We start from the raw sequence: 60,948 nt of genomic DNA on the forward strand, positions 1-60,948 counted from the left end.
GAAGAACCTAGTAACACTTGCATCCAAGTCACATGTGGAAAGGAAAAATTGAACAAGCAATGATATAATATGTCTTGATATTTTGTGATGTATGGCCCATTAAATGCTGAGTTGGGATACATAAAAGTGGAAGAAAAAAAAGAAAAAAAAAGGGTCAATGGTCGGCCACATAGCTGTATACACTATCCTTGGAAACTGTCAAGCATTAGATGGACCAAACAATCTTTCAACATCTTTCTCTCACCTTTGATTGGGCCAATGGGCCCTCCTTGTTCCCACACTGGGGGGCCAATCACCATTTCCTCATCTCATTTCTTACCCAAATGCCTAAATCATTCTTAATCATCATTCTTTTGGAATGATCAGTGAAAGCAATTCTAGTAATAAAAGTAGAGGTAATTAATTTCATGTCGCGGTGAAACACTATTTTTTTTTCTTTCTTGGAAAGCAAGGAAGTAGTCTATAGGAGTGTTTGGTACACAGGAATATAGTAGGTAAATAAATATTTTATTTATATTTTTATTTTATTATGAATGAAAATAAATTTGGTGATTTTATTTCTAGTATTTGAATGAACCTATAAATTTAATATTAGAATGATTATTTATTTATATTTTAATGTTTGGTAATAATGGAAATAAGAATAAAAAATAAATAATTTGACAATAATACTCTTAGCTTTATGAATAAAATTTAAGGGTAGAATAGTAATTTTATACTATAATAAATGAATCAAAATAGCACCTAAATCCCACTTTATAACAAAATCGTTTTTTATTCCATTTATATCTTCATAAAATTTATCCAAACATGGAAATAAAAGAGGAATGAAATATTTTATTCTCACCCTTCATTCTCGTACACCAAACACCCTCAACGGTAGTATTTTATCTTAAAATGTTTTTAGTGTAAATATTTTATCTCTCTCGCTTACAATGTTTAATTATTTATCAAGTATTTCTCTATCAAATGACCATAATTTTAGGAAATGTTTTTAACTAAAAAAGTGTTTTTGAAAAAAAAAAGTATTTAACAAAATTTATAAAACACTTTTAAAACTTTTAAAAATTATTTATAATATTTAAAAAAAAATTACTTTATAGATAATTTTCCTAAAAATACTTAAAAAGAAAATGTTTTCACTAAAAACATTATCAAACATATTTATATAAAAAAAATATTTTGTGATTGTGTTTTTAGTAGAAGTATTTTATGTAAAAGCATTCTTAGGATAATCACTTATCAAATGTTTTTTTCAAAAAATATGACAAGTGATTTTGCAAAACTATAAATGATTTTTCATATTTTTAAAAAATGTTTCATAAATTTGACCAAACATCTACATTTTTTCCTAAACGGTTTGTAGGCCAAAAGCGTTATTTAAAATCATTGTGAAACAAATTCTAAATGATTTTTTAATTTTCTTTTAAAGTTTTTAAAATTTTTGTTTAAATCATTGATTTTTCTTCAAAAATATTTTCTAAGATAAAAGTGTTTTTAGAAAACACTTTTAAACTAATATTTGAAAAAACAATAATCATAATAGATATATAACAATTCAAATGAGTAGATACAACTTCATCAAGTAGAATAAAATAATCAAAGCTGATTAATTTACTATTAATTATCAAAGCATTTCTAATAGTTGTGAGGTGATTTATATTGTCTCTCATTTTAGTATTTTACATCTGGCAGGCTTCTATTGGATCATTTGGGGTTGGGCTTTCAAGCGTCAAGTTAACATTAGGGTTGGGCCCAGGTCGAGGTCGAATTGGGCCAAGGCCTGGTCACGGACTCACGGGCTCAAAGGAAGTACTCAAATGTCTTTAAACACGCGCCGTACGTGCTGGCATGCTGCAATCAGTGTCGCAGAGGATTGTACTTTTTCTCTTTTGAAAAAAAATATATATATAAAATATAAAATCCTGAGGACATCAAAATAATTTTAATTTCAAAATTTAAAATACATAAAAATTATAAAAAGTTGAAAAATAGTTGCAGAACTGCAGAATTGCAGTAGCTCAACTCTCCATCTTCTTCCATTAGACGGGGCCCCCTCTTCATTCACCTAACCAAATAGAGTGAATGTTGAATAAAATAATTTATTCCACATAAATATTTAAAACAATTAGCGTTACAAAACTCCATTTGTACATTAATGTTTTATTTGTATCATGGAAAGTAGGTAGTATTTGACTTTGAGTCCACGATAGTTTTATAAAGCATTTAACTTAAAAATTGTTTATCTTAAAATAAATTGGGTCGGTTTAATAACTGTTTTTGAAAATAATTATAAAATATAGTTTTTTATAATAATTTTTTAAAATTATTTTCTAATTTTTGTAAGTTTAAAAACTTAAAATATTTTAATATGTTTTAATATTTTTTATATTTAATATTTTATTTTTAATAATTCTACACGTTTATATAATTATTTTTTAAAAAAACTATCGAAAATAAGTGAAAATAATTAAAATATATTATTTAAAAATATTTTATTTAATAAGAAATAACATAAAACAATTTTTAGTCGTTGTTTTTTATATTTTTTGTTTTAAAAATTATAAAACTGTTTTAGAAATGATTCTCAAACAAATCTTATATGTTGTTAAAAAATTAAGAAATACTTTTAAAAGCTTAAAAAATTATTGATAGCATTAAAAAATCACTTGTAATATTTTCAAAACATTTAAAAAAACACTTTAACTAAAATAATTTTGAATATAAATATTGTTAAATACATTCTAAAAATCATTAAAATTTCAAATTTTATAAAAAACTTGACAAACTTGTGCATGTTTTTTATTTATTTATAAAAATAACTATTTTTTTAAAACCTATATTTAAATACTTCAAATGATAAAAAAAAACATTTATATAAAAGAATAGGTTATTTATTAAGTAAAAATACGAGAACGACTAAATTCATAAATGGGTTATTTAGAATTATTTTATCATTTTTAATTAATTAATTTTAGAAAAAAACAAAAATTGAAAGAAATTTATTTTGAAATTTCTACGTTTATTTTATATAGATGAGTAAAAAAATTAAATAAATATAATAAAAAAATTATTCCATTTGAAAATGGTTTTTGAAAACATGTTTTTTTTAATTAAAAAATGGTATCTTTAAGATTTATTCCAATACCATGTTGGTTTGAATTGTTTCAAAATATTTTTGGGAAGTTTTTCATATATTTTTATTTTTTTTTATAAATAATTAAAAATATGGATAATGTTTGAAAATTTTTTATACTGTATATAAATTTATAGTCTATTTGAGAAGAATAACATGAAAACTTATTTTCTAAATTTGAATTTAGAGATACAATTTAAAAAACAATTTTCAAAATCTAATTTTGAAAATGTAAATCAAATTTGTCCTTCTATTCTTTTTCATTTATTATAATTTATATTTTTATTATTTCCTTTATTTCATTTTCCTAAAAAAAAATTTAAACTATCCAAAGAGGCATAATTTTTTTTTCAAAGTTATAATTAATTACTAAATATTGAAAATTCCACATTAATATGATTGGATTCTAATAGAAAAAATTATGGGATGGGGTTTACATACATTGAAAATCAATCTTTGAAATGATTGTTACAAGCATAATAGTTTTCAAATAAGATAAATGTGGAAAATGAGATGATAAAGATAATTTAATATTTAATTAAAAAAAGAAAAGAAAGGAAGATGAAGTCAATAACTCGTTCTGTTGTCTCTGTGGGAATAGGTGAGTTTGACCTCCATTTGATGGTATGCAGAACCCACGGCTGGAAGCGTCGACTGTGGTTTGACTTGCGCGTCCAGTCATCACCCTTATTGTGGTCCTGCAATCGATCAAAACATCACAGCCGTTTAGATTTTCTGGACCTTCACGTGATCCACGCTTACAGCCACCGATTAACTGACTTTTCCCCTGGAGATAAGCCATCGTTTCCTGTATTTTAAATAAGGGTCTGTTTGTTTGGAAATGCTTTTGTGCGTGACTCTTATTAATCCACATAATAATAATAATAATAATAATAATAATAATAATAATAATAATAATTACTTTTTAAAATTTTATAAACTTTTAAAAAATTTAAAATAATTAAATTTTTATTACATATTTTTTCTAAAATAATTATTACTTTAAATTATGGAGCATTTGTCAATTTTTATAAAAATGATTTTTAATAATTACATCAATTTCTTAAATTGAAGGACAAATAATTAAATTAGATGTCGTTAATAACACTAAAAATAATAAAAAAGATAGAGAATATTTTAATATTTATATTAAATATTGGTAATAAATTTTTTTAAATGGTAAAAAAGGAAATGAATTATTTATTTTATTATTACTATTATTATTTTTAATTTAAGAGAAGAAAATGAGTGGAAAGATTGAAGAAAAGCGGAGGACGTGAGTGGTGGAGTGGAGCTCCGCCTTCGATATAAGGCGAAGACAAGGGCCCGATATTTCGGTATTAGTATCAAACCCCTCTGGTCATTTTTCTCTATAAAAACCAAAAAAAAAAAAAAAAAAAAAGGAAAGAAAGGAAAAAAGAAAATCAAGAAAGCGAAGCCCAGAACCAAAGATCCGATCAGATCTCTTCAACTCTCTTTCTCTGTCTCTCTGATTCCAAGATCCGTTTGATTTGGCCCGTTGAGAACGGGTCGATACATCCAATTCTAGGGTTTCGAACACATCGAGGAATTCTTGGATTCTGTGTTTTTATTTTTGGATTTTCTGGGTTTTTTTTTTTTTTGTTTTTTGGGATTTTGGTGGAGTTAGGGTTTTGGTGTGTGGTTGGAGGGATGGGTGAGATCGGGAGCTAGGGTTCGGAAAGGTGAGGGCTTTGCGGTGGGTGCATGAAGATTTGGTGCTGCTTTGGGTTGGGAGAAGACGAAGAAGAAGTGAGGGGAACGATGAGAGAGGGGATGTTCGGAAATGAGAACGATGATGAGTCTGAAGGGAAGGAATTAGGGTTTTTGCTTGGTGGTCAGATGAGTGATCTTGAAGAGAACGAGATGGTCGTCGGCAGCGGCGGTGGCGGTGGCGGTGGAGGTGGTGACCAGTGGCAGCTTGGGGTGGGGGGTTGGAGGCAGTTTGATCAGTTTGCGTCGACTAGCGGACAAGGGATTGGGGACAACAGCGAGGCGTTTTTTCCTGAGAAATGTGATCGGCCGGAAGGGTCGGAGAGGGATGACTGCGATTCTGATGATCGCGATTCTTGGGATGTGCACCATAAGCGGGCCAAAGTTCATTCGTATTCCCAGTAAGGCCTCTCCATCCGTGTCGTGTTTGGTTCCCTAATTGTTTTTCGTAGGAGAATTAATTAACCCTATGTTTGGTTCCTGGGAAAAAAATTAAAGGAAATGGAAGAAAAATGGTTAAAATTTGCTCAAGAATGGAACCATTTTAAAGTAATCTCGTTTTATTTGCCTCAATCTTTAAATTACTGCTATTGTTTTGGTTTGTTGGTCTATCAATTTTAGTAGTGAACAAATGGTTACTTTTATGGTCTGGGTCTGTCATATTTTAAAATTTTCTTTGAACTTTCTTTGGGGTGTTTTTCAGTGAAATTAAGCTTTTCGTTAAGATAATTGTGGGCTATACTATTGGCGTCATCTTAAAAATAATATTGACAAAGCATGGGAAGTACATTCTTGATGAGAACATAGTTGAAGGCGATGGAAGAGTCTGTTAGTAGTTTTTGTTTAGGTAAGTTTTTTGGTGCATGAAATGAACCTTGAAACTCCCCATCACCAACAGAGCTCTCTGAAACCCGGACATCAGGGCAGAAGACTCCTTTAGTCCCATGTCCCAGTTGGTTAATATACATTTAGGTATCAGGCCAACGAGTCAGTTTTCCATCACTTGAAGTCTGTTCCTACAATTATCTACATAAAAAATATTTGGGTTTTCCATTCTATCACTCATATTTGCTGAAAACCCGACAAAAGTACTAGCTTCTGGTCTCTCTAGTACTAAGTTGATATTCCCTTTTTTGGTCTGGAGTCTATGATGAGATACAGAAAGGGGGTTTAAATCCCATCTCATACCAAAAAAGCCTCAAACCTTGATAAAGGCAAGATTCAGGCATGCTTCTTTGGTACAAGGCCAACAGGCCAGCTAGCAACCTCATGTTGACTTCACGTCATTCTTATTTGGAAGTTATGATGCATATCGTATTAGAACTTATTAGGTGACCCATGTTGGAAGTCACATGATCTTCAAAATGTAAGTTATGCTTCATGTTTTGATGTTTGTTGCTACTTATTATGGAAGCTGTTTTTGTGGCAGGGGTTGCACTTATGCAATAACTGCTATGCCTTTGGAAGCTGGAAATTCTAGTTCGTCCACAGACAGGGATTATAATGTCAGTCAGAGTCCAATTCCTTTTAATAATGAGATCCTGCGTCTCACCTCAATGTCGAATGATAGTGATGATGAGAATCCACTTGATTCTAATGATGGGAGAGATGAGGAAGGAGATGGATTTAGTACTTCAAAAATGGAAGATTTAGAAGTTCGGATGGATCTTACAGATGACTTATTGCACATGGTAAGCATAGGCCCATATGTTTTTAGAGGGAAAGAAACTAATTGATGTGACTTGCTTCATACTCTTAACTTCTGCCTTTTCAATTTTGTCCTATGTGTATTCAGGTTTTCTCTTTCTTGGACCATATTAATCTTTGTCGAGCTGCTATAGTCTGCAAGCAGTGGCGAGCTGGTAGTTCTCATGAAGACTTCTGGAGGTGTCTGAATTTTGAAAATCGGAACATATCTGAAGAACAGTGTGAGTTCTATTTTATCTTTGGAAATTAGTGCTCAAACAAGGTTAGAGGCGAAAGTCTCTCTCTCTTCCCCCCCCCCACCTGCTTTTCCTCTTTCCCTCCTTGCCATGCTTCTACTTGTGTTGATTCGATTTACTTGTTGAACTATGAATTTTTTTAAAAATATGCCTAAAATCCTCTAAATATGTAAATCAAATCCCAGAATATTTGGAATGCACATGGGAAAAATAAGATAGAATAGATGAGAATCTTTTAACATAATAAGTGTGAATTTGGACATGGGATTGTTAAAAAATGCAATGGTAAATGACCATGGGAATCTCAGGGATAGTTTTGTTTTATTTATTTATTTATTGGTAATGCCTTTCTTCTTCACCAATTTTTCCTTGGTAAGTAAATGTGTGTCAAATTGCTCACTAATTATATTCATTTGCAGTTGAGGATATGTGTCGTCGATATCCGAATGCCACTGAAGTGAATATTTTTGGTGCTCCTTCAATTCACTCGCTGGTTATGACAGCAATGTCTTCTTTAAGGTAACTGACTTTTGTACTGTTTAAACTTCTGTGATCAAGTATCTATTATCCATTATTGCTGATATATATCTGGTGTTTCAGAAATCTGGAGACCTTAACCTTGGGGAAAGGAACATTAGGGGATACATTTTTCCAAGCCTTGGCTGATTGTTATATGTTGAAGAGACTGCTTGTTAATGATGCCACTCTTGGTAATGGTATCCAGGAGATACCGATATACCATGATAGATTGCATCATCTTCAAATTACAAAATGTCGTGTACTCCGTATATCTGTCAGGTAAACATTACAAAGTTTTAGATTAGACTATGGACATGTCTTTCAGTCAATTTCTGTAATAAAATGTGATTTTTGGCAGGTGCCCCCAGCTTGAAACCTTGTCTCTGAAGCGCAGCAGTATGGCACATGCTGTGCTTAATTGCCCTCTTTTGCATGACCTTGATATAGGCTCTTGCCACAAGCTTACAGATGCTGCAATTCGCTCAGCAGCAACATCATGCCCTCTATTGGAATCTTTGGATATGTCTAATTGTTCATGTGTTAGTGATGATACCCTTCGTGAAATAGCCCTCACTTGTGCTAATCTTCATATTCTTGATGCATCATACTGCCCAAACATCTCACTGGAGGTTTGTATTCCTAGTTTGAACCATCTTTATCTAGGTGGGTATTTGAATATACCTCTATTTGACATTTTCTTTTGCTTTTTTTCTTTGGAAGTCTGTAAGGCTGTCAATGTTGACAGTTCTTAAGCTTCACAGTTGTGAGGGCATAACCTCAGCTTCCATGGCTGCAATATCGCACAGTTATATGTTGGAGGTTTGGAATTTCTTGTCCCAGATTTTGATTTTGCCTTAGGTGTCTCTGTGGCATTTCTGAGTGAATTGTCTGAATCTGTCAAATATAATTCGGACTTTGCTGCAGGTTTTGGAGCTTGATAATTGCAGCTTATTGACTTCAGTGTCCCTGGAACTTCCTCGTTTGCAAAATATTAGACTAGTGCATTGTCGCAAGTATGATTAACCATTCCCACACCCTTTTGCGCACTTAAAAAAAATCCCTTCTTGGGTATTTCTGTTATGCTCTATCATAAATAGTAATATTTTGTTGTTATTATTATTTCCGCAGGTTTGTTGATTTAAATTTACGAAGTATCATGTTGTCATCTATGACTGTGTCCAATTGTCCTGCACTCCACCGAATCAATGTCACTTCAAATTCACTTCAGGTATGTATTTCATTAAAAAACAATACAGTTCCTTCCTGTGTTTGGTTCCATCAATTTTAAAAAGATAAAATCCTGAAGGGAATATGTTTATGATAATGCAGAAATTAGTGTTGCAAAAGCAAGCAAGTTTAACTACATTAGCTCTGCAATGCCAATATTTGCAAGAAGTGGACCTCACAGATTGTGAATCTCTCACAAACTCCATTTGTGACGTTTTTAGTGATGATGGTGGATGCCCTATGCTAAAATCATTAGTTCTAGATAACTGCGAGGTTTGTGAATTATGATTTTTTTTTTTTTTTTTTTAAGTTATAATTTAATGAATCTTGCTCCTCCTTTTCATGTGCTGGTTTAAAGGCTAATGAAACAAAGAATATGGTAGTTCCAACATGATTATGATGTTGTTTTGTTAGTATCATTTATTTTCTCTTTACTGGTTCTTCACATGAAACACTCAGTAGTTGCTAATGATATGCCAAGTCTGAGATTAACATCTATGCCACTAAAGTTTATTTTCTTTATTTTATGGCAAGATGTTCTTTTTAACATTTTGAGGTATTAGGTTGTTTGGATTTAACAAACAGATATTAGAAGAACCACATGCTATTGCCAGATATGTAAAGATTAGTTTCTCATACATAGGGGTAATGCCACTTGTAGTCTGCACTATGAGGACCTATATTCTGGTTCTTATTTTTCTTTTTAGGAATCATTACTTGGATGAACTAGGCAGCTGCGTATCATCTCCGCACAAATTGATTGCTGCATGGTTGTCACAAGATCATGTTGATATTTCAGTCAGAGTTCTGATTTGATAGTTCACACACACACCTTGAAATGCAATTTTAATAAAACTAGAGTTTTAACTAAGTGTATAGTAACCTTTTTTAATTAATTTGTGCTGGTTATCTTTTGAGAGGATTCTGTCTATCAAAAAAAATTGTTTATTGAGAGGATTCTGATACAAAGTATATATAAAAATATCTATAAAGAGCAAGAGGTGGAGGATATTGCTTACCCAGTTGGAGTTGGATTGATGAAGTTGAGGAGTGCCTGTGGAGTGCTGTATGATTGTGGAATGCCTATGGAGTGATAACTCCAATTCCTAAGTTATGTATCAAGTAATAATTCTTGCTATCTTACACATATTGGGTGAACACCTGAAGGTAGGGAGTGCTGAGAGTGACATAGACTACCCCTAGCGAAGCACATTATGGCATTAGCTGGAAAACTCAAGATATGGCTGGACTGTATCTCAGGTATATGGGTGTAAAAGAGAATTGGGATGTTCAAAACCCCATTTAGTTGAGGTAGGATGGAACTTTGGAGCTTCACCTGAGCTTAATTAGTTCTACTCTGGTGGTACCTATAAAAAAAAGTATTAGTTCTACTCTGGTGATACCTATCAAAAAAAAAAAAATTAGTTCTACTCTGGTGGTGCCTATAACCAAGCTGAAGTTAGCACACAGGCTGATATAACTTTTAAACTAGCTTATGTTAATTTATATATACATATATTGCTAGAATCTAAAGTGTCTTACTTTCTGCAGTGCAAATTAGTGGTATGACATATTCAAATATCTTATCGTTTCTGTCATAGCCCATTGGCTATGTCATTTTAAAAGTTAATTGTTGAAGATTTATTTTTTGGGAAAGTGTCTCCAGGGTCATGCCACTACAATTGCATTGCATCCTTTCTTGTTGTATGTGTCATGGATTTTCTCATGTTATTCTTATCATACTTGTCATGGATTTTCCCATTGATTGACTCTGCTTCTTTAACTTTGTTCAGTGCTTGACAGCAGTGGGATTCCGCAGTACCTCCTTAGTCAGTCTTTCACTGGTTGGTTGTCGTGCCATTACTTCTCTTGAACTCGTATGCCCCTATCTTGAGCAAGTTCATTTAGATGGTTGTGATCATCTTGAAAGAGCATCATTTCGCCCTGTAAGTGAGAATGATTGAATGCCTGCATTTTCTGATCAAGTGTATGTCAATAAAATTCTTGATTGTTCTGTTAACTTTCAATCCTTTGGTGAGGCCAGACATGGTTCATTTGAGAAACTACCATATTAATACATAATTCTAACAACACTTTATGCAGATGTAAGTTAGTTTGCTATTTTATTTCATAGATTGAGATGTATATTGTATCTTCCATTGCATCAACCTGCTCATACGCCCTTCCCATCTTGCCAAGGTAAGAGCGTTTCTTCCCCTCCCACTGCTAGCTAAAGAGGGGGGAAGGGGTTGGGTTGGTCTCTTCCTTCCTCAGCCAATGTAGCAGCTCCCCACACCTTGCCTAACAGGGGTTTCTTCACCCTGCCTACCAAAAGGAATGGGTTGACATTCCCTTCCTTTGCAAAATCTCCAAAGCCCTTTCAAGGGGCTAATCTGCCTATCCCACCCTCAAATATGCCTTATTTGTATTAGTATGAATGTGGTCTACCTTGGCGATGGACTGGGCCTTCATTGTCAAGTACTTGGTAATGGGATTTTAGTTTAGTGGTTGGAATTGGAGTCTCATTGAGAGACATGGTAATCCTGCATCAACAGGATTGAAAGGGTTGCCCTTGGAACAGATGTCACCCTGCAGTACTGCATATGCTGGCAAGGATACTAGCTGAGAGCCCTGCCCTAGCTCTTAGGCTTGTATCTCAGCTGTCTCTTACTTATAAGGCTCACTTAGCCACTTCTCAGGTTGGCAACTCTCAAGTCTCAATCCCATTCTAGATCCTCTCCACTTGAGATAACTACTATGTTTTGCTGCCATACCTTCTAATAACAATCCACTGACCTCTCCTACTAAAGATGTTACAAAAATTGTTTTAGTTGCACATCTATGCCTTGTGATGTTACCATATTCCATTATATTTTTATTCATCAAAATGTATATTGCAGCAACTAGTCAATATGTATTTTTTTTTTACCCTTCCTGAAAATTTTCATTTTTGTTGTAGGTTGGGCTTCGGTCATTGAACTTGGGAATTTGTCCCAAATTGAGTGCACTCCACATTGAAGCACCATCCATGGTTCAACTTGAGTTGAAAGGATGCGGTGGACTATCTGAAGCATCCATTAACTGTCCTATGTTGACGTCTCTAGATGCTTCCTTTTGCAGGTCATATTGCACAAATACTTATTATGATGTTCTCAATGTTTCTAAAGCTGACACCCTTATTATTATTCATGCAGCAAACTCAAGGATGATTGCTTGTCTGCAACAGCTGCTTCATGCCCTTTCATTGAGTCGTTGATACTGATGTCTTGCCCATCTGTGGGTTATGAAGGACTCTCCTCTTTGCGCTTGCTGCCGCATTTAACCTTGCTTGATCTGTCATACACTTTTTTGATGAACTTGCAGCCAGTTTTTGAATCCTGCTTGCAGCTAAAGGTTATTTTTGTGATCCCTAATTTGTGTACTCTGCCATAATCCATATGGGACAATTATTCTTAAGTTATGTTTATGCACTGCAAAGCATGTTTTGGAGTTTTGGTTCTTTAATTGTGCTATGTCTTGTTCTTGATCTCTATTATTTTTTTGGTTAGGTAAACATTGCAACAAAGACCTGAACGTTAAATCATTAATTCAGTTTTCACGCTTCATGTTGCAAGCTTCTCTGATAATGAGAGTTTCTTAGAGTTTGCATTGCATTGGCTATAATTGCTATTGGCTTATAGCATAATATTGTGGGGTTGTTGAGGGAATGTTATTGTGTTGGGTAGCCTAGCAGCATTCATATGAATGACTGTTTGATGGTTGAATTTCTGCTTTTGAGAGAAGGAGGGCTTTTGTTGGCCTGTCTCATGCCCTCTTCTTGTTATATTGATCCTCTTTTGCATCTTTAAGGTACTGAAATTACAAGCATGCAAGTATCTCACTGACTCATCACTGGAAGCTCTTTATAAAGAAGGTGCTCTCCCAGCTCTATGCGAGCTGGACTTATCATATGGGGCCCTCTGTCAGTCGGCTATCGAGGAGCTTCTTGCTTGTTGTACACATCTCACTCATGTGAGCTTGAATGGCTGCCTAAATATGCACGATCTGAATTGGGGTTTTAGCAGTGGTCCCATTTCTGAGTTGCCAAGCATTTATAACACATCTAGCTTGTCTTCTCACGGGGATGACCATGAGCTAATTGAGCAGCCTAATCGCTTACTGCAGAATCTTAACTGTGTTGGATGTCAGAATATTAAGAAAGTTCTCATTCCACCAATGGCACGCTGTACCCATTTGTCATCATTAAACCTCTCTCTTTCTGCAAATTTGAAGGAAGTTGATGTTGCTTGTTACAATCTTTGCTTTCTTAATTTGAGGTAAAGTGCTCCTTTTTCTCAAATTGGTTATGCCTATTTGTTGTAATTCTTAACTTGTTCCACATGCTTAAAGTTCCCTTTATATGCATGGTGTTCAGCAATTGCTCCTCCTTGGAAATTTTAAAGCTCGAGTGTCCGAGGTTAACCAGCCTCTTTCTTCAGGTATACCTTTTTCTCCTAGATATCCTTACTCCATCAAGAAGTAGCTCATTTAAATCATAAGATAAAACTTTGTTTTATTGGTGGCAACAATAGGCTACATAACTAGACACAATTACCCCTCTCCCCTTCAACAAAAAACCATGAAGGCTGGATTGTACAACCCATGGAAACTCACTCAGTAGCTAGTTGTCACCTTCTGATGGAACTTTTTATTATCCATATACTTTGGAAATTATCCATATTGTCTATGGAAATTATATCTTTTGAGATAGATTTTGGGAGTTCCGAAAAGCTACTTTATTTCTCATGCCAAAGAGGCATGTCCTGGTTTTTGTTTTGATGCTTTGGGTTGTATCCCGCTAGCAGTTGATAAAGATATACACTTAGCTACACATTGTTACTAAAGATTTCATCTGCCAGCCATTTCTTTTAATCTAGGTTTGACCCCATATCTTCCTCATTTGGTCTAATGTGGTTTTCTAATTTAATTTGAAATTTGGATTTTGTTATCATTTCAAAAATTTCTAGTCTTGCAACATCACGGTAGAAGCAGTAGAAGCTGCCATATCTCAGTGCAACATGCTGGAGACCCTTGATATCCGCTTTTGTCCGAAGGTGAGTCACCTTGCAAAATTGATTTTGATTTATTACTGAAACTACTTCAATAATTCCCACATAATCGCAACCGAAGACTTACTGTTTTTCTTTGGTATTGTATACATCATTATTTGCATCCTCTGATCAAACCCCTTTCTCTACTGATAGTTGTCCAATGCGAGTATGAAAACATTACGAGCAGTGTGCCCCAGTTTGAAGCGCATCTTCAGCAGCCTGTGAACTGCATGATCTAATCAAGAATTTTGTGCTTTTTCCATCTTGATTATTTGCTTCATTTGCAGATGGCCGTAGCTTGATAATTATATAATGTGCTCCCATTTATTGTAAATGGCAAATATGTGTTTTGTTGTTGGTATTTTTGCTTATGTAGGTACTTCATGTTAGCTTAATACAATGTAAACAACATAATAAACCAGTTTTTACTTTCAATATTAATGAATATTGCTTGTTTCATCAACATTTTCAAAATTTGGAAAAATATTAATACTCCAAACTGTCATTGGTCTCAGTTGTGCTTATTATAATATCTGATCCCTTGATCTTCCTTTCCAAATTCTTGTCTAGTTGTGTGGAGCCTAATTATATTGAACACCAAGTGCAAATTGACTTTCATGGAAAGGTTCCCGAGGGGGAGGGGGCATATTTTGTTGAAGGATATTCTAGGGATTTTATACATGTATTAGCTTCTCTTAATTTTCACATCATAAGAAGGGAATTATATAACCTCTTTTTGTGTGAAGCTTGGGGAGTATTATAGTGGAAAATCTAAATCCTGTGTTATCTCTTTTTTTAGTTTCTTATTGATCTTCTAAAATTAACTCCTGACAATTCTAAGATTTGTTTTTCTTCTCTAGCTAAACATGGGGAGAAAGGAAAATGAATTCAAATTAATGATATGATGGACTGATAATGGTGGATAGGACTACAAAAGATACCCATAGAGGACTATAGATGCTGTATAGGAAAGCAAATACATACAAAGACATCTTGTACATTGTTGATCATATTACAATCTGCTGTTCTACTCATCCGTATGTTAGGGGAATAGAAAAAGGAAAGAGAAAAGGCCCTGTGTTCATAATATTGATTCCAACTGCTTCATATCTGGGTCCAAGTTTTCAGGATCCGCATCTTCGTCTGGGGTCCTATAGGCATCAGCTATGGCCTTCCCTTTGTCTAGAATGTCAGAAGGGACAGTTTGGAGAAGGCTGTAGAAAAAGTAAAGTTTCTCAATAATCTTATTGAATTATTGAGGAACATGGTATGACATTAAGAAATATGGTGAAAGTATTACCTGTCCAATGCATCAAGGGCAACACCAATCTTTGCCTTCATTGTTTCAACTGAGGCTCCCGGATTGCTTCTCGACGCTTGCAGAAGCAAGGAATCAAGTTCCTCCAGCGCTCTTCAAAATTAGAAAAACTCGCAGGTTACTGGTGTTAGAAGCTGGAAAGAAATGACTTTGAACTAGCTATCAGGATTTTGCAATAATCCCCAAACAGCCCTTAATGTGGATCATCCCCTACTCTCATTGAATCATGGTGCTTCTCACAGCATACTGTCGTCAATAAACAAATCTGGTTTCCTAGGAAGAATGAAAGATCGCCTTTGCCTCAAGAAAAATGGGGAGAATTTTTTACTAAGAAAATGAAAATGGTACCTCAGACATTGATCAACATCATTGAAAGCAGTTTTGCCATTGCCACTGTCCGATGCGTATTGAGCCACCTGCAGCTCCAAGCAAAAATTAACAAGACCCGTAAAGGTTTTGATTGGTTCTTAGAAAATTCGAAAGAAAATAAAAGGGAAAAATAGGCAGAAAGAAAAAGTAATGAAAGAAATAGATTTAATGCCAATGAATTATTTTTATCAAACTCATTTGTATAAAGATTAAAGATAATTAATTTTAATTATATATATATATTTTTTTTCCATAGTAAAACCAAACATAACTTATCCCATATGCATGCAAATTCCAGACAGTAAATGGAATAAGCCTGAAGAGAGAAGCGATGCTCCTAACATACCGTGTTAATGAAGACTCTAATGACCAACATCAATGACATTAATAGAAGTACAAGAGATCAACATCAGTAACAACACTCACAGCTCGAATATTCACACGAAGTGATGCTGCAGGGCCATAGCGTAGCAGCGACCGACAGGCTGCATATTGGGGTTGATCAACTTCCAGAGTTTTCACTACAGGAATAGAAACATAAATTACTTGTTTCATGCCACACTGTTATATTTTCTACAAATCAGATGAATACAAGTAAATTAACTTTCAAAGAGCCAGGTCCATAATTTATTCACAGACAAACGATATCAACTATTAACCTCTATTAACCAAAATCTAAGGAGCTGATAAGATGAAACTGACAGTTTTGGCTAAGCAAGTAGCCAAATTACTATCTGAATAATAGTTCGCTTACAAGAATGGTATGAGAGTTAACCAGTCTTACAAGAAATGGACCTTCGAGCAGATGTTGGTGACAAATATGAATGAATGAATGGACAACATGCCGAATTTAGCTATATTTTACATTTCGTGAATTCAATGAGAAAGGTAAGATAAATCAAAAGGGGGGAATTACCCAAGTCCTTTATCTGTAATTGAGTCAATATAATAGCAGGCACATAAGCGTCCAGTGGATCAAGCTTCTTCCTGTTGATATATTGTTAAGAGAGAACAAATGGCAAACCAAATCATCACAATTCATAAGTCCCTCAAAAAATTTAACCCAATGGCCTGTGACCAGTAACATCAACAATAATATCGAGGTTCTGAAAATATGGCAATAATTCTATTGAGAGGAAGTAAGAAGCAAAATCTATCGATTCTGGATACAAATTCTAGCAGGAATCAACAAAAAGGTTGTGGTACCAGTCACCACAAAAGTTACCTACTCTCTCCCATATGGATATTATACATTCTTGATCCAATGGGCACTCATGGGTTTACAACACATCTAGCCAATTAAGAAGAATCTATTTGGTGTGAGGTATTATGATCACTCGTCATTCATGGGATTACGAGACCAGATAGACAGATACTTCTTGTAAGGTTGAACTAACAGTCCTACACAGATCAGCTCTATACCATTTGTAATAATGATCTTTTTCTTTCTACGTGGATATTGTCTGTTTTGGACAACAAAGAGGAAATGAGCCAATAGCTTATCGTTCAAGCCAATAAACCTGAGCTTTTGTTTGGACGGCTTTTCAAAAGCCAAAAACATTTCATTTTAAGCCAGATAACAACTGTGATTTGGTGATTTCAATAACAATGATTGCGACTTCCATGACTACCAAAATAGCTTAACTGAGAAGCAACCATAAGTTTGCTTCAGGTGAAAGCTCCTCTCTAACTTATGCCTCTTTCAAATCATTATTCTGATTTCAACTTCAGCTTCTTGCAAAAAGCCAAAGTACATGGCAAAAGAGGTTTACAGATCTCCAAGAACCATAACTACAAGCCTATAACCATGTGAAATTACAGATTAATCCCAAAGCTTAAGCCAAGGTAAAATATGCAACAATGCATATCAAGATGGCTAACACATACTATAAATACTAGTACACAGGCAAATAAAAGCAAGTTTCAACAAGGCTAGATTGTATATTGGTGAGGAGTCGCATTCACTTAAGGGTTGGTGAGGTGACTGGGCTCTTTCGTTTTTGTTTGTGAGGTTTGAGCTTCGTTGTGTAACCCTGTATGCTTTGTGGCTGTTTGCCTCTTGTTAATATATTCTTTGCTTATTTATCAAAAAATAAAAGAAAGTTTCAACAAAAATTTGGGAAAAAAAAGAAGAAAAAAAATCCAAAATTTCCAAGTTTATTGCGGAAAAACAGCTCTACAAAGAGAATTGAAGAGGAACCCAATTGAAGATTTTTTTATATTCTTTACCTTTTCACATATTTGTCGAAAATATTGCCAGCAAGAGCATCTGCAAATAAATAAATAAATGCTTTTAAAACACTTCAAAATTAAATTCAATGATGGAGATTACAGAACCCAGACTAAAAAATGAACTGGTTTGGCACTTGATTAATGCGTCTTTGGACCCATGAAATTTCCAAACTGATGGAAATTGGGCTTGCGTGAAACAAGAATGGAATGACTTCATTTTCTAAGGCATGTCCAAACGCGGCCTTACATGGCCTCAAAACGGAAAACACAGGTTATCAGAGTTAACACATATTCGGAGTAAGGGAAAGAGGCGTACGTTTAGGGAAAGAGAGGCAGTGGAAAAGCATAAGAGAGATGGAGACCAATCGCCTACTTTCCCGCCATTCCTGGGGGGACAATGCGCGCCTCACCGGTGTAGAGTTCTTCCTCCTTAACGAGTTTGAATATGGGAAGCGAGAACGGGAGAAAGCTGAATTGAACGGGCTTCTGCTAAGTTGCGCAGGGGTGGGCGTGGTGGCCATGGTCGACAAAACATCAGAACTGTTTCTCTCGCTCCTCCCTCGCCATAGTTTTAGAGAGAGAGTCTTATCCATTTTTAACAGAAAAAAGAAAAAAAAATAGGAAAAATTAAATTACAAATTTATCCCTGAAGGCTTTCCCTTTCAGATATAGAAATAGCAAATAGAGTGTCTTTTTCTTAATTATTATGAAAAAATAAAAAATTATTAACAGAGTTATCTTCAATTTAATTGAATTTAAATTTATTTTATTTTTACAATAAAATGATTCCAAATATTAATTTTAAAAAATTATAGAGCATGCCTAAAAATTAATTTGACCAACTATTCAATTCACAAATAATTTTTTTTTCTAAAATAACATCAAATTTTCTTACCATAAATTCATAAATAAAATAAAATAAAATATCTTACCAATAATTAAGATAAGAATTTTGAATCTGTGAATTGTAATAAACCAAGTGGGTGGCATTTTCCGTAATTGTATTCCAGATCGTAACCCATTTTGGTGAAGTGCCCAATGAAGTAGACTAGATACTGAATGCCGACGGTTCTCTGGTTCTCTGTCTTGCCAGCTCTCATCTCTCTTTTCTTCTGCAGAGAGATTCGACAATGGCGACTACTCTATGGATTCTCTCGCTCTCGCTCTCCCTCTCCCTCTCCCTCGTCTTCCTCTCTGTTTCTGCTGATACTCACAGTAAGTCTCCTCCATTTCTTCGTTGTTCTCAAAAAGGTATATGATTATTAAAAAGAAGCCAGTATAATGATGGTTAAAAATCATGTTCTTTTCAGATTTGGAATCCTTGTCTTGATCTGATGGAAATATCTATAAATTTGAGTGGTTCTTATGCTTATTTCTCGATTGAGTCCAAATGTTGTTCCTGTTTGTCTTCGTATTGATGATTTGGAGTTGTTGCATTGTCGGATTTTGTTGATTGCGTCTCTGAATTTGAGAAAATTTTGTTTAAAACGTAATGGTAGATCGTCGAAACTCCGGTAAGATCTTACACATTTTTTTTCCTGAATTCAAGGTGCATGTTGGAAATGGAGTTGCTTGCTTTTGTGGTGTATGTGATTTTGTTTATGGATTTGGTATTGCAAGTGAGGTCATTATAGACGAAATGAATATGCAGGAGTGATTCACCGACAGATAAAATGGCATGTGATGTAATTCTTTTCAAGATCGGGGGTATTTGTGCTGTGTTTCTAGTGATCATTCAGTCCGGCCAGCATGCTCTACAGAATTTACCTTCGAAACAAGAAATCCTTAAAGCTTCATTTGTCTTAGTGGTGTTTGCAATTTTCTTTAATGGGTGATTTTAGATTATGGGTTGTTTCTTCACAAATCAGTGAAGGTTAGTCACAGGAAATGTGGTGATTAATTGGGGAGGGAGTAATCCTCTCAATACATGCCAACTGAGAGACCCTGGCTCAGGTAGCTGCTAATTAAGCCTATGCTTTGACAGTCCCAAGCATCTGTAACTTGAGCACGAGAATGAGCTCTTTGGACTTGATTTTGAGCCCATTTGACAGTGTCTGCTAAAAATGCTAGCAGCATAAAAAGCACATCTAGAAAAAAATAAAGTGATCAACACAATTTAGAAAGCACTTCTAAAAAATTGAAAAATCACTTGTAGAGTTTATGGAGAAGCACTTGAATAGAAACACATAACTTCAAATAGAAACATTGTCAAACACACTCTTCATTTCCTTTTTACTAGAGCTGTACGTATGAAAGGACCTTTTATGGCAGCGGGTGGACACATGTCTCAATCTCAAATTACATTACCATCCAATCAGACACAAGTCCGATGCATAGACACCTTATAGGGACATGCATGCAATGATGGGCAACCTACATTGTGTTGAACATGCAAAAATATGAAAGGAAAAAAAAAATCAAAGGGAGATACTGTGAGAATAGAAGCAAAGAAAGATAGCTTCCACTTGTGTTTAAGGAAAATAATTTTTTTTTATCTATACATTAAGAGTAAAAAAGGGCCTTTTCTGTTGTCCTTTCTATTTTCTTTTTAACTGAGGACATTTGCAAATTACATTGTTTCACACCAGGGTGGAGTAGCATGATCAGAACTAAGCAGTATGGGATGATCAGCCTGGCAGAATGCTGAAAGGCCAGACAAAGAAGGCTTCCATAGATACTTTAAACAAGTCCATCCAAACAACAGTTGTCTATAACTCTAACAATTACAAATTTATCAAAATTAGGAAAGGATATCTGAAGTAGATTTGTTACGGCATTTTTGAGTTCCGTCATAGATGGAGATCAATGTCTGATTTGGGTAAAAGGTGAATGAGGTTGGGTCAGGATGTTCTGGTTCTGGTTTTATTTGCTTGGCAAATAGGTCAGATTGAGTCTGGAATTGCAAAAGCTGAGGTTTGGACATCAGGAGCCCTGAGCTTGGGTCTTCACTTAGCATATGTATCATGGGGATGGCAATCAAGATTTGGTTCTAATTTAATTTGTCTGTAATAATCATCATGTGTAGGCATGCCTATATTTCTATATCTATATATATATATATATATATCAAAACTTGCCCCACAATGCAGAAACCTCTTAGTGTGCATATGCATTCATTTGCAGTAAAGAATGTAATGGTCGGCTTTCTGGTGTGATCAGAGTAGCATGTAAAGGAAAATTGTACTTTGATTTTATGTAAGAGTTGGTACATTATGAGAGCATTCGATCATCGCCAATGTGAAGAGATATTTTAGAGGTTAAGTCATGGACTAGGCATTTCAAATATGTTTAGAGCATATTCTAATTTTTGGTTCAGAGAACCTAAAGCCTTAACCAGTAGGGTTTGTGTAAGTGTGTGAGGGTGTTGAAAATCTCATAATGGAAGCTTTTGTTGTAATCAAATTTCTTTGCCATACACAATGTATTGAAGGTAATTAAGTTATTACTAATAAAGAAAAACATGCTGTCTGCTCAACCATTATGTAATGAGCCTTTTAGATGTCACCTTCATTGACATGCATGTATCATAGGTGTTGAGAGGAAATTGTTCTACTACTGATAAGGTATCACAATTTTGCTAGACAAGTAAGATTTGGCAACCTAGTTTCAGTAGTAAATCTTGTACTCTATACGCAACAACTAAGCAGTGCATTCTTTATCTTTCACTTGGGACTTCCTCAATTCACAACATGTCCTGGACATAGGACCAAATAAAGAGTTTTTTAGTATAAGTTAAATATAGAGAAAACTGTATGTTCATAGAACTGGGTTATTAATTTCTTATTATTAATTCAGTTGGCATTTAGGGCTCTGTACTTACAGCGCTGATGAGTTAGCTTATCAACTTTTTCCCTTTGAGTTGGAGCTTCATGCTTGTGGCCTGTCATCATGGCAATGACCTTATGAGTAGGAAGTAGGAATCCTCAGGGGACTAATCTACAAGCTAGTCCAACTGCATAACTTGTATCCTTCACATTGAAACTCTTCCTTGCACCCTTTGTTCAACTTATAGCATCTTTGTTTCTTCCCTTGGAAATTAAGCTTTAGCTTTTTATACATAAAATAGAAATATGAATGCCTGCAAATTCATTTGGAACCCTAGCTTTTAATTGCCTGATCTCTCTGTGGATGTGGGAGTATGTGTTTAATCAGTTACAATGAGCGAAAGGTCCTCATATCCGTTGTTTCAATCTCTGTTACACTCTTAAATTTTCTTATTTGTTTTAAGTTATTAAACTCAGTTTTTTGCTAGTGTTTATGTTCCCATTTAACAATGTCCTCCTTGTGAATAAAATTGCAGAAAGTGTAACTGATAACCCCGCTGATGAGCTGGTTGCCACACTAAACAATAACAGGACTGCACACAAGGAATCAGCCCTTTACGACAATCCAGGCCTGGCTTGCATTGCTCTACAATACATAAAAGCATACCAAGGCAGTTGTGGTGAAGTGGGGGGTGAGGATGCCAAGAAGCCTGCAGAATCTCAATTTGCTGAAACTTTTGCTCCCAACTGTGGTGTGCAGGTCTCAACCCTCACCCAAATCACTGGCCGTTTACTTGGCTGCGAGACCAAATATGTCAGCCCCGCTGAAGCTTTCTCAGAAATTCTAATGAAAAACAGTAAGAGCTTGGAAATTCTTTACAGTAAGAACCACACAGAGTTAGGAGCTGCAGTGAGTGGCTCTGATGGTGGAGCTCCCTACTTCTGGTGTGTGCTGTTCAGCAATGGCAAAAGCAATAGCAGCTTTGTTTTGGATGGAGGCGTAGCAAAGATATCGAAACCTGGGTGCTTCAGCGGTGCCAATGATCAGTGCAGCAGTGCAGACGATTGGTCACAAACCCGTCGCTTGTGGCCCTATGCCGCTGGATTATTGATTGCACTGGGACATGCCTTTGGCTGATGATGATGATGATGATACTCCATGGCATTTGGATTGTCTTAGGCTTTGATTTGAAGCCTCCTTTTGTTCTGTTGTATCAGTTCTATAATTCATTTTCTGATTCCTATTCTCTTTTGCTTCATTTTCGAGTGTAAGTCCACGCAAGCTGTACTGTTAATATGTTTTTTCACGAGAAAACCTGGGAAATTTGTCCTCTTAAATTTATTGCATCCAATGCAGTTTCCCTGTTCGGGTTTTTTCTTTTATTGGAGTCTTTCCATTTTGGGCACGGCCACAAAATCCCTTATACCTTATACCAAAAAGTGAGACCCACTAGGTCTTCTTACATGTATACTTTTTGTATGTCGGTATATTGATTGTACTCTTATCCAATGATATAGATTTTATTACATATTTTTAACAATGGAGATGTAAAGTTTGACACCAAGAGAATCGTCCAAAGATAATTTGAGATTTGACTTCGAAAGTCATGTTAATTTTGCTGAACAACTACCACTTGATGTGTGGAAACAGTCTACTTGCTATCTTTTTGTAGGAATTTTTTTTCTACAAAAAAATTTAAATTATCGAATTAATTAACAATATTAAATTCACTTTAACGAATAATTAATAAAATAAATTATTATATTTATGCTCGCAATTAAATCAATATTAAAATTTATCCGATATAATTAAGACATTATTAATTTTTGGTGTCCATGAAGAAACAGTCAATTTTTCTTTCATATCCGGAGTAATTAATTACTAATTAATGTGAAAAAAATAAAAAATAAAAAAAGGCGCGTTGTACTAACTTAAATAATAATTGAAAATTTAATTAATACTTATATTCTGACATATAAAGACGTTGAAGCGGGAAATGGCATCGGTTCATTCTCCACGGAATTTTCTCGCTTTCTCTCACTCTCTCTCTAGAATCTCGGTTACTTTCTCTTTATAAAATTTTGTAAGTCTATAACAGATCGGTTCGATGACGGTTTATGATTCTCAAGAAATATTGCTTAATTGTAGTCGTAAAGGGTTAGTAAACCCTGCTAGAATCTCTGAAACTGCTCCGCCCGAAGTCCCATTTCTCTCTTGTTTTGCTTCTCAAAATTCTGATTTGATAGGTTTCGGATTCGATTAGTTTCGATCTTTCGGGTCCGGGATGGCCAATCAAGGGTTTCATGGAGGGGAGAAGAAGAGGGGGTTTGGGGATGGTGGTCGGAGTTGGAATGACGAGAATGGTGGTGGTTTTTATTTTGATCATCATGATTTGAGTGCGAAAAGGGCTAGGGTTTTTGGTTTGGGAGATGGAGTCGAAGAAGAGGAGGGAGTTGAGAATTTGGGAGGGGGTGGAGTGGGAATTGAAGAGAGAGAATGGGGAATTGGGGCGATGGTTGTGGACGAGGACTTAGAGGGAAACAAGGAGTGGGGACTTGATCTTAATATTTTTCCTACTGGGACGAGTGCGATTGACACATTTTTTCGACATGAGACTCGGTTTGGAAAGGGGATTGCCGAGGAAAGAGAAGAATTGCCGGGATCGAATTGGGTTGAGATTGAGGAAGGTGTGGGTTTTAGATACACAAGGGAAGAGAAGGGAAAAGGAAAAGCTGTTGATCATCCAATGTTAAATGCCAATAGGCAAAAGGAAAAAGAAATATGGTTTGGTAATGGGGTGAGTATTGGAAGAACTGAAAATGAGGGAGGAAAGAATGATATGGGCGGAGTAGTTGCTGAGGATTTCGTAATGATGCCACCTGAGCCAATGGGACTCGATTCTGAAGCCCACAAGGGCATGGTTTCCGGTATTAGTGAGCTGAAGGACTTTAACCAAAGTAGAGAAAATACGGAGCCAACAGATACTTTGATGTCATTGAGGCAAAGGGCATTGTTTGTGGCCATTGCAAATGCAGCAAAAAGAAGGGAGAATGCAGTGAGGTACCGTCAAATAGCTAGAAGATCTGTGCCACAGCTAGCACATTTTGATCCTGAGGAAGCGGAGCGCTATGCTGTGTATATTAGCAAGAAAGCGCAAAAGCCATCTGTTAACAAGAAGGCTGAAGATTTTGAGGGTCCCTTCTATGAGGCAATGGAGATGATCAACAAACGAAAATTGGTTGCTGAAAAGAACTCCACGCCGCTGATTGGATGGGTGCCCTCAACTCAGGGCCATACTATCACAAAGCGCTTAGTTCCTTCTCTTGTGGATGTATCTGTGGATGCCCTTGCCAAAAATTCTGATGCAATAGTTTCACTTGAACTTATCCCAGATGTGCTGAGGCACAAAATTAGTCGAGCCATTTGTAGAGGTCGGAGAATGAATGCTCATTTCATGGAACTTCTTCTGAGGGGGTCTCCGACTGAGATACGTCTAGATGACTGTTCATGGATGACTGAAGAACAGTTCACCAATCTCTTTAGACGCTGCAAGACTAAGAACTTGACTGTAAGCCATTCTTACTTTTGATATGGATGTCTTTTAAAGTTCTTTATCTTAAGTTAGCAATAATTGTCATATTAGTATTTAGATGCAAGTGTCTGATACATTTATTTGGATTAAATAGTATGGTGTACCGAATTCCTTTTGGTTGTTTGGGCGGGTGTTGGTTTGGTGGGTGACATTTTGGGGGAGGGTTGGTGTGATTGAAAGGATTGAGACCTGGGATGTAAATGGGGAGGTCATTTGGACAGTAGTGCCACAATTGTGCTTCAGTGCGTATGGAAGGGATTGGTTATTTCTGAATTTAGGGATACCATTCTTAGAACTGTTAGGCTTTCCCTTTTGGATTTTGTAGATTGTTGCTTTTTGCATGTGGTTCGTACATGCATGCTTCTTGCATATTGGTTTTTGGTCGCTTCTCTTTAATGAATACTTTTACTCTAAAAACAAATAAATAAACAGTGGTGAAAATTTTTCGCATTTACAACACAGGCAAGATGTTAGGTCTTTACCTTGTTTTCTTCCATAACCTTTTAAATTCATAAATTGACCCCATTTAGAAATTCTAGATCTGCATGGAACTTTGCAAGAAATTTACAATCTAGAGTGATTAACTTCAGTATGAGGAGATTTTTTTTTTCTTTTTTTGAGAACTGGATTCTCAGTTATATTAGTATTTAATTAGTGTCAAAAAGGGCATGTTTAATCGCTTATAACCTATTATATTGTCATATAGAAATCATATGAAACAAATATGATAACTCCTGGTGTAAAAGTGACTCATTAATGACTTTATTCTTTTCATTTGGTTATAGTGCAGGATCTCAGTGATAGTTTGATAAAACTTCATGCAACAAAACAAATGAAACAAACTATCACTTTCAAGGATTGTTGGGTACAACTTAATTTTTGGTTGATATGATTTAAATATAATTAAAGTTTGAAATTAGCAGTTGGCAGATCTAATTAAAGGATTTCAATTTAAACTATATATATATAATTATAGTTTGCAAACCAGATAAAAATGCAAAAATTATATCAATATTAAGAAAATAAAACTATATACTAAGCAGAGAATTTGTGAGGAGATAAGAAAAAATATGAAAGGAAGCGCTGCATGACCTTTTTCAAGAACAAGAAAGTTCTCAAGAGCTGAATATCACACATGTGAGCATGCACCCCCATAAAGGACTAGTCTAATAATTGCCTTCTCTAGTGGTTGTATAAATGCCCTCCAAACTTTTTCAATGAGAGTCTCTCTTCTAGTTGATGAATCTGCCTCTATTTTAGTATACATCTGCAGTCAGTGGGAACTTGTAACCATTAATGAGTTCAAGTTTGAAGTCAAAGATCCATGAAGAGGGAAGACAAGGATATAGTTGTCTGAATGGACTCAAAGAAGGGGGTCTTCTTGGTCAAATCTTTATATTCCATCCTAGAGCCGAGGTGTACAATTCCTTTCCTTGTTGGCACGATTTGGAATTCTGAAGTCCCGTCAAAAGCAAGTTTTTTAATTTTTTTGCATAAAGTTCATGCATGATGATTATGTTTCTACATGTATATCATTTATGTTTCTCGTTGAAAATGCATAGAGATTTAGAGTTGTGAAATTTAAGAATTATAATAGTTCTAACAAAAATAGAAAAGCTATAATTCATTAATTTTAATTTGATATTAATTTTTAAGTTTTCATGTTGTTCTTGCAACCTGTTTCAACTTTGGTATAGTAATGCATTTACATTAAAATAAAATAAAATTGCTCTTTATGGTATGCTTGGTTAATAGACAATTTAATAGAGTTATTAAGAAACACTTCTAAGAGAAAGAAAAAGAAATTTGTAGATAAACAAATAGGTGATTATTCAAGTCTCTTAAATTCCTACTTATATTTGCATATATTTGGATTTTGGAGAAGGTTTTTGCAATGTCATCTTTTATGGAAGCATATATCAGCATATGCTTTCTTGTGTACAACCCACTAGTTTAAATCCTTGAATTTTGAATGAACTTAAGAATTCAAAGGAAAATGTTTGATAATTTAAACATGAATATTTTATCCAAAAGTGTTCTTAAAGCATTATTTACAAATGTTTATCACATGGCACCATACATGGGAAACTAACACTATCATACACATTCCTGTGTTCCTCACATGGCTCTTTGCCAAGGAAACAAGCATGCAAATACCCAAAAATATATATTAGTTGATGCTTTGTCTTATAATATTTTATTTATTATTATTCAGGCTTTAAGCTATCCATTTAATTTACATTGTTGCTTAACATGGTATTAGAGCCTTGTTTTATGAGAGATCATAGATTCAAACCTCGCCACTTGTTTATTTCCTCCAATTTATTGAGCCCACATGCAAGCCCAAAAGAAGGTTGCCTATGAGACAAGGTGTTATTGCTTTAGCCTAAATTAAATAAATTGATCCACTATTCAAGCCTCACCACTTGTTTATTTCCTCCAATTTATTGAGCCCACATGCAAGCCCAAAAGAAGGTCACCTATGAGACAAGGTGTTATTGCTTTAGCCTAAATTAAATAAATTGATCCACTATCTAATATCTTAAGCTTTTAAGTCAATTGGTAGCTTGATATAAATAATACACCTGTTAGTATTGACCAAGGTATTACATCTACACCTTGGTGCACCCCATTGACTTCTTATTCATGTTTGTAATACATGATAAAAATACCCTTTCTAGTAACTTTCGTTTTTTAATGAATGATACTCCTATCAATTGCCTTGTGCAATGCATAAGGACTTTGTCTCAATAATTTCTCTAGTGGATAGTTATATTAGAAAATAATATGTAGATGTAACATAAAATGTATTAAAAACTATGTAAAACTAATTCAGAAGAATGGTTTCTAAAAGCAAGATCTTATCATCTAATCAAAGACCATTCACATAATAGCATATGAAATTACCATGTTTGAATTTTTGGATAGAATATAATCAAAGTGTGACATTCTTTATTCAGACATAAATACAAAGACTAGGGTTACTAAGATGGAAAAAATTAATAAACGTGAAATCAAAACAATTTATAAAAATAAAATCTCTCTATCAAATTAGAAAAGGAAATCACAAGTCTCTATTTGGTTATTGGAAACTAGTTACAAAATAAAGATTATGCTATCACTATCATTAATTCAAATCATTAAGAAAATGAAAGATTTTTTTTTGCATAGAGAATTGATTGTTATATTTCTATCATTAAATGTGTTATAAAATTAAGATAGTGCTATCATTTGTAGATAACGGACATTTTAGCAGGTGATGAGGTCAACCATATGGATGGTGAAAGGGGGTTTGAAGAATTGGTAGTGATCCTGATGAGAATCTTGCAAGTAAGGAGCTCGAGATTGTATTGGGTGATTTTTTATCTTACAAGATTGAAACCCTCTTTATAGTGATCCAAAATGCAACAGTCATCAGTCATAAGATGTTAGACCTTCTGTTGTTGAGTCTGTTGACATGTCTTTTGGACATTCATGGATCCTTTTTCTCTCAAATCAGCCAAGATAGTTTTGACGCATGTATAGCCTATTCTTGTCTTAATGATCCTTATATCTAGTTATCAAACTAAGGTTCTCAAACCAGTCCAAGGACTCAATGGTGAAAAATAAGCCTACCCCCCTTTGACAGGAGGAGGTAGCTAAGCTGGCTTCAGACCTGTCCTAGACACTCGACAGAGGCAGCAGTGGTCAGCTGAGAAGTTCAGGTTTCCATTCAAGTGGTAGGCATCTAGGGTAGCTACCCACCCTCCTGTACTTTGAGGAGACACAAGCATGGGAAATATGGGGGGATGGATGTAGGGGAAGATGCCATCATTCTCGCCATTCTAATTCTCCATTTAATTAAAAAGAAATGCCACCATTCTACAGCCTCAGGACCACAACACGTGTTTGAGGACTGGCCCATAAGACTAAGATTGGCCCATCCTGCTAGTGCGCATTACAATTAACTACTATTCCATGCATCATAGGACTTAAGTAGCTTGCTATTGCACTTAATTATTTATTAGACTACGTGGCATGCCAAGATAGGAATAAACTTCATTAATGTAAATAATGAAGAAATAACTCAATGTATTTTTTAAAATCTATTTTTTTTATTCGACTAGGTGTTTCTGGATCCCATATGTTATGCTTTTCTTATATAACATGTGTCCATATCTGCACAGAAGGCATATCTAGTGCTCTGTTTATGTCCATTAAGTGGCAATGCTCCTTGTAACTTTACCTTGATGTGTGGTGAGTCATCAGGCTTAGAAGATAAGAATCAACAGCTTATTTAGTTCAGTTTAGAATGAAGAAATTACTGTGAAAAATGATTGTTGCTGAGCAGAAATATGGGTTATTGGATTCTGAGTTCTATTAGAGAGTTCCATGAATGGATGTTGAAGATGGTGTATGCTTTATAGGGCCTGTGTACATAGACTGGGACAGTCTGGAGAGAGAAACAGATGTTTGGGGTGGAAAATTACTAGTCCTTATTGTTTTTTTATTTTTAGTGAAAGCCTCCTTTAACTGCACATATTTTGTCCAGTAGGTGTTGCATCTGCAAATCAAATGACAAAGAGTCAGAAAATCATCTCATTGCTGTAGCCCAGGACGTGTAGTAATGTTCTTCTGATTGTGCTGAATCCTCACATGTTCATACGAGTAGTGAGAGATGTGTTCTAGTTGGCTTGGCAAGTTCATTAGGCAGAAAGGAAAGAAAAGAAAAGACAGAAGAGCTCCCCTTTGCTTAGCCTGGTATCTTCAGAAGGGGCACATAGGAGAATTCCTAAGGGGATTGGAACTTCTGAAAGAAAGCTAAAAGAAATTGTGTTGCCCCAAAGAGAAGGTGGGGGATGGGCAGCCCTCCTTTATGGGTTTTGTTGATTACTCAGCAGTCTAGTTCCTGTGGAGGTAGGGTTTTGTCCGTTATTTGGTCCTTTGCTTTTCTCTGGGTGCCAGGTGAGTACTTCATATTTACTCTGGTTTTGCCCCCTCTATTACCATTTTCCGACACTCACTTATAGAAAGGAATAACTCACTTATTATTTTTATGAGAATGGACGAGAAATTAAATACAAACATAATTAATGCTCATCATTACACCTAAAGGCTTTTGATTTTTATTTGTGCCATAAAATTGGTTAGGATCTAGTCTTCAAATTGTAATTATTTAATATCTAAATACATATTTTAGGAGTTTTCTCAATTAGGATTCAAACATAGAGTTGGGTATGGTTGAGGTTTGAACAGATTTTAAGAACCATGCTTACAATCAAATTATCAACCAAGTGGATCTGATATAATTGTAGAACCCCCCATCCGGTAATTAGGGTAACTCAGCAGTGCTGAGCTGATGATCTTTAAACTTCAACTTTGCTATATAACCAAGATCACAGTGAACAGCCATTGCGTATGCATCCATGCGTGTGGATTTTTGAATAACTACAAAGTAACTAGAAGGTTATAAAAAAATTCCAACTCTTTTAACAGTTGATATCAGTCAGCCAACTTACTGACGTAGCTACTGCATCAATTACCAGGTTGGTTTTTGGCAATTCAGTTCCACATGATGTTCTTTAAGTGATTTTGTTATGGTTGATAGATAAGTGGAAGCTTGATAAATTTTCACCTCACATTGTAATGCCATTTTTCTGTTTTAAATGTTCTTGTCAACCTGAAAAGTTCTTGTGTTCTGAAAGCAGGTGATACAACTTGATCTATGTGGGCGATGCATGACTCTCAGCACATTGCTAGGCACCATAGCTCGGTCTTCAAATTGTCTGCCTGCTTTATCTACAATGTCTCTGAGGGGTGCATGTCGGTTATTGAATGAAGGGATAGGTGTACTTGTTACATCAGCGCGTAGACTGCAGTCTCTAAATTTGGGCCAGTGCTCTCTTCTCACCCATTCTTCCATCAATGTTGTGGCTGAAGTGTTGGGACATACATTGAAGGAGCTATTTATAGATGATTGCCAAAACATCAATGCAATGCTTATCTTGCCTGCTTTGAAACGGTTGGAATGTTTAGAAGTATTGTCAGTTGCAGGCATTCAGACAGTCTGTGATGATTTTATTTCTGAAATAGTCACTGCTCTTGGTTCAAATATGAAGGAACTTGTATTGGCCAATTGCTTGTGGGTCCCTTTGACTTGTTTTGGTGGTTGATTTATTAACTATAGGACCTTTATATCTTCAGCATCAACTTCTATATATTTCTATAATGAATTAATGATAGATGGTCTCCATTGGTTGCAGCAAAATAACCGATGATTCATTGGAAGCAATAGGACGCACTTGTTCCAGTCTCTCTGCCATTGACCTTTCCAACTTGGATCTATTGACAGACTCAGCACTACATTATCTCACCAATGGTTGTCGGTCAATCCAAACACTTAGACTTTGCCGGAACAACTTCAGGTTTTTGTTAAATAATATTTACTTCCTTATTTTCAGTTTCATTAATGCATGAATTAAATGCTGTATCAGGTCATGGTATATTTCTTTCTAGTATTTTTCAATCATGCTATACGCACTCTTCTTAAATATATGGTAGAAATTCTTGTTAAATACCAAGGATTGAAGTATCAGAAAATGTGAAAATATTAGTGGTTGGGTTTTATGGAAATATTGGATGGAAATGCAAAAAAAAAAAGAAAGAAAGAAAAGTCGGTGCACCAGAAATTCATCGAAAGCCATAAAAATATTAGAACAACTATTAAATGACGATATATTTAGTTTCAACAATAGTACATAGAGAACTTGAAAACTAAAATGATGATCTATTTAGTTTGAATGTATTTACGGCTATAAAAAAAAATGATGATATATATCTATCTATCTATATATATTGTTGAATATAATGTATGTATAGTATACTATCTTTCCTTGTTAATATAGGAGAAAACCTAATTTTTCGGTTTAGCCGTGTACTCAATTCCGGCGAACCCTCTCTTCCCGAACCACCCCGGACAACCTCATCGCCGTCGGATCTCCACCACGCCGGCAACCCTTTCCGGCGAATTTTTCCGGCGACCTCTTTTCCGGGCACCGACCACATATTCCGAACCGCCGGAGGCTGATCTACACGCCAGTGGAAACCCCACCGGCAACCGGAGTCTCACGCGCCCCCACGCGCCGATCTTCCCCGTCGGACTGTCACCCACGCGCCGGCGCGTGACGGCGCGTGGCTCACTTTCCGGCCACGTCCGACACATCTCCAGGCTCGTCCGGCGGCGTCTTGGCCTTCTAGCCCTCCGGCAGCCCCCCCCGAGCCCTGCATCTCCACCTTTTGTTCTTTTTTTGGCTTTCTTGCCATTCCGACCACATCTGGCAGGGCTTCCTCTCCATCTCCGAGGCTTGGGTACTGCTTCTCTTCCTCTCCAGGCACGTCACGACCTTTTTCTCCGTTGATTGCACCTCTCACAGCCGTGGTTTCACTGTTTGTCTCTCTCCGCCGAAATCTGCACCCATCTTAGGGCTCTCTTCGATCCAAATACGTGAATATGACCACCAAAAATCAGATCTTTACCTCTGTTATCTCTGGATCTCCTCTGATTACCTCAGAGAAATTGATTGGCAGTGAGAATTATCTCTCCTGGTCTGCCTCTGTTGAACTTTGGTTTATGGGTCAAGGATATGAAGATCACTTGGTTACCCAGGAGGCAGATATCCCTGAGGTTGACCGCGTACAGTGGAGGAAGATAGATGCCCAGTTATGTAGTGTATTATGGCAATCGGTTGATCCCCGGATTCTTCTTCATCTTCAGGCCTATAAAACTTGTTTTAAATTTTGGACTCAGGCCAAAGGATTATACACGAATGATATCCAGCGTCTCTATAAGGTGGCTTTTGCTATTGTCCATCTCAGCCAACAGGACTTGGATCTATCTACTTATATTGGTCAGATTGCCTCTCTTAAGGAGCAGTTCTTGACTGTGATGCCTCTTACTCCTGATGTTGGGGCTCAACAAACGCAGCTTGACAAGTTCTTCATGGTCCTTACTCTTATTGGCCTCCGTCCGGATCTTGAGCCTATTCGTGATCAGATTCTTGGTAGTTCATCAGTTCCGTCCTTGGATGACGTGTTTGCTCGCCTCCTCCGTCTCTCGTCCACACAGACTTTGCCATCTGCTAGCGCTTCAGATTCTTCTGTGTTAGTTTCTCACACTACCTCTCGAGGAGGACGCAGTGGTACCCGAGGTAGAGGCCAACGTCCTCATTGCACCTATTGCAATAAACTTGGCCACACTCGTGATCGTTGCTATCAGTTACATGGAAGACCTCCTCGCACTGCCCATATGGCCCAGTCCTCTGATTCTCCGCTGCCTCAGCCTCCGAGCTCCTCTGCATCTCAGACATCTCAGGCTTCTATTGCCTCTGTTGCCCAGCCTGGTAATGCCTCTGCTTGCCTTACCCACACATCGTCTCTTGGACCCTGGATTCTAGATTCTGGAGCATCTGATCACCTATCTGGTAATAAGGATCTTTTCTCCTCTATTACTACTACCTCTGATTTACCTACTGTTACCTTAGCTAATGGTTCTCAAACTGTGGCTAAAGGTATTGGTTTGACCCTTCCTCTGCCTTCTCTACCTCTCACTTCTGTCCTTTATACTCCTGAATGTCCTTTTAATCTTATTTCCATCAGCAAAATCACTCGTACTCTTAATTGCTCTATTACCTTTTCTGATAAATTTGTGACCTTGCAGGACCGGAGTACGGGGAAGACGATTGGCATAGGACGTGAGTCTCAAGGCCTTTATCACCTCACCTCAGATTCATCTCCTGCAGTTTGCATTTCCACTGATGCTCCTCTCCTCATTCACAATCGTCTGGGCCACCCTAGTCTCTCCAAGTTCCAGAAGATGGTTCCTCGTTTTTCCACTTTGTCGTCGCTTCCGTGTGAGTCATGTCAGCTTGGGAAACATACTCGTGTCTCGTTCCCAAAGCGTTTGAATAATCGGGCAAAGTCTCCTTTTGAGCTTGTCCACACTGATGTTTGGGGTCCTTGTCGGACTGCGTCTACTTTAGGATTTCAGTATTTTGTCACTTTCATTGATGACTATTCTCGATGTACTTGGTTATTTTTAATGAAAAATCGAGCTGAGTTATTCTCTATTTTCCAGAAATTTTATACTGAAATCCAAACCCAGTTCAATATTTCTATTCGTGTGTTACGCAGTGACAATGCCAGGGAATATTTTTCAGCCCAATTTACTTCGTTTATGTCTCATCATGGAATTCTTCATCAGTCTTCTTGTGCTCATACTCCTCAACAAAATGGGGTAGCTGAACGCAAGAATCGACATCTTGTTGAGACAGCTCGTACTCTCCTCCTCCATAGTCACGTTCCTTTTCGTTTTTGGGGGGACGCTATTCTTACCGCTTGTTATCTGATTAATCGTATGCCCTCCTCTGTCTTACACGATCAGATTCCTCACTCCCTTCTTTTCCCTGACCAACCACTTTATTTCCTTCCTCCTCGTGTCTTTGGTTGTACTTGCTTTGTTCATATTCTCACTCCTGGACAGGACAAGCTTGCCGCCAAAGCCATGAAGTGCCTCTTCTTGGGATATTCCAGACTTCAGAAGGGTTATCGTTGTTATTCCCTTGAGACTCATCGGTACTTTATCTCCGCTGATGTCACCTTCTTTGAGGACTCACCATTCTTTTCCACCACTTCTGAGTCTCTTCCTGTTTCTGAAGTCTTGCCCATTCCCATTGTCTCCCCACCTGAAGCTATGCCCCCTCGACCACTTCAAGTTTATCATCGTCGCCCGCGTGTCGTTGCTCCTCTCCCTTTTCCTGAGGCACCTGCTGACTCACTTCCTATCCCTTCGGCTTCACCTGCCCCGGCTCTGCCTTCTCCTCATGACTTACCCATTGCTGTTCGGAAAGGTACTCGCTCTACTCGTAACCCTCATCCTATTTACAATTTTTTGAGTTATCATCGATTATCTTCACCCTATTCTGCTTTTGTTTCTGCTATATCCTATGTTTCTCTTCCCAAGAGCACCCATGAAGCTCTTTCCCATCCAGGCTGGCGACAGGCAATGGTGGATGAAATGGCTGCTCTGCACTCTAATGGCACTTGGGATCTTGTTGTTTTACCCCCTGGTAAATCTACAGTTGGTTGTCGTTGGGTCTATGCAGTTAAGGTTGGTCCTGATGGTCAGGTTGATCGCCTTAAGGCCCGCTTAGTTGCTAAAGGCTATACTCAAGTTTATGGTTCTGATTATGGTGACACATTCTCCCCTGTTGCCAAGATTGCTTCTGTCCGCTTGCTTCTCTCCATGGCTGCTATGTGCTCTTGGCCTCTTTATCAGTTGGATATTAAAAATGCCTTCCTTCATGGTGATCTTGTCGAGGAAGTTTATATGGAGCAACCTCCTGGTTTTGTTGCTCAGGGGGAGTCTGGTTTAGTGTGCAGGTTACGCCGTTCTCTATATGGCTTGAAACAATCTCCTCGAGCATGGTTTAGCCGTTTTAGTTCTGTTGTTCAAGAGTTTGGCATGCTTCGCAGTACAACAGACTATTCAGTTTTTTATCATCATAACTCCTTGGGGCAGTGTATTTATCTGGTTGTTTATGTGGACGACATCGTCATTACAGGCAGTGATCAGGATGGTATACAGAAACTAAAGCAACATCTTTTTACCCACTTTCAGACCAAAGACTTGGGAAAACTCAAGTATTTCTTGGGAATTGAGATAGCTCAATCCAGTTCTGGTGTGGTCCTTTCTCAAAGGAAGTATGCTTTAGACATCCTGGAAGAAACCGGTATGTTAGACTGTAAACCGGTAGACACACCTATGGATCCGAATGTCAAACTTGTACCAGGACAGGGGGAGCCTTTAGGAGACCCTGGGAGATATCGATGGCTCGTAGGTAAATTGAACTATCTCACCATTACTCGTCCAGACATTTCTTTTCCTGTGAGTGTTGTTAGTCAATTCCTACAGTCACCATGTGATAGCCATTGAGATGCCGTAATCCGTATTCTTCGATATATCAAAAGTACACCAGGCCAAGGTGTATTGTACGAGAACAGAGGTCATACTCAAGTTGTTGGTTACACAGATGCAGATTGGGCTGGGTCACCCACAGATAGACGTTCCACTTCAAGGTACTGTGTTTTTATTGGAGGTAATCTAATATCTTGGAAGAGTAAGAAACAAGATGTAGTGGCCAGATCTAGCGCTGAAGCCGAGTATCGAGCTATGGCTTTGGCAACATGTGAACTCATATGGTTGAGACATCTTCTTCAGGAGTTGCGATTTGGAAAGGATGAACAGATGAAACTCATCTGTGATAACCAGGCCGCATTACATATTGCATCCAATCCAGTCTTCCATGAAAGGACCAAGCATATTGAAGTTGACTGTCATTTCATTAGAGAGAAGATCGCATCAGGATGTGTTGCTACAAGTTTTGTCAATTCAAATGATCAACTAGCAGACATCTTCACTAAATCTCTCAGAGGTCCTAGGATTAAATATATTTGTAACAAGCTTGGTGCATATGACGTATATGCTCCAGCTTGAGGGGGAGTGTTGAATATAATGTATGTATAGTATACTATCTTTCCTTGTTAATATAGGTCACATGTATGGTAGTTAGGACTCCTAGCCTTGTATATATATATCTCTCAATTGTAAGTAGAGATTAGATGAATGAAAATAAGGTTTTTCTCCTTTCTCTCTCTCAACATATATATTGTTTAAAATATTTATAATTTTATTTACTATTTTATGTTTTCTTGTATTTAATTACTATACAAAAGATATAAAAAGGATACAATATGAAGATTTGTCATAATAGTTTTTCTATGTTCAACAATCAATTGAATGAATTTTGAAAAGAAGATAATTAAACTTTTATTTCCATATTTATCTGTTACATGAAGATATAAAATCTAGAGCCATGCAGGAGACATATATGAAATAAATATGTATGTTATAGCTTATATGATATAGGGCAAAGTTGCCCAAATGGCTGTGCGAAGCATTTTGCGTAGGCGAGAACTCAGGATCAAGTGGCCCAAACCTTCCTTTTCTTTTCTTTTTTCAAAAAATAAATAATGCAGGATGAGCACAATATTCCCGCTGAAATATAGGTGACGTATTGGAAAAAGTGTGAAAAAATCACAAAAATTGGCAATTAATCACCAAAACTTGGCTGAACCAAATTTTAGTCCAAAAAATCATATCAGCCACTGCTGATACACTGAACTTTCAGAGAAAAATCACTGATATTCCACAAAACTTTAATCCTTATTGAATACTGAGAAACAGACATTTATGGAAAGGCTATTTGTTACTACACTTGCTTCTCAATACTATCTTGTTTTTACCTATTAAAAATAAAATAAAATCAAATAAAATTTGTAACCACTTTGTTTTTCATTTGGTTTACTCAAAGAGGATAGTTAATGGGGCTTACAATTGCAGCATGGCAATAATTTTTTCTGAATGCTAGAATTGACTATTGAGGACCTTCAAGTTTGTGGGGTGCATCAACATAATAATGGTCTGCAATGATTCCCTTTTGTAGCACAAAAAATTCTTGTCATATTTTTCAATCTGCAGTTATGAAGTGCAGAATGCTCATATTCATCTAAGTACAGAAGGTTTTTTTTCACTTGTGGAAATTGGAAGGAGATTTATGGTTATCTAGCTATTTCTTAACTGGGTCAGTATTAAGATTGTGATGTGTTGAGGCCTGGCTCAAGTGGTAAAGGGATGGGGAGGTTTGTGTGAGGTTCCAGGTTCAAGTCCCAATGGGGCAAAAATTTACCTATCAAAAAAAAAAAATTGGTCTTGTTGTGTTGAGTTGAGAGAGCTGTCCCTAACCTAGTTCTTTGGAAACCCAAGCATTCTTTGGGTAAAAATATTTTTATTTATTGACTTATTTATTATTTTCTGTTTGGCTATGTGAGTAAATTTTACATTTGACATTTGTAAAAGCGGGAACCTGCTGGAATCACGTAGCTGGCCCCAAATACGTGGGAACTGTGGATAATAATACTTGTGTTTCTGCTAGGCACTACTAAGGTTCCCTCATGTTATGTTTTTCCTTGTTGGAGTTCCCAAGTGTTGATGGCTAATTGCATACTCAGTTGTTCTTCAAACAATCTTATTAATTTTGTTGGTATTCTTTACATGTCAGTGATGAAGCTATAGCCGCATTCTTGGAAACTTCTGGACAGTCTCTGAAACATCTCTCTCTGAATCATTCCAGTAAGGTGAGACAATTGCAGCCTGTGATTGAATGTATTTTTTGTGGAATATTCTCTTTTTCTTTATAATATTCAGAAACCGGTTGCCAAGAATAATATTGGTCCCTGTAGCAGTGTTTTTACCATGCATGATTTTTCTAACCTGTCTCTTCCTGGATATTCTTTATTTTTTAAACCAAGCAATAATATTTGTTCACTGTTGCATTTTTTTTCTTTTGTGTGTCGGGGGGGTGGGGGGTGGTATGCTTTCTTTTAAGTGTCTGGAATATCAATTGTTGTGTGCTGATCCCTGCCTATCTACATTATGATGGAGCTGCAGAATCAGTTCTGCAGAATGGATTGATTAGATTTAAGCTTGATATCAGAATGGGCTGTTCTGGGACTACATTTCTGGATTAATTGATTAGAGAGAGAGAGAGAGATGGACTATTTGCATCTCAGTAATGACTCTAACATGTGACTTATTACAGGTTGGGGACAGCACCGCTGTGTCTCTTACCAAGTGTTGGAGAACTCTATTGACTTTGGATTTATCTTGGTGTCGAAATTTAAAAGATGAGGCATTTGGGCTGATTGTGGACAGCTGCTCGTCACTGAGGTTGCTTAAGCTCTTTGGATGTACACAGGTACTCATTCCCTGGAAAGATACATGTTCTTGCAGGCCAGATATATTTAAACTTTGGTCTGACAAACATTGTTTTTATTGTTGCATATACAATTTTTATTGGTGCAGCGGAAGGTTTGTTTCAAAATGAAACAAAAGAAACACTCAATAACAAACACAAAGATCATAATAGAATCTGAAAATTGGGGAACAATTCTGAAAAATATATTGAACTCCTCTCTAACAATTACAATGAGCCTTTAAATAATGTTTGTAATGCAAAAATAAAGGAAATAACTGAAATAGGAAACTAAAAATAGAAATGAATGGAAATAAAAACTAATCTAAAATAGAAACTAATGATGATTGTGTGCGGCTCCTTGACTTGCTTAAAGAAATTTGGGCTTGTTATGTTGGTGGATAACGGTTTATCTTTCTTAGTAACCAAATTGTTTTCTAACGATTGAGACTGTAGCATCAAAACAATCTTCTTGTCAAACCACCAAAAAACAATCTTGAACTTTCGGGCCTTTCTTAATCTATGCAATCTTGTATGGAGAAGGGTGTTTCTCAGTTTTCAAATTTAGTGTCTTCACCAAAGCCTTGGAAACAACATTCTCGCTACTTCCACTGTCAATGATCACGTTGCACACTTTATTACGAATAGTGCATAGAGTCCAAAATATTTTATGTCGTTGAGAGTTGTCCAACTTTTTTGGGGTAAGCAAAGTTGTTGGACAATGCACACCATTTCTTCTCCCAAATCTCCTTCTACAAACTTAGCACCCTCGTAGATATCTTCTTTAAGAACATGTTCCACTTCGTTGCCACCTTCTTCTACAAAGTTAACAGATCGTCTATTCGGGCAATTATTTGAAAGATGGTCTGGCTGGTTGCACCAGAAACACTTCCCTAGATTTGGACGCGCATAAGGGTCATTATTGATTTGTTGTTGTTGCTGGTTTTGGCCTTGAGTATTAGATCGAATAGGGGCTGAAGTTTCACTTCGATTTTGTGTCGAATTTTGAGTTGAAGGGGCATCTTTATTGCTATTATCATTGCTGCCTGAAGTTGTTGTCCCCTTTGGAGCAGAATAAGCTTCTTGGGTTGATCGGCGAAAGTTACCCTGAGTACGCACCATGGACCTATTGATTTGACTTTCCACTTTCATTACCAAATTAATTGCATCTATCATGGTCCAAACCTCTTGAAGAGCCAATCGATCTTGAATGACCAACTTTAGGCCCCCAATATAACGAGCAATTAATTGATTCTTCGTCTCAGTCAAATTCATTCAGGCATTTAATCGATAAAATTCCTCTATGTATTCGTTCACAATCCGGTTGGTTTGCCGACAATTTTGATATTGTTGGTATAAAAATTATTCATAATCTGGAGGGAGAATTTGTCCTTGTAATAACCATTTCATCTTAGGCCAAGTACGAACACGTTGTTTTCCTTGTCATTGACGATTATATTGAAGTTGTTTCCACCATGCAAAAGCTCCATCTTTTAACTTATATGCCACAAGTTTTACTTGATTTTCTTCTGAAATATTCAAATAGTCAAAAAAGTTTTTGACAATATAGATCCAATCGAGAAAATCTTCAATGTGTAGTCAATCATCGAAACTTGGTAAATTCATCTTCATCTTAAATTCTTGGTTATTTTGACCCCGATTGTTAGCTCGATAATTGAAATGAAAATCATCTCCTTCTCCAGATGAATAATCCAATCTCCGTTGCTACCTTTGTTGAATATTCCTCCACCATGGAAGTTGAAAATCATCACCATCTCGAAAAGGTGGACAAAACTCATCTTGTTCATAAAAAACTCCTCATTGGAGGTTGTCGTCATCACGGTGCCTAGGAGCTCGCCGATTCCAACGCTCATACACTTTTAATGGATAAGGCTCGCGAAAATCACGATTTGCAATTGGATTCGTGCGAATCGGGCCTCCGCCATTGATTTCCGAACCGATCTGTGGCCGGCGTTGGTCGTCATAGCTGTCCTCTTGCCAGTCGCCACGTTGGTCAAGTCATTGCTTCATAGGTTCACATTTCCCTTCAATAGTCAATGCAACCACCATCTGCATGAGGTTGCGAAGAGTCTCATCGATCTCGTCGAGTCACTGCTCAATCTTTTTTAACCGTCGTTCATCGTCGATAATTCATTTTCCACTAGAATCGTCGTTAGCCATCAGATCGAGGTAACAATCCTTGCTCTGATTCCAATTTTGGTGCAGCGGAAGGTTTGTTTTGAAATGAAACAAAAGAAACACTTAATAACAAACACAAAGATCACAATAGGATCTGAAATTTGGGAAATAATTTTGAAAAATATATTGAACTCCTCTCTAACAATTACAATGAGCCTTTAAATAATATTTGCAATGCAAAAATAAAGGAAATAATTGAAATAGGAAACTAAAAATAGAAACTAATGGAAATAGAAACTAATGATGTAGGAGGCTAAAAATAGACACTAATGATGATTGTGTGCTGCATCATTTATGTTCTCCTAATTATTTCGGGTATTTCACTATAAATTTTATTGTAGTAAATTTTGAGTATTTCTCAAAATAAATATCCTTCTCTTTGGTGCATAGGGATGGCCCCACATTTTTCTCTAGATTGACCTGCATTGGAACCTACATCAACCATAGCCACCCCTCTGCACCAAGGGTTGAGTTTCTTTTTGGTTGTTGCCTTTGCATGGCTTTTATCTTGCATGTAGTTCATTCACTCTAGTGACACTGCAGATTACCGGCCTAGTGGCCTTTTTGGGCATTGATTTAGGTTCAGTGATTGGTCAAAGACTGGAGTACTGCATGTACTCAGTGGGAGGGCCTGAGAGCATACCACCAGTTGGTGAATGGAACGACATGGACATAAAAACTACGTATTTCATAACATTATAGCATCTCACCCCATAGATTTTAACTGTTCAACTTGGTTGGCCATGCCTCAAAATCTCAATTTAAAGAATTGAAAACTCCTACAACCATGCCTGTCAATGTAGAGGGAAATTTGTCATATTCTCATTTTTCATCATGTTGAACATTGGAAACACTTCAGACAGTTTGGGTTAAGATCTTTTGGTCTCTTTTCTGCAGATTACCCATAGATTTGTCCATGGCCACTCAAACGCTCGTGTTCAGATCATTGGATTAAGTGGGCCTAATAAGGTCTTGGGACACCTTGACCTCATTGAACCTCAACAATCTCCATTGCGCTATTCCCCAGTGACAAATAGACCCTGATTCTTGAAGTTTGGAAACACTCAGCTACCTGATGTTTTCTGATTCATCGCTTGGCATCTCCCAGCTGATCAGGAAAATACCTTTGGTCATTGATTTCCTTGCACCAATGTCATTCTTAGTATTTAATAGTAAATTTCACCCACCATATTTTGACAGCAGAATAGAGGATATGGACACCATACTGAACTGTTCTTGGAAATTCATACAAAATTGGAAGTGTGTTTTCAGAGGTATGTAATCAATTCCTGTTGCATTTTTCCTGAGAATGTGTTCAGACATTATGCATCTGAGAAGTGTATAGTATGGATGGGATATTGAATAATTTGCATGATTAGATTGAATAAATCAAATTTCTTCCATTTTAATTGACCTGACATTCCAGATATAGGCTGAAATGTTACTTCATAGGTTGGAGATCGAAAATATGTAGCAAAACGCAGGTATGATATGATGTTCTGAGTGTCAATGTGTTTCCCCCATTTCTATGTTTTTTAGGTAGAAATTCATGGGCACATATTTTTAATTTTCATTTTAGTTCTGTTCAGTTTCCCATGAAACAAACACCTCCATAGAGATTCTTGTGCCAGAACGTTTCTGTCACTGCTTCATTCTGATGAATGAATTCAGGTAAAGAAGCTTATGATTCTTGCTGCTAACATCCACTTTTAGCTGATGAGAGATCTTTTTCTTCTCTTTTTCTTTTTTTTTTTTTTTTTTTTTTATTGTCTTTTGGCAATGATGTCTCCACCCAATTTAACAGTGATTTTTCTTAAAAATAAGTGTTTACTTGTATTGTTAAAAAAAAAAAAGTAAATTACTCTTCTAAAAACACTTTAACCCTCTGATCTCATGGGTACTACAAAGTTAAACCTCTGATGATCTCATGGGTACTACAAAGTTAATCTCTCTCTCTCTCTCTCTCTCTCTCTCTCTCTCTCTCTCTCTCTCTTTTTGTTTTTATTTTTGTGGTCTCAAGAATCTCTAACACAATTTTCTTGAGCAATGACAATGGAATTTTACTAATGACTTAGAAATGTTCTTTTTAAATCAACTGAAAATTCACATTTGCATTCCACATAACATCTGCAATAATAGGTTTTAAAACCCCTGTTCAATTTGACTACCAAAATCACTAAACAAATTTAAATTAAAAAATAAAAGGAAGAAGAAGAAGAAGAAAGGAAATGGTGTGACAGGAAGGACTGTTGGAATGGTTCAGTAAGGAGAAGGGGATTTATTTGGGCTCAAAGGCTTATCAGATCATATTCATTCACCTTGAGGAACAGAGACCGCACTAGAATTCACTTATTTTTCCTTTCTAGCAAAGCAGAAAATAAAATATTTCAAGACTAAAAACCAACCAGATAAAGAACTCCCAGGTATCCTTCAAACATCCTGGTTATTTATAGAAGCTTTACACTTCAAAACCAATGCAAGAACCATGAGAATAACAATAATCCCAACAGACGAACCTCCAACCCTGTGAATCCAGTAAGGATCAAACCTGGAGAAGCGCCGGTCCAAATACTGAGACAAAGTGATGGCAAATATCAAGACCATGAGCAGTAGAGGCAGCCAGGAAACAAGGCTGATAGGCTGCACATCAAGTTCAGGATCAAGCACGGGTCTGCGATCAATGTAGAGAGGAGAAACCACAGCAAGCAGAGCCAAGCCTATAGCCCCCAGCCTCTCATATGAAGAAAACCTAGCACTCCTGTATGTAGCTCCTTGATCCATTCAGGAAAGTACCTCTTATCACAAACCACCCATTTTAAATTGTGGGACTTTATTCTACCAGGGCATCAAAAAAAAATTCATTTCAAAATTCCAGTTTTCTGGTGAGAATGGTATGGTTCACATTAAGGGCAAACTCTCCATAGACAAACTTCCCCAGCTGAGAATCTTTCTAGAAAAAAAGATTATATTCTTTAGGGAGATCAGGAGTAGGCAGCTTATTCATGAAGTTCTAACTACTATAATGGATGGATGACACTAAGGTAGTGGAAAAGGACACCACTATTCTCCATTAACAAAAATTTCTACTTGATGCTGGCTGCATTAACTATTTGGAATCTGATGCTGTCTGTATCACCATGAACTCTCGAAATACTTACAAAATTAGAGAGAGAAAAAAAAAAAAAGTTGATAAAGTAAGAATTTATGTAGAAGTATAATGATGTTCAAGATTGCCTAAACCATCGATTACCCAATTGAGTATTGGCCCAGAAACACTAAACATCAGAGCTAGGCTGTTGCTGCTGTCAATTTTCATACCTTATCAAATTAGACATAAACATGATCTTGGAAACTGGATTTGAATTATATGAAATATATGTATATTACTACCATCAATATATAACAAAAGAATCTTTACAATTCAGCAAGTTTAAGTAAAAGAAACTGCCGGAGGATTACTATCCATAGCTCAGAATGAGAGAAAAGAGAGAGTATACCTCATAAGTACCACAGTTAAGAGGGTGTGAAATTTGAAAAAGCAAGCAGTGGAAATCAACTAAATAGACCTAACTGACACTGCTGGAGCTCTTTGATCTATTCCCACAGAGCCTTCTCATCCATTTCTTCTGTGTTGTTGTAAGATCAAACAACCTTGTATGAGATGAAGGGATTTGTTGAGGTACTCCAGCCATTGGAAGTTCAGCAGGAAGCGCGGCAGCAGTGCTAGTGAAGGCATTTAGAACAAGGAATGCCAGTATGGGAGAGAGGTCCAAAGTCCCTCCAAGTGGTGGGATAATCCCTCGGAATATGTTCAAGTAGGGGTCGCATAAAGTGCTGAACAAAAAAGCATTTACATTAAAGATTTTTTATTTTTAAAAAAAAAGGGTTGAAACAAATCAAATTCAGAATGCAGTAAGACGACCCCCCAACTAAAATTCACAATTCTTACTTGGGTTGTTCCTAAAACCATAAATTGTACCAGACCCAGTGTGATTCTGAAGGCAGAGGTCTGAGAAATGGACTCTGACATTCAGGTGGAATAGGTTTTTGGACCATGTACACAGTATGGGAGGGAGAAGACATCAAGACTTTTCTTTTAATCAATGAAACAATAGTGTTTAATACAAGGAAAAAGAAAAAGAAAAAGAAAATCAAATGGTTGGAGGCTCACCTGAGGGGACTAACAATGGCAGGAGGAGAGTTTGGGAACCAGGTCAAAACAAGCCTGACGATCAACAAGGTGTTATAGATGTTCAAGAAATTGAGGATGCCATTAGCCACCACAATCCCCGCCACTGAATCACCCGGTAAGATGGCAGCAAAGTTTTGATTGGACAAAGGGTTCAAATTCCTCTGCTTTCTGCAATGAATCTGAAAGCAGCATTCAATTTTATTCATGCCAATTAATGGAACAAGAAACCTGTTTGAAATAGCATAAAGAGCTTTCACTGTATACTATTTCCAACAACTTCAACAAATCAGCTCTTGATCTTATTTTCCCACCATTGTTAATCTTATGATAAGCAAATATCAATTTCAAATGAGAAAAATAATCTTACTTTCTTGAGGTCTCAGCCTCTAATCTACCACAGCACTACTTGGGAGTAGATGGTTATGGCACTGAGAGTAATAGCTACAACCCCTATACTGCCAAGCTACAAACAATGAATACTGAAAAATAAATCTAATGACAGCAACTTGGGAGCTAGAAATTGTACAAGTTTCTGAATAATTTTCATGGTATTTGATTTTCTTTTTCTTCCCAAATATCAATTTCAAATGAGAAAAATAATCTTACTTTCTTGAGGTCTCAGCCTCTAATCTACCACAGCACTACTTGGGAGTAGATGGTTATGGCACTGAGAGTGATAGCTACAACCCCTATACTGCCAAGCTACAAACAATGAATACTGAAAAATAAATCTAATGACAGCAACTTGGGAGCTAGAAATTGTACAAGTTTCTGAATAATTTTCATGGTATTTGATTTTCTTTTTCTTCCCAAATATCAATTTCAAATGAGAAAAATAATCTTACTTTCTTGAGGTCTCAGCCTCTAATCTACCACAGCACTACTTGGGAGTAAGATGGTTATGGCACTGAGAGTGATAACTACAACCCCTATACTGCCAAGCTACAAACAATGAATACTAAAAATTAAATCTAATGACAGCAACTTGGGAGCTAGAAAATAAGATAGCTCCTTAATGGGAGCTAGAAATTGTACAAGTTTCTGAATAATTTTCATGGTATTTGATTTTCTTTTTCTTCCTACTTTCTACAGTAAACCAAACAAGAAATTTTGGATTCCTTCTTACTTATCCCTTTTTTTTTTTCCTTGTTCTTTTTTCACTTCCCCAGTGGCTTATGACACATGCATAGCATCAAACTTTCACAGCAGATTGTTCAGTAAAGAAAGAAATTTCAGCAGCCAGGTGTTTTACTTGGAGGTTGAATTTTCCAATAGAATTTGTACCTGCTCTCGCGCCCACAAAAGAAAAGCAAATGGGGACGGAGAGCTTCCAAGAAAATAATTCTACAAACCAAAGCTCTGATTAACCAGAATCAATGCATCTCAAGCCAACAAATGGCAATTTGAATGAAAGCAGGAACCAGTGATTCATATATACACATACCTGGCTGAAGTGGGCAGATAAGGAGGAGAGTCTGTTGAGAAATGGGTTCTGAGAAGCGAACAGTTGAAGCAACGCGACGCATCTCTGAGTGGCGGAAGCGACGGAGCTGTGGAACTGGCGAATGAAATCTGGAACACCACTTGTTTCTGGGAGTGTGAGCTTGGTCGGTCTGAGAAATGGAGGAAAAGATGTTTGAAGAAATGCCGAAGAGAGAAGTGGGCAGTTAGCGGCCCAGTTGGGGGCCGCGCACCTCGCCCGCTCGGTGGAGGATTCGGTCGACGGAGAAGCCATCTGGGTTCGGACTTTGGTGGGTGTGTCTTGCGGAGAGAAGCAGCAGAGAAGATAACGTGTGGATTGGGAATAGATTTTGGGCCGTACGCTTTCCTTCCACGTAAGTGCCACGTAAACAGTCCGCATGGCTAATTGTAATCGGTTTTCATTTTTTAATGTAATATCTTTATGTATTAATTAGCGGCACCGACGCAGTTATAAACCTGCGGCCGGCGGTATACAACTGGTGCTAACGCTGCTGACTCAGCGTTTACCTACATCCAGTGCTCCTCTTTTTTTGACCACAAGATCAGCAGGAGCCGAGGATATAGAAATAACAGACGTATCACGCGCTCATTCCACCGGGTTCCAAGGATTCAACGAACGACTCTCTCTCAGGTACCAGTCATCTCTCAGCTTCGGTTCTCACCAATTCTCATTCTCGTCTCCCTCTCTGGCAATGACTTCGGATCTGCTTCGGATCTCTCTTTATCCTCCTCGGAACCTCTGTTTCAGCTACGATTCAAAGTCTAATGTTCATGGATTCAGCTTCAGTTCTCTTCCACAACGACGCCGTTCGCAGCGTCTCTGGAAAGTCTCCGGTAGAAGAGCGCCTAATTTTAATTTTATTTTCTCGAAGGCCATTGATATTAGAGCTCCGGTGAAAAGCACGCCTTTGACGGAGGAGCAACGGCCGCGGGGCGACTCGCCGTTGCTTCTCGATGTCACTGGGATGGTGTGCGGAGCCTGCGTTGCGCGAGTCAAATCTGTGCTGTCCGCCGATGAGCGTGTCGAATCGGCGGTGGTCAACATGCTGACGGAGACGGCGGCGGTCCGGATAAGGCCGGAGGTTGTGGAGGAGACCGTGGGGGAGAGCTTAGCGAGGAGATTGACAGAGTGTGGATTTCCGACGAAGGAGAGGGTTTCGGGGACGGGAGTTGAGGAGAATGTAAAGAAGTGGAGGGAGATGGGGGAGAAGAAGGAGGCGTTGCTTGTGAAGAGTCGGAATCGGGTGGCTGTTGCTTGGACTTTGGTGGCGTTGTGCTGTGGATCGCATGCTTCGCACATTTTGCATTCTCTCGGGATTCATGTTGATCATGGTAAATACATTGCTTTGAAAATTGAATGCTGCTTGGAGAATTGGAAGAACTTCTTTCTTGCTTTTACGAGTGAAAATCAAAGTAATTTACTGACTTTTCGGTAGCCGAGAACTGTTTTCTATTTTCAAAAAATAGAAAACATGAAAGCCAAATGATTTTGATTTTAGAACTAAATTATTTCCCAAATGCTACACAAATGGCGTTATCAGTAATCACGATGAAGTGCTTGGATTTTAAGTTGACTTGCTTTCTTTGATTTAGGGTCATTTTGGGAGCTACTTCATAATTCATATGTGAAAGGTGGATTGGCTTTGGGTGCTCTCCTGGGACCCGGACGAGGTTAGTTGTGAGACCTTCTCTTGTTGATTTAATGCATCCTTTATTGAAGTATTTGTTGAAGGATTTGATTCACAATAAAATAGAAAATTAAGTAGTTTAAAATTGGAATATCCACATGCGTGCATTATAGATAATTTTAGACAATAAAGTTGGACATTTTAGTGGTCATTTTATGAAGCCCTTTGAAATATGTATATCCAGGTTTATTGAGTTCGAATCAATATTTTATTAAACTGCACATCAGTTATTTCATTCTTCAGTAGCAATTCTTTCATTCAATTAATAACTATCTCGCCTCCCATAAGGGAAAAAAAATTGTTATATTTCTGATTTTTTTTTTTTTTTCAGTTGTTTCTCTTTAGCATTTAGCTTAGATCCCAAATTCAATTTAATTTGCTGATTGATTTAAAGAATAACAATCTGCTGCAGAGCTACTTTTTGATGGTCTGAGGGCATTCTCAAAGGGATCACCAAATATGAATTCTCTTGTAGGATTTGGATCTGTTGCTGCATTTGGCATAAGTATGGTGAGACCCATTCTCAAAGCTGAGATTGAGTTTTCCTCGGATGTTGCTGGATGGTTTAATTTACCGTTGTTGGTGTCAATTTTGTCTGATTCATAAATTCTCCTTTCTTGTAGGTCTCACTTTTTAACCCCGGGCTTCAATGGGATGCATCATTCTTTGATGAACCGGTGATTTGTTTTATTTTGATTGTTTTAGAGTACCTCTTAATTAAATTTCTTCATACTATTTGCATGACCTATTATAGTAAAGCCTATAAAAACATTGTATCATAATATTGGTATTTCCAAGTATAGTTTTTTATGCTCTTAAAACTCTCAGCTTCTCTTTAGGACTAACGTTTCAACATGAATCACCCATCTTATCATGGTACCATTACTCTTCCTTGTATTCATTGGTGGCAATTTCTGTAGATTTGAAATTCTTTCTTGATGCTAAATTTTTCAAGCAGGCCATTGTTTTTTAGTATGCAGGTCATGCTTCTTGGTTTTGTGCTCCTTGGACGTTCTCTTGAAGAGAAGGCGAGGATCAGGGCATCTAGCGATATGAATAAACTTTTAGTAAGTTAGATTGCAGTTTATATGTGTAATACAAGGAAATAGACATAATGCCCACTTGACTTCCTTTTGAGTGAAATTAAGTTTAATGATAGTTTTCTGTTTACTATCTATGCCTTCTTTAGAAAATTCATATTGAGAATGTGGCCCTGTCTGATTTACCATCCAAGTAGGCAAGTGCACGATATACAATATAACATATCTCTAACCAGAATGACCTGTCAGGGTAGCCCAGTTGGTTAGGGTAAACACTAGGAAATGTGGTCTCAATAAGTAGCACATTGTCCTAGGTTCGAATCCTACCACTGATGATACCTTGAATTTACCCGGCGCTGGTTATTGCGGAGTAGTCAGCACCTATATATATGTATTTACAATTCTAGTGGGTTTATATATAATCTAAGATAGATTGTTTCCTAATCATATCCAGTTTCTAAGTGCAATTTACTGAATTAAGGGGATACAGTACCAGCTTATACTTTAGCTGATAAAAGGTCCTAGGCCAAGTTACTGATGGATTAAAGTTCTTTACATGAACGTGCCATATACCGAAGGCATGAAGAACACTGCCATAAAGAAATGTATTTTTCTGTTATTGGAATCTTATAAGTAAGTTGTATATGGGCTTGGTGGAATCCCGCATATTGATGTAAACTTACCACACTGCTGGATATAATTTGAGGTAGTGCATCTAAGAGAAATGACTTGGTGTTGCCAATGAGGCTCATGGTATGCACATTTTTGTTATAAGTTTTTAAGACAGAATTATTCCATTCATATGCTTCATTTTTAGAATCATCTTCCAAAAAAAAAAAAGAAAGAAAAGAAAAGAAAGAAAGAGAGAGAGAGAGAGATTATTCAAGCTTGACATGGAATGCTCACAATGCTTGTTCTTCCCTATAGCTTCTAGTTTCATATACTCTTCCTTTGCTTATCTGCATTTGTCATGAAACAGAAACTTTGTGTTGTACTAAAATAGCAATTATTCTGTCTCTTGCCAAAATAGATTGATGGATTTCACTTTGGCCTTGATACAATTGCTGTCATATCTTTAAGTCTGATGTTGAATTTAGTGATCACTACTTACTTATCTGCAGACTCTGGACTCTATACAGATGTTCATTGATTGAAACCTAATTGCTTGCTTGCTTGATTTGATTTAAGCTTCTGCTATGTATAAATTGTTTCTTGATAAACTTCCCTCTGGGTAATTTGCAGTCACTGATATCCACTCGGTCACGGCTTGTGATTACTTCCTCAGAAAGTGACTCCTCTACTAATAGTATACTTTGCTCTGATGCAATGTGCATTGAAGTCCCAACTGATGATATTCGAGTTGGGGACTCAGTGTTGGTTTTGCCTGGAGAAACAATACCTGTAGATGTAAGTGAATTAAATCCTGTATGTGAACTTCTCTATGCTTTGAAATAAGTCATCGACTCATCGCCCATGATGGGAAATCATCTCTGAAAATCACCAAGCACCTTGGACTATCTTCATTTTTCAAACTGACATAAAGATCACTTTCTGCGTCAAGCTCATCTAGTGTGTGATTGCACAATGCACATTGTTCCTTGAATATATATATATACATGGAACAATATTGATATTCAGGTGACCATGGAATATAAAGCGTTTGCTTAGTTAACACAGTTATTTTTGGTTTGCTTAAATAGCCTTTATGTTTAAATCCCTAATCAGGAAAAAAATAAATATATTATTCCCATTGTTAGGGCCAAAATTGATCTACTTCTTTCGAGTTGCTAACTGCCCTGTAAATAATATTCTGAGCACAAACTCTAAAACTGTTCTAAGATTGGTGTAACACCATATTTGTTGGACACTTGTGTAGTGTCCCATTTCAAATAAAAGGGTTTTCATTGGTGATGTGGCATGAGAATCTTTCTTTCCTGTTTAGACATATGAAATTTGGTGGTCTCCATGTTGAATATTAGCTGAAATTGAAAGTGCCTATACAGGGAAGAGTTCTTGCTGGAAGAAGTGTTGTGGACGAGTCCATGCTTACAGGAGAATCACTTCCTGTATTTAAGGAAGAGGGTTTTGTGGTCTCTGCTGGAACAATAAACTGGGTATGGTTTGATTGTGAGTAATGTAATAAGAGAATTATGTCCAGTTTTAGTTCAAATTCATTCCAAGTTGTGCAGTGTTGGATCCTAATGAAGTTGAGTTTTGTTGAGGTTTCCCTTGATGTTCATTTCTGATAATGTTTAAACAGGCTTGTAATTGCCTCTTTATTTCAGGGTGGTCCTTTAAGGATTGAAGCCTCTTCAAACGGCTCCAACTCCACAATATCTAAGATTGTTTCCATGGTTAGTAAACCATTTCCTTTGATGAAACATGCAATTATGGTATTGTAGGATACATTTAAGATCTTGAGTTAAACAATTGTCCTTGAGATTCTTGTGCCTCTTCCTGAAAGCAACATTGCATCATCCACTACCCAGGACTCGTGATTTGCTAACTTGTTTCACATTTCATGAGATAGTGGTGCAGAATAACTGCATTCGATAGGCTGAACTATGCTAATTAGCTATGCCATACATTTGGAATGCAAGGATTTGTGCTCAATCTTCGACCTAGTTTGCTACTATTGAACCCAAGTACCTTAAATTTCAGTTGTGTAGTGTACAGATTAGAACACGATCTCCAGGTCAAATCCTAACTAGCATCTATGGTGTTTCACATAAAAATATTGAGGTTATTTTTTCTAATCTGCAAAATACCATCTCAAGTTACATAATAATCACTATTGTGATGTCGCATGATGCCTTGAAAACCAGGGGCAGAGCTAGCTAGGGCCCAGGGGCCTGCCCCCACCCTGAAAATGTTTAAAAAAAAAATCTCCCGTTCTTACCAAAGGAGACTCGAACCCAGGTCTACTGCTGCCCCCCTGAACAATTACAAGGCTGGACCATTAGGCTAAGGGCCACAATTGCTTTTAATTGGCAAAATCTGTATGTGTACTAAAGTTGCCCCCCAATGTAAAGTGCTGGCTCTGCCACTGTTGACAACTGTCACATGTGAGGATTTTCTGATTGCTATTATGGTTAATTTTGCAGCCAATGAACAGAACAGAATCTCCTTTTACTAAGGGGATCGAACTTTTGTTGATTTCTCTTTTATGATAAGCAGGAGTTATCTAACTTTTTAAACTAAACACACTTGCATGAATGACCTAAAGAGCCTGATGCGAACCTCAATCGACACGCTTTGAGACCCAACAAACAGTATTGGAATAATTGCCCAAGAAAGCTAAAATACAGATTTTTGATAGAACCCTGACCCAACGTTTATAAGTGAACCGCGAACCAAAAGTATAAGTAACAGACCTTGACCCAATGATTACAATGGAATCACAAACCAAAGGTATAAAGTTTGAATGCCACAAGAAAGAATCTCTGATAAGTTCACAATTTTTGAAGAACCAAAAGAAGAGCAAAGCCTCACCTTTTCTGATTTTTTATTCAATAAACATTATCCCCTATTACAATGAGTGCGTGCTATTTATATGTCATGAAACAAACTTACTAAATATTAAAACCCTAAACTAAAAAAGGTACTAAATATTAAAATCCTAAATAAAGGTTGATTTGGTCTGAAATTAGCAGATCCAAAATAGGAAAATAGCTAAAAAAACGTTTAAATAATAAAAGCCTAAAATTAAAGTAGATTTGACCTAAATTTAGAAGCTTTAGAATAGGAAATAACTGATATGAAGCTGGAAAGTCAATCAGTCATTAATTCATGCCATAAATCACGCCCAATCAAGCCAGATTAGCCCTCAATAGCTTGGATTAAATTTATTACACCTTCATCTTCTTTTGGGCCAAACTTGGAATGTCCTGCGTTAGAATCAGCCCAAATATCTTGAATTAGCCCATTAAGTGCTTCTTTGATCTTACTTTGGTAATAGGCCCAACTGGAACATGCAATGGATCCTTAAATGCTTGTTGATTCTCATCAGAGCCAGACCTGATTTGGCAAGAGCTTTTGAGATAAGCATAGGAGTTCACTTCCCTTTAATAATATATGATGAGAGTTCTTGTTTAAAGAATCTATATACTTGATGGCTTGTTGATACATGAGGAGTTTAAATGTTTTAGTAGTTTCTACGGTTTATGAAACCTTTTGCTCATAATCTTCAGGTTGAGGATGCTCAAGGCCGTGCAGCACCCATACAAAGGCTTGCAGATTCAATTGCTGGACCATTTGTCTATATTGTGATGACTTTATCAGCAGCAACTTTTACCTTTTGGTATAAACTTGCTCCTTCATCCTTTTTTCTTTTCCTATTTAATGGAAGTATGAAACCATGCTAGTTGAACATGATGTAAGAGGAGATGGAAGGCAACCACCAAAATGTCTTAATTATGAGTCACCCATCTATTTGGGGTTGAGTTTGTGAATCATTTTTCAACTTTCTGCTCTATGTGAGACATCTTTTTACCAATCATGTCACTTCCTAAACATTTTTTTTAACTTCCCCTTGTCATATTGGAGGTTGTGGTGCCTTCAACATTAACCATATCATACTTGCTTTCTGGAGTGGGATTCTGTTGTCGTCACTTTGAGGTTATTTTTTTTTATTTTTTTAATTATAAAAATGAGTTCAGTAGACTACTGTCTGCTCTAGCTAATCGCCTGTTGTTTCTGGTACAATGACTTCTTATTTAAAACTAGGGTTTGAACCAAGCTTCTCCTCAGGAGGATAGATGAGGTGATTGAGGTGAGATCCAATATAGTTTCTATTCATCTATGGGATCTGGGTGGTCCAAAGGGACCCACCACAGGCCCATATCTTCTTGAGAATCCATACACCCCTTATGCATATGGACGGTTATTTCTTGAGCAAAGGTTTAGGTTCTTCAATAGGAAACTAAAATGGATCACCAAATAATGCATGTTCAGAGACTGAGAACTACAGGATCACCTTTTACATTATGGGGCCTTCCTCTTCCCCTTCTTCAAACTTCGATTTAAATTTTTCATAGAGAACTCACCGATTCTAGAACAAGATCCATTTTTCTAGTTCTGTAAACTTGCTCTCAATCAACTCAATCTGTAACTTCTCATACTATAAGGCCCTATGATCTCTACATGCAATTCGCTCACTTTGGGAAGGAGGCATTTGTTCTATCCTATCTGCTTCTCCCACCCTATAAAAGAAAAAAAAATTCGCTTTCGCAAATCAAACTGTGCTAGCAGAATGCAGGCCTCTGCTTTTCTTTTCATTAATGAAACTTGTCAGTTATTATGTGAAAAAGACAAAAAATGTTGGCCTGCTCATAAAAAAATAAAATAAAATAAAATAAAAAACATGGGTGTCATTATGATTGGGGTCAATTAGAAAGGTTATTACAATCTTTGTTCAATCAAGCAGCATTCTTCTTTTTCTAACTTGGAGAGGGTGGTGTAATGAGTCCAGTGGGCCAGGTTCCAAACGTGCACAAAGAATTCCTTTGTTTCCATTCATATGCATGAGAATCTACGGAAATGTTACTTTGTGAATTCCATTTACTTTCCACTGTTCCTATCACTAATAATAATAGACTCTTTGAACTCATGTTTTTTATTTTGGGTATGTAATTAACATGTTTATGATTGCCTTCTGTTTGATTCTTACTTCTTTTTGAACTTATGTTTAGGTACTACCTAGGCACACACATCTTTCCAGATGTATTGTTCAATGATATTGCTGGACCAGATGGAAATCCTTTGCTTTTGAGCTTGAAACTTTCTGTGGATGTTTTGGTGAGTAATAGGGAAATGATGAGCCGTTTACCAATAAAATTTAAAAGGAAATTTTCCTTTTTTTTTTATATTTTTCCTTAATTTTGGAATTTTGTGGCCTTTTCTTGGGTAATAGTTTGTTCCATTTGCCAATTGGTCACTTCTTCATAGTACACAGTTTGTGTCACTTTGATCTATTATATTTAGTAGATGATGCAAAAGTTTAGTTAAAATCATGGTCCCATTTGAAATTTGGTGCACAAATTTTGCTGGATGTTAAGTAGTTTCTAGTCACTAGATTGACTAGGCAAGAAACTTCCTTGCAAAGTGGGTCAACAAATGTGTACTTTCGGCAGGAATTGTTTTCATTTTAAGTTGCTTCCCATTTATGATTTTTTAAGGTTTGGATTTTCTTTATTTTTATGCATCCATTACTCTTGTTTATTCCTTTCTTAGTAGAATCCAATCTTTACGCTTTCCTGATTTCAAACAAAAACTTTGCCTCTCTAGGTTTATTATTTTGAAGAATTATATAGCGAGCCAACTATAGACAGTCCAGAATCAAACTAGTATTGATTTGAATTGAAGGGATGACCTATTCATATATTTGATGGTTTTTGGAAGATTGACGCATACTGTTGTATGCATAAAAGGCAATATATCATCTTTGGAGGAAATTGTAGCCTTCTTGATTAGCTTGTGAACATCATGTTGAAAGTAAGGGTAACCTTTCAGCACCAAGATCTAAGAGCAGGCCAGGGATGAGACACATTTGATTGTTAGAGCCTCGTAGGAGTGCTCTATCAGTTTTCTTTGCTGCATGAATTGAACCCTAGGAGCTTGTGGGGGCTTGATTGGAGAGTTTTGACACCATTGTATTCCAATCAAGTGGAACATAATGGTAGCTTGTGAATTACAACATCACAACACATGCACAGAGACATTATGGAATGGTTCGATATCATAGATCAGTTATTTATCTTATGGCATCTTTAAGCATAATCAAGGTATTAAGCCTTGTATTCTTTGGCCTGGAAATAGAAATAGTCCAGAAACATTAATGTGCAGAAATTGACATTGATATGCTAGGGAATGAAAATGAGGCATGCTTAGATGCAAAAGTAGTTGTAAAATTAAACTTTTTCTTTTTTGCTTTTTGTCAGGTGGTCTCCTGTCCATGCGCACTGGGGCTTGCCACACCTACTGCAATCTTAGTTGGCACCTCTCTTGGTACAACATCTGCACTCTCTCTTTTTTTTTTATTGGATGATGTATTGAAAGTTGGGGAATCAAAATTCTAACAAAGTTTAATTTCGCTGCTTCTATTATGGCTCATTACTCTCACACTATCTTTTGATATGTCTGTCTCCTTGACACTTTGGTGCAACCAACCTTTTTTTTTCCCTAATTGATGTCTTTAATCTGGAGTTTAAGACAATTCAGTTGATTTTTCAGTTAATCTAACAGCTACTAGTTTGAGGGTCTATCAGGACAGATGCTAGAATGAGTAGGTCCTGTTCAAAATCTGCAAAAATGTTATGCAGAATTATGGTGATCTTATATTTCAAATTTGTTTTTGAGCATCCAAGAAAAAATCCCTTGGTGAATTAGAAGAATCTTAAACGATTTGTTTCCCTTTGATGCTCAGATCATTTTGAAATATTTCATGATTAAACATATTCATTTACCAATTGTGGAATCATCATGACCTTGAGATAGTTTTGCAAATGTTTCAAATCAAGGCATAAGATGTATGCCCTCCAAATCACTGGACATTTGAATATAATTGAAAATAATTGATATGTAAGGATTTAATGGTGGACATGGGCCCAAGTAGAGATGAATGATAGACAAGGAGTCATGTAGCCAACACCAAAGAAATGGGATTTGAGGCTTTTTTCTGGTAAATGAAAGAAGTCATACCAACTGTGTTGGATCTTTGCAAACACCCCTAAAGTTCTAATTGTATCATGACACCTTATGGTACTGTATTTATTGGAAGATCTAATTCCCCTGTTTTTGCATTGACAAACGAGCAGGAGCTAAACAAGGACTTCTTATAAGAGGAGGAGACGTACTAGAACGTTTGGCCAGTGTTGACCATGTGGCTTTTGACAAGGTACCCTTCAGTTTATGGAATTATTCTCACTCCCTTTCATGTGTTGCTAGTATTGAATTCTGATAGATACATCAAACAGATTAAGATGTTTTACTCTAAACTATTGGAGGACTTAAACCAGTTAACTTTGCCCACTTTTCTCAACTTCAGACTGGAACTCTTACAAAAGGAAAACCAGCTGTTTCTGCTGTGGCATCTTTGGCTTATGAAGAACAAGAAATTCTCCGCATTGCTGCTGCTGTGGAGAAAACAGCAGTGCATCCAATTGCAAAGGCTATTGTAAATAAAGCAGAATCGTTGAATTTGACCATCCCAATCACAACAGCGCAATTAGTAGAACCAGGTTTCGGCTCCTTGGCAGAAGTAGATGGGCGTTTGGTCGCTGTGGGTTCATTGGAATGGGTTCAAGATCGTTTTCAAAGGAGAACAAACCACTCTGATCTAATGAATTTAGAAAATGCCATGATGCATCATTTATCAAATGAAGTATCTTTGTCAAACCATTCCCGAACGGTTGTTTATGTTGGACGTGAAGGAGACGGTGTGATTGGTGCTATTGCAGTATGTGACAGTTTACGCCATGACGCCAACTCTGCTGTAACCAGGTATGTTGCTACAGTATTTTCTGTGAAAATATTCTTATTGGTAATCATATGAAAACCTGTGTTTTACTTTGTTCCTCTGAATGGAAGGCTTCAGGAGAAAGGAATCAAAACCATCCTCTTGTCAGGGGACAGGGAAGAGGCAGTTGCAACTATAGCAAAGACTGTTGGAATAGAAAGTGAATTTATAAATTCATCCTTGACTCCTCAGCAGAAATCTGGTGTCATAAAATCTCTCCAAACTGCAGGACATCGTGTTGCAATGGTAATTATCTTCAATCAGATTGTTTTTTCCCCTATAATCATATTTAAACATGAATAACCTAATCTGTTGTACCAAAATATTGCATGTGTTGAGTCTTGCACCTCTGAATTCATCTTCTTCAGTCAAGGATTGCAAGTTTCAATAATACTTTCAGGGAAGAACCATTACTATAGCTATTTGTCTTTTTGAGTAAAAAATAAAAGATTAAAAAAAAGAACATAAATTAATGATCTGCATCAAATGAACACGAAATGTAGCAAAAGCAACCCTGCAGTTAACCTTCACTGAATCGAAGGGATCCAACTGTTCCCCATGAATGTGAGCTTAGAAGATGTAAAGACTTACCAATTCTATCTCCTAGTAGGAAGAAGAAGATGATAGATTACCCTTATGTTCAAGCCGCCAACAAATGATATCGTGATACTGTCGCATAGAATTGATATCCCACTATTTCTGTTCTTTGCAGGTAGGTGATGGCATAAATGATGCACCCTCTTTAGCTCTTGCCGATGTTGGGATAGCTTTGCAAGTTGAATCACAGCAAAGCGCAGCATCTGATGCAGCATCCATTATACTTCTTGGAAATAAAATCTCACAAGTAAATTCTTTTCCTGGTGACTTAATTTCTTTCTTCCAGTTGTACTTATGAACTCATGCATCAATGCTCATTATCTATTGCAATAAGTTGATTAGATATGCCCCCTTTCTGGTGTGCTTTGCCTTACAACCTTATTCAAAAATGCCTAGCTAATTTCCTTGAAATGAGCATTTAAAAATGGAAAAGAGAAAAGAATCCTAATCCTGCTTGGAAACTATTTTAATAACATTTTTTCATTCTTAAAAACAAAAAACTTTCAAAAAAACTTTTTCCAGACTTGAAAATAAGTTTGATAATTTTTAAAGGAAAAAGTTTTTTTGGGAACTTGTTCTCAAAATAGAATGTTTTCTAAGAATGTATTTTAATTATTTTTAGTTTTTTCACTTGTTTTCCATGAGTTATTTAAAAATTTGTATAAATATATAAAATGATTGAAAATATAGCATTATATGTAAAAATTATTTTTAAGAAATACATAAAACAAGTTGAAAATATTCATAGTTCTTAAACAGACTTTTGTTTTAAAGAAATATAAAAGAATTGTTTTCGAAAACATTTCTGAGTTTTTTTTATTATAAAGCGTGGAGTTGTAATTGACTAAGGTATCCCTACATTTGTTATGTTACAAACTTACAAGCAAAACAGCATGGAGGTCTCTTCCTCTTACCAGTTTTGGTGTATAATTTTCCCGAACCGCATGCTAAGCCCATAAGATTTGTCATGTTTTTATTCACCTAGATCTTGTTCTGGCAGGTGGCAGATGCATTAGATCTCGCACAAGCCACAATGGCAAAAGTCTATCAAAATTTGTCATGGGCAGTCGCATATAATGTGGTCGCAGTCCCCATTGCTGCCGGGGTACTACTTCCCCGTTTTGATCTTGCCATGACGCCTTCCCTTGCAGGTGAGTAAAGACACTGTTAGTATCCCACTATTTCTTGGAATGACAAACAATCTTCAATCGTCTCTTATATGATATTTAAAAAAGAAATGTTCCATTTTCTTATGGTATAATATTTGGTTTGGTAGGTGGGTTGATGGCTCTGAGCTCAATATTCGTAGTGACCAACTCGGTGCTTCTGCAGCTTCATGGGTCTGACAAGAACAGGAAAAGCTAGCTCTAGCTCTAGCTCTAGCTCTGCTCACAAACCCAAGTCCCTGTCAGGTCAAGTCCGAAAATTCCAGGTGAGTTTCCCTCTGTGACGGTATATGTATGAGTGAATATCAGTGGAAGAATAAAAGACAAAAACCAGTGAATTATGAAAAAACAAACGAGTGTGTCATGCTGCTGTATTTCCTTTCCTTTTTTGTTTCTTTTTCCGTGTGTATTAACTTAACCGAAATAATACAAGTGTCGGCCTAGTCCCACCGCTGGCCCAAGTAGGGAAGTGTTGCGCCTGAATGGTGAGTGTCAACTAACCGAAAGCATCACCAGGTAACCCATGCACTTCCACTCACGCTAAAAAAATTAAATTCCCTCACATTTTTAGTTTGAATAGGAAAAAATTATGCCTGCCTTTTGATATAAGTGGTTTTCAAAATGGTTCTCAAAATTGTTTTTTTTTTTTAATGTTTTATAAAACAAAAATTCATTTAAAAATCATATTTTTTGTTTTTAAGAATAAAAATTTATTTTCTTTTTTTAGTTATTATTTGTGTTTTTTATGTTTCTTTATTCTAGAGAATAGAAAATGTTTTTTGAAAACAATTACGAGGCCTATATATTTTTAGCAATTTTATTATCTTGTAAAAAAATGGTAAAAGATATTATGCTTTTGTATCTTTCTCAATCCAAAAACAATAATTTCGTATAAATTTGTGTAAAAGATTCTTATATTACCCGTGTTTGATTTCTGAAAAAAAGAAAATCCAAAAAAAAAATTTGAAAAACTTAAATTAATCAATACTTTTCATTTAATTTATTTTTATTTTTCAATAATTTAAATATACAAAAAACTTTACCTAATTTTAGTTATATTCATTTTTTATCTTTTCTATGATAAATTCAATATGATAAAATTATTTTTTATCAATTTTTTTTTTATGCAAACGGGATGGGCCAAGAAGCCTTTTTGTTGCAATTATTTTTTAAAAAAAAATAAACATTAAATTATATACTATATTATTTTTAAACAATTTATATAAAAATATAAATATTATAAGAAAACTTCTACTCTCGAACACCGAGCCCAATAATACCCCTTTCCCCACCTTGATAG

General features: G+C 36.5%; 7 protein-coding genes across 8 annotated transcripts; 4 read left to right on the forward strand and 3 right to left on the reverse strand.

Annotated features, from left to right (window-relative positions):
- The first annotated feature begins 4,400 nt into the window (after positions 1–4,400).
- LOC100262977 (F-box/LRR-repeat protein 15) lies at positions 4,401–14,109 on the forward strand. The gene is made up of 17 exons (XM_010650083.3): positions 4,401–5,268; positions 6,297–6,558; positions 6,663–6,795; positions 7,230–7,329; positions 7,411–7,608; positions 7,688–7,958; positions 8,050–8,148; positions 8,254–8,342; positions 8,458–8,557; positions 8,659–8,829; positions 10,350–10,502; positions 11,516–11,676; positions 11,751–11,949; positions 12,406–12,872; positions 12,971–13,034; positions 13,563–13,649; positions 13,800–14,109. The coding sequence occupies exons 1-17, from the start codon at positions 4,862–4,864 to the stop codon at positions 13,869–13,871; spliced, it is 3,033 nt and encodes a 1,010-aa protein (XP_010648385.1). The 5' UTR covers positions 4,401–4,861; the 3' UTR covers positions 13,872–14,109.
- Positions 14,110–14,519: 410 nt separating this feature from the next.
- On the reverse strand, positions 14,520–18,159 carry LOC100249293 (uncharacterized). The gene is made up of 7 exons (XM_002281408.4): positions 17,882–18,159; positions 17,563–17,602; positions 16,250–16,320; positions 15,760–15,854; positions 15,313–15,380; positions 14,947–15,057; positions 14,520–14,860 (listed from the first exon to the last, which is right to left on the reverse strand). The coding sequence occupies exons 1-7, from the start codon at positions 18,156–18,158 to the stop codon at positions 14,728–14,730; spliced, it is 795 nt and encodes a 264-aa protein (XP_002281444.2). The 5' UTR covers position 18,159; the 3' UTR covers positions 14,520–14,727.
- Positions 18,160–18,601: 442 nt separating this feature from the next.
- Positions 18,602–22,712, forward strand: LOC100257849 (uncharacterized). Of its 2 annotated transcripts, none has more exons than XM_002281423.5 (2): positions 18,602–18,780; positions 21,866–22,712. In XM_002281423.5, the coding sequence occupies exons 1-2, from the start codon at positions 18,696–18,698 to the stop codon at positions 22,465–22,467; spliced, it is 687 nt and encodes a 228-aa protein (XP_002281459.1). In that variant the 5' UTR covers positions 18,602–18,695; the 3' UTR covers positions 22,468–22,712. The 2 variants fall into 2 exon arrangements, with proteins under 2 accessions (XP_002281459.1, XP_019074715.1); XM_019219170.2 differs by lacking the exon at positions 18,602–18,780 and adding an exon at positions 18,881–19,079.
- A 607-nt stretch (positions 22,713–23,319) lies between these two features.
- Positions 23,320–42,377, forward strand: LOC100252702 (uncharacterized). The gene is made up of 6 exons (XM_010650085.3): positions 23,320–24,898; positions 30,610–31,043; positions 31,165–31,326; positions 38,077–38,152; positions 38,617–38,772; positions 41,866–42,377. Exons 1-6 carry the CDS (start codon positions 23,615–23,617, stop codon positions 42,010–42,012), a joined length of 2,259 nt encoding a protein of 752 aa, XP_010648387.1. The 5' UTR covers positions 23,320–23,614; the 3' UTR covers positions 42,013–42,377.
- Positions 42,378–43,223: 846 nt separating this feature from the next.
- On the reverse strand, positions 43,224–44,224 carry LOC100247309 (uncharacterized). Its single transcript, XM_010650086.3, has one exon. It carries the CDS (start codon positions 43,747–43,749, stop codon positions 43,399–43,401), a length of 351 nt encoding a protein of 116 aa, XP_010648388.1. The 5' UTR covers positions 43,750–44,224; the 3' UTR covers positions 43,224–43,398.
- Positions 44,225–44,331: 107 nt separating this feature from the next.
- LOC100242172 (ylmG homolog protein 2, chloroplastic) lies at positions 44,332–47,036 on the reverse strand. The gene is made up of 3 exons (XM_002279998.4): positions 46,605–47,036; positions 45,140–45,339; positions 44,332–44,802 (listed from the first exon to the last, which is right to left on the reverse strand). The coding sequence occupies exons 1-3, from the start codon at positions 47,019–47,021 to the stop codon at positions 44,535–44,537; spliced, it is 885 nt and encodes a 294-aa protein (XP_002280034.3). The 5' UTR covers positions 47,022–47,036; the 3' UTR covers positions 44,332–44,534.
- A 51-nt stretch (positions 47,037–47,087) lies between these two features.
- Positions 47,088–60,131, forward strand: LOC100264462 (copper-transporting ATPase PAA2, chloroplastic). Its single transcript, XM_002280014.5, has 17 exons — positions 47,088–47,974; positions 48,236–48,313; positions 48,743–48,840; positions 48,954–49,007; positions 49,311–49,397; positions 50,613–50,777; positions 51,374–51,484; positions 51,656–51,724; positions 53,561–53,670; positions 55,061–55,166; positions 56,309–56,375; positions 57,185–57,264; positions 57,415–57,869; positions 57,957–58,131; positions 58,598–58,729; positions 59,483–59,633; positions 59,759–60,131. The coding sequence occupies exons 1-17, from the start codon at positions 47,335–47,337 to the stop codon at positions 59,845–59,847; spliced, it is 2,667 nt and encodes an 888-aa protein (XP_002280050.2). The 5' UTR covers positions 47,088–47,334; the 3' UTR covers positions 59,848–60,131.
- The last annotated feature ends 817 nt before the right edge of the window (positions 60,132–60,948 follow it).

The sequence above is a fragment of the Vitis vinifera genome, chromosome 4 (assembly GCF_030704535.1).
Source record: "Vitis vinifera cultivar Pinot Noir 40024 chromosome 4, ASM3070453v1".
In the NCBI taxonomy this organism is placed as follows: domain Eukaryota; kingdom Viridiplantae; phylum Streptophyta; class Magnoliopsida; order Vitales; family Vitaceae; genus Vitis; species Vitis vinifera.

Bases quoted from the DNA above. Each gene is read 5' to 3' on its own strand.
- LOC100242172 (XM_002279998.4), bottom strand. From the start codon at position 47,021: ATGCGGACTGTTTACGTGGCACTTACGTGGAAGGAAAGCGTACGGCCC. The intron at 45,340-46,604 runs GTATGTGTATAT...TGCTGCTTTCAG, and splicing joins TATCTGCCCACTTCAGCCAG to ATTCATTGCAGAAAGCAGAG. The intron at 44,803-45,139 runs GTGAGCCTCCAA...TTTTTTGTTCAG, and splicing joins GCCATTGTTAGTCCCCTCAG to CACTTTATGCGACCCCTACT.
- LOC100264462 (XM_002280014.5), top strand. From the start codon at position 47,335: ATGACTTCGGATCTGCTTCGGATCTCTCTTTATCCTCCTCGGAACCTC. The intron at 53,671-55,060 runs GTATAAACTTGC...ACTTATGTTTAG, and splicing joins GCAGCAACTTTTACCTTTTG to GTACTACCTAGGCACACACA. The intron at 55,167-56,308 runs GTGAGTAATAGG...GCTTTTTGTCAG, and splicing joins AACTTTCTGTGGATGTTTTG to GTGGTCTCCTGTCCATGCGC.
- LOC100252702 (XM_010650085.3), top strand. From the start codon at position 23,615: ATGGCCAATCAAGGGTTTCATGGAGGGGAGAAGAAGAGGGGGTTTGGG. The intron at 38,153-38,616 runs GTGAGACAATTG...GACTTATTACAG, and splicing joins CTCTGAATCATTCCAGTAAG to GTTGGGGACAGCACCGCTGT. The intron at 38,773-41,865 runs GTACTCATTCCC...TCTTTTCTGCAG, and splicing joins AGCTCTTTGGATGTACACAG to ATTACCCATAGATTTGTCCA.
- LOC100247309 (XM_010650086.3), bottom strand. From the start codon at position 43,749: ATGGATCAAGGAGCTACATACAGGAGTGCTAGGTTTTCTTCATATGAG.
- LOC100262977 (XM_010650083.3), top strand. From the start codon at position 4,862: ATGAAGATTTGGTGCTGCTTTGGGTTGGGAGAAGACGAAGAAGAAGTG. The intron at 11,677-11,750 runs GTCATATTGCAC...TTATTCATGCAG, and splicing joins CTAGATGCTTCCTTTTGCAG to CAAACTCAAGGATGATTGCT. The intron at 13,035-13,562 runs GTATACCTTTTT...AAAAATTTCTAG, and splicing joins TAACCAGCCTCTTTCTTCAG to TCTTGCAACATCACGGTAGA.
- LOC100249293 (XM_002281408.4), bottom strand. From the start codon at position 18,158: ATGGATAAGACTCTCTCTCTAAAACTATGGCGAGGGAGGAGCGAGAGA. The intron at 17,603-17,881 runs GTACGCCTCTTT...ATTTATTTGCAG, and splicing joins CTGCCTCTCTTTCCCTAAAC to ATGCTCTTGCTGGCAATATT. The intron at 14,861-14,946 runs GTAATACTTTCA...CTTTTTCTACAG, and splicing joins GCCCTTGATGCATTGGACAG to CCTTCTCCAAACTGTCCCTT.
- LOC100257849 (XM_002281423.5), top strand. From the start codon at position 18,696: ATGGCGACTACTCTATGGATTCTCTCGCTCTCGCTCTCCCTCTCCCTC. The intron at 18,781-21,865 runs GTAAGTCTCCTC...ATAAAATTGCAG, and splicing joins TGTTTCTGCTGATACTCACA to AAAGTGTAACTGATAACCCC.